General features: G+C 38.7%; 2 protein-coding genes and 1 long non-coding RNA gene across 3 annotated transcripts; all 3 read right to left on the reverse strand.

Annotated features, from left to right (window-relative positions):
* Positions 1–6,269: 6,269 nt before the first annotated feature.
* On the reverse strand, positions 6,270–7,568 carry LOC134289630 (GATA zinc finger domain-containing protein 14-like; the record flags this gene model as incomplete). The annotated part of the gene is made up of 1 exon (XM_062855770.1): positions 6,270–7,568. A coding segment is annotated over one exon (1,299 nt), but the record flags the coding sequence as incomplete, so codon positions are not given.
* A 22,990-nt stretch (positions 7,569–30,558) lies between these two features.
* LOC109426964 (uncharacterized) lies at positions 30,559–49,842 on the reverse strand. The gene is made up of 2 exons (XR_009998853.1): positions 49,690–49,842; positions 30,559–31,321 (listed from the first exon to the last, which is right to left on the reverse strand). It is a non-coding gene; the product is annotated as an uncharacterized LOC109426964 (long non-coding RNA).
* On the reverse strand, positions 34,593–35,563 carry LOC109426996 (ficolin-2-like). Its single transcript, XM_019702555.3, has 2 exons — positions 34,866–35,563; positions 34,593–34,805 (listed from the first exon to the last, which is right to left on the reverse strand). Exons 1-2 carry the CDS (start codon positions 35,537–35,539, stop codon positions 34,664–34,666), a joined length of 816 nt encoding a protein of 271 aa, XP_019558100.3. The 5' UTR covers positions 35,540–35,563; the 3' UTR covers positions 34,593–34,663.
* Positions 49,843–72,089: the final 22,247 nt, after the last annotated feature.

Genomic DNA, 72,089 nt, shown 5'->3' on the forward strand with positions numbered 1-72,089 from the left:
GGGTCAGCTTTGAGCATCTCAGCTCGTATGCGATCGACTCCTGGAGCCCTGTTCGATTTCATGCTACGGATGGCTGTTTCTATCTCCTGCACTGATGGAGCTTCGGTGTTGACACGGGTTTCCAAAGTCCCGAACCAGCGTTTTAGCTGATCAGCCGGGTCGGTCAATAGCTGCCCAGTCGTGGTTTTCACGGGCATCGTAACATTCATATTAGTCCGACTAAGGTGACGTGAGACATCGTAGAGGAGACGAATGTAAACGGTATTTGCGGCTTTCTCGCCCTCATCTGCTGGGGAGTTCACCCAAACTCTTTTGTCCCGTCTACAGAAGCGTTTCACTTCCATCTCGAGAGCCGAATAGCGCTGACAGGCTACGGCTTTGGCTCCTCTTGTTTTCGCTCGCTCTACCGAGGCTTTAGCGTTCCTTTGTTTTTCTATCTTCCTCCAGGTTTCATCTGTGATCCCCTGCTTTGCCTGAGTGCGTAGCACACCTAAATTATTCTCGCTGCAGTGACGATAAAGGCGTTTTTGATGGCATTCTATTGATATTATATTCTTCCACCTTACGGAATATCCGCGGGATCGGGACCTTCTCACCGCAGTGTCTTCTAGTCGGCGTGTATTGAACCAGTGCCCGATTTTCCGAAAAATTTCCCTCCTGTCAATGAATCCTGATCCTGATGAAACTTACAGAAAATATGTATGTCGCACGGTGTGTTGTGTAGAACAACTTTATAATAAAAAAATAAGTAAGTCTGAAATTTTGCCTAATAAAACTTTGGGCCATTCCCTTCAGTTTGCTGGGTCGGTGGAAATCATCCATCGGGGGGTCTAGAATAAAATTTTTTTTTGAAGGTTTTTCATGCAAAAACTGTTAAAAGCGCATATTGTAAATTATTGCATCTCCTACAAATAGTCACAACTTTTTTGTCTTTGAAGATAGGATCATAAAAATTTCAGACGTTTCGAAGTAGTATGCGTAGATGACTGTGTGAAAATTTCATTGAAATATGTTGAATGGTTTTCAAATAATACCAAAACTATCAAACGCATTCTAAAATACTTAGCTTAGTAGCAAAAGTCCAACAATATATCTATATATTTTTTATATAATAATACATAAAAAATATTTAATTCTAAGCACCTTGAGTCATTGTGATGGCGGTACTGTGAAAAGTTGTTTTTCAAATGATGAACAGATACATAGTCAAATACATAAAAGGAAAACATACACACTGCCATTATGTAGATTTTCAATAAAGTATTAATTATTTATTTCAAGAATGTGGTTTTGCGTATACATGTTCACAAGTACAAGTATGCCTCTATTACGAATCCTATAATAAACACAATTATCATGATTGCTGAGCATGTCGGCCTTCCCCAAAAAAATATTTGAATGTTCATTGGTAAGCCAAGAAAAGCACTCGAGGATTGGGGAACATCTCTGTTTTGAGGAAAAAGTTCAGAAACTAAATAATTTTGAAACTAATGTTTACAAGCTCAGTATTTCACCTTAGTCAAACAATAAAAACAAGTTAAAGCTGTTAAAGACCTCATAATAACATTGAAGTTGTGGGTATGAGTCTACATTAAAACACTGTCTTGATTGAAGAACACAATAACGAGAACTGAATTCAAAACAGAATTCAGTTGGGCAATATTCGATCAAGGGCAACTTTATGGTACTAAACATAGTTTCCGGATTATTCCACGATATTTGACATAGCTGTTGGACCTTAACTTAAGTTTGTCTTTAAATTAAATAGCAATATGTTGCTTATTGCTTATGCCACCATTCATTAACAAATAACTGATAATAAGTGCTGAAAGAATAGTTGAAAGAACGGAGTACTTATTGAAAATGTTTCTACATTAAGCATAAAGCCTAGGAAAAACAATTTGATAACAATGACTTAAGTAGTCTTATCGATTTGTATATGATATTTAAAAAATATTTTCGGTGTAATTTAAAACCTCCAAGCACGAGGAAGAGTGATTGATCATTGTTATGGCGTAGAATATTTTATTATTTTCAACATAAATCTACATCTTTCGAAAAAATAACAAGCAGTTTTTTTTATAATCCAAACTATTGCACCACGCTCCCCTAAAGCCTTTCGCTTGCAATTTGATACTTAGATAATCATTTAAAAAAAATGGAAAAAATGAACATGTATACGCAAAATCACATTATTGAAATAAATAATTAATACTTTAGAGAAAAGCTACATAATGGCAGTGTGTGTGTTTTCTTTTCATGTATTTAATTGTGTATCTGTTCATCGTTTGAAAAACAAGTTTTCACAGTACCGCCATCATAATGATTCTAGCTGCTTAGAATTAAATATTTTTCATGTATTATTATATAAAAAATATATAGACATTTTGTTGGACTTTTGCTACTAAGCTTAGTATTTTAGAATGCGTTTGATAATTTTGGTATTATTTGAAAACCATTCAACATATTTCAATGACATTTTCACACAGTCATCTACGCATACAACTTCGAAACGTCTGAAATTTTTATGGTTCTATCTTCAAAGACAAAAAAGTTGTGATTATTTGTAGGAGATGCAATAATTTACAACATGCGCTTTTAACAGTTTTTGCATAAAAAACCTTCAAAAAAAAAATTTGGTCCAAACCCCCCGATGGATGATTTCCACCGACCCAGCAAATTGAAGGAAATGGCCCAAAGTATCATTGGGCAAAATTTCAGACTTACTTATTTTTTTGTTTTAAAGTTGCTCTATAAACACACCGTGTGTCGATATGTAAATTTCTTATCAGACTGCTTAAGAAATTGTGAGGGGATTTCGGAGATATTCTGAATTGTAGATACAAAACTCAAGTGAATATTGGAGGTAATCTAGAAGAAACTTTCGTGAACATTTCGTTAAAACCTGATTACATTCCTGGAAATTAATGCAATGATTTCCAAAAAAAAATGTGAGGATCCTTTGGAAAAAAGTTTATTTTTATTTCAGACAAGATTAAGACCAAGCCCACTCGTGGGCTTAACACTACACACGCAACAGCACGTCGTTAACGATTTTTAATTTCGTTATCCACCCATTTTCGCACCGGTCGTTCGTTTCCATGTGAGTAAAATAATGATCGGTCGCCTTTGCGCACCGGTGGTCTCTATTCTCTCCGTACCATCGGTTTTTTGCACTTCCGTAAATCATCGCACTATTTTGTTTATTTCTATGGTGTTTTTGCAAATCTTATTCAGTATAATAATCTGTGCTCATATTTTGAAAGAAGGGGTTTTGGATAAGACTGAAAACTGTTAGTAAAAATTGAACTCAAATAAATAATTCCCTTGGAGATTTGTACCAGTTTTGGTGCGTTTCAAGATATCATTTTCTGAATAATGTATGATTGTATTTAATCCCGGAATTCAAGCAATCTTTTTTAAATTATATGTTTGTTGCTTACTGCATGACAAGTTGGTTGAATTTTTATCTAAAATAATATCCATCTCTTCGCCTTTGTTGCCTTTCTCGCAAGAAATTTATCTGAATTTGAAACTTTGAGCATCTTTTTTAATAATTAGGTTTATTGAATAATTACATCCCTTGCATTTCCAACACATTTAATACGTAGTTGTCTCCTTTACAACTTCGCGTAGGTCAAAATTCTTGAATCCTGGTCATAGTAGAAGCTGTCTTCTAACAGTCTGCGATAAGTTTGCGCAACCTTTTTTCATAAACGTGTATTTTAACATTAGCTAATTCTATACTCAGTTACAACCTTTTAGTTACAAAGCATCAATCGGAAATCTTAATATATATTGCGATATTTTATGTACTGGTATATGAATATTTTGTTGGAAGCAGATTCTATGCGCTTGAAGTAGGCTGCGTATTTGTGAAAGTACATAATGAGCCCACTCTCTTTTTTGGCACTTCATACAACATTTGTTGTATTTTAACATCCAACACTTGCTTTTTCTATAACGAGGAACCTACAATATGGCAGTCCTGCACACCGCCCATTTTAATTGATGAAACTTGGCAGCTCGACTTCAGTTTTTTAGATTTTTATCGGTATGATTAAAGTTTGTTTTTACAAAAAAAATAACTGTAGTGCTAGGGGCGGGACAGCTCCTAGTATCGACGCTAATACCGTCTAATAAATATTAGTTTCTTAATCTTTTCGTTCACCGAAACATTTTTGTATGTAGTATGTCATGACTTTTCATGCATCAACCAACTGTCACGAAAACGAGAAGTGGAAATACGGTTTGTCTGGGTTTTTCCTTCAATTTGTTCAATTAAAAAATCTAATTTCTGTTATTGATTTCAGCAGTGGAAACAACGTGAGCTTCAAATAAACTATAGAGGAGATGGCTTTCGAAAGCCGATGTCGCTGACCGTAACAAACATTTAAAAAGTGGCTTCATCAAATATAATTAGATGCAGTTCTAGTGTAAGTCCTAAGGATCAGGCTCGAAGAAAACTGTGGTTTTTAAATGTAGATATTAAATAAATACGAAAGAAAAACTGGATTGACTGCGTTTCTTAATTCTCATATTCATCATAAGACGGTACGTTTTATAATGTTTTCCAATCAAGCTTACGCAAAAAGTTTCCCGTGAGCAAAAAGTTTCAAGCTTACGCAAAAAGTTCAGCGTGAGCTGATCAAAATCTAGAATGGAAAAAAATAGGCATAAACAAAACGGGGAGCATTTCCTCACGACAATTTGCACTCTGATGCCTTTTCAAACTTGGATACCACTGTTACAGATTGTTGAGCTAATTGAATATTAGCCGTCGAATAATTATTAGCAGGAGGGCTTACGGTATTCTATCAGTTGAAATAATATGTATGCTTCTGAAAAGATCGTAGATACAAACTGTTCGGTAAAGGAACCACGATAAAGCAGTGATATGCAGCCGATTTCCATTTACTTTTATGATACTATTCATTCATGCAACCACGGTGAAAGCATACATTTCTTGTTGTTGACATTTCAAACTAATCCAGTTCAGTATAAGCATGGCTTACTTCGTTCAACAATGGATTTCCTCTGGGATTAATATTTCCTAATACTGCTTAATACCGCTAATCAGTATTAGAGCTGTCCCGCCCCTAGCTGTAGTGTTTTTATGATATCTGAATTGAGTTGGGTACAGTCAAAGCATCTTTGAAAAATCATAACTACTCAAATCTAAACTTATACATACGCAGCCAGTACGCGGAATCACCCCGGAAAGCAATCGTGTTACTTTTCTTGTCAATATTGATGCTTGCAGCATATCAGGACACACACATCAAAGCGGCCAGGTCTATTGCGTTGTATTTACGCGCAAAGTGTTCTTCGAAATACTTGGAGTACAGAATATTTTCTTTCGGCAAGGTGCTTCTCGAATTTACAGGGGAGTACAGATTACATGTTGATGAATATGTTTTAAATATAAAAGAATGTGTATAATAGAGCTATGAATAAAAAATGTGTAATATTGGAAAAATCTCCCCTATTGTTGGGTTGTTTTTATAGATCTAAATAATGTCGAACCTCCTATTCTGTATGATCGGTGTTATTCAAATGGGGTTGTCGCAGATTTTTTTTCTGCTTTCTTCTATTGTTTCTACAAGGGTCAAGTTACTCATTTCGCACACTTTCTTCCAAATGTCTAGTTTAATTAATTTATATTTTCAAATTTATATTTAATAAACCACCCACTGACGACCACTTAAAAAAAAAAGCAATCAAACCAATACTCCTTTACCTTTTTCGAAATATACACGACAAAACGAAACGCGAGACACAGCTCTTTCAAAATGGGGGATTTCAGCCCGGAAAGTGGAGAAAGAAAACCTTGTGGTCACTTATTACCGTCAAATGGTATCTTTTCGGGTTAGAAAATACGCACATCTTCTTACCGGAATCTGCGACGGATGACGATAATTATGGAACTTGTCGGAACGAACTTCGCGAGTTATTTATTTGGACATTTTTCTAAATGTGCGAAACCAAACTTTACTTGCAGCGTAGAAACCCTGGCTCAAGCATGTACGTGTTAAAAAAGCAAAACTCACTGAATCACTATACATTTCAAATATAAGTTTCGAAACGATCGGCCGAATCAAAAACTAAAAGTGCGATTATGAACAATCGTAACTATTTTCGATATGCATGATCCTAAAATTGGCGAAGAAGGGAAAACTTTATTCAAAACATACTTAAGCAAAGCTTGTCAATTTAAACCTATTATTTTTCTGCGTTTGTATTGTCACTCTATCACAATTGTTATTGTTATTGTTATTGTTATTGTTATTGTTATTGTTATTGTTATTGTTATTGTTATTGTTATTGTTATTGTTATTGTTATTGTTATTGTTATTGTTATTGTTATTGTTATTGTTATTGTTATTGTTATTGTTATTGTTATTGTTATTGTTATTGTTATTGTTATTGTTATTGTTATTGTTATTGTTATTGTTATTGTTATTGTTATTGTTATTGTTATTGTTATTGTTATTGTTATTGTTATTGTTATTGTTATTGTTATTGTTATTGTTATTGTTATTGTTATTGTTATTGTTATTGTTATTGTTATTGTTATTGTTATTGTTATTGTTATTGTTATTGTTATTGTTATTGTTATTGTTATTGTTATTGTTATTGTTATTGTTATTGTTATTGTTATTGTTATTGTTATTGTTATTGTTATTGTTATTGTTATTGTTATTGTTATTGTTATTGTTATTGTTATTGTTATTGTTATTGTTATTGTTATTGTTATTGTTATTGTTATTGTTATTGTTATTGTTATTGTTATTGTTATTGTTATTGTTATTGTTATTGTTATTGTTATTGTTATTGTTATTGTTATTGTTATTGTTATTGTTATTGTTATTGTTATTGTTATTGTTATTGTTATTGTTATTGTTATTGTTATTGTTATTGTTATTGTTATTGTTATTGTTATTGTTATTGTTATTGTTATTGTTATTGTTATTGTTATTGTTATTGTTATTGTTATTGTTATTGTTATTGTTATTGTTATTGTTATTGTTATTGTTATTGTTATTGTTATTGTTATTGTTATTGTTATTGTTATTGTTATTGTTATTGTTATTGTTATTGTTATTGTTATTGTTATTGTTATTGTTATTGTTATTGTTATTGTTATTGTTATTGTTATTGTTATTGTTATTGTTATTGTTATTGTTATTGTTATTGTTATTGTTATTGTTATTGTTATTGTTATTGTTATTGTTATTGTTATTGTTATTGTTATTGTTTTTGTTTTTGTTTTTGTTATTGTTATTGTTATTGTTATTGTTATTGTTATTGTTATTGTTATTGTTATTGTTATTGTTATTGTTATTGTTATTGTTATTGTTATTGTTATTGTTATTGTTATTGTTATTGTTATTGTTATTGTTATTGTTATTGTTATTGTTATTGTTATTGTTATTGTTATTGTTATTGTTATTGTTATTGTTATTGTTATTGTTATTGTTATTGTTATTGTTATTGTTATTGTTATTGTTATTGTTATTGTTATTGTTATTGTTATTGTTATTGTTATTGTTATTGTTATTGTTATTGTTATTGTTATTGTTATTGTTATTGTTATTGTTATTGTTATTGTTATTGTTATTGTTATTGTTATTGTTATTGTTATTGTTATTGTTATTGTTATTGTTATTGTTATTGTTATTGTTATTGTTATTGTTATTGTTATTGTTATTGTTATTGTTATTGTTATTGTTATTGTTATTGTTATTTATTTTTAACTAAAAATTTTGAAAGAGGGGAAAGCCCCTTTGAGTGATTTCCTCATCTACGAAATCTTTCTCAAAAGCATAGCATAGCATAGCATAGCATGAATACTTGCACAAATCTTGGATGGAGTTGCAAAGTTGAATATATCCATTGACATTGCTGATGTCGCTACTATCTACAATTTCATAGATTCACTCAGCTCCACACACCTGGCCAAGTCCTTGCAAGCATTTATAAATCCCTTCATCAACTTAGAAAGAGCCCAGAACTGAAGCATCTTCCAATAGATGAAAGGATGTTGAAAATAGCGAATTTTCAACTTATATGCAGTTCTATAGCAAATATGTACTGAAGTAAAAGTATTTATATATAAATAATATTGGAAAGATCTCACCAATTGTTGTGTGGTGTTTGTGGTTCAATGCCAATCATCTAATTGTCTTGATTAATGTTCTACTCTGCAAAGAACAACACAATACTGAACACTAAACACCCGCGCATCTATTGTTTTGATTTTCACGCGAGACAATATCGAACGCAGTCGATTATGCTGCCATACATACCCCTTACAGGAGCGATGCATGCACAGCAAAGAACAACACAATACTCATCTACGAAATCTTTCTCAAAAAGGCATAAAACCTCTTTTATCTTTTCAAAAATCATTATAAAATAAACTTAAAACTAAAGGCTCCTCCGGAAAAGTATCCATAATCGAGCCGTGGTCTTGATGCGGATTTGTCTATCACAATTGTATGTCATACAACTTGTTGTGTTATTCGTGTAACGATCTATTTTATTTTTTGGTTGAAAATTTCAAAGCAAGTAAAAATAAAATTTTTAATATTTGATGCAAACTAAAATAAATTTCTACCTATACAAAACAAGAAAATCATTCTCTAGAAACTATATACCGGGCAACAAATCCATACTCATGTTCTTTCGTCTCCTCTTTACGCTACCCAGAGAGTTAAACGCGAGAGAGCGCACGAGCCTACGGATAGAGACCGTACTTTGCGTGTCTCTATATTCTAAGCCCTGCTACGAACCGTACGTAAACTTTTCGCTTTCGAGCCCTACTTAGCAGCGACCGGTGCGGTTCGTTTCTTTGTTCGGGGCTCTACTTACCGTTAAAACGCTTGATTGAGCCCATGAGTGGGCTTGGTCTAAGTAAGATTCCGGTGAGAATTGTGGTTAATATTGTTTACTTCGGATGTTTGAGCGATTTTAGGCAAATTTCGGTGGAAATATTATTATCTTCATTCCTGTTTGGTTTACACATTAAGTTTCTTTTGTAATTTATCGAGGAGTTGCTTCTGGGATTTATCTAGTGCTATTCAGACATTCCTCCAGGAGTTTCCCCGGGAATTCCTTTAGGAGTTTTCAGGCAATTTCTACTGAAGCTTCCGAGAGTTTATCTTGGAGTTCCCAGGGAAATTTTCCAGGATTTCCCGGGAATCCCTGTAGGAGTTTCACGGAAATTTCTCCAGCAGTCTTCGAGGCTTCCCCACGAATACTACGGGAGTTCCTCCAGGAGATCCTGAGAACGCTTCCAATAGTTCTTCGGCAACACTAGTTTACAGCATTTTTGAACTCGGTAAGCTGATGATCATTTTTGGTGTAGAATCATGCCCTGAGTTCGAAAACGTGAAGGAAAAAAATTACAGTGTAGCGGAATTTTTTTCGACTTTCCATACAAGGTTGATGATTTGAAATCGATTTTTTTTTCTATTTTTAAGCAAAGTCGCTCACTTCACACGTCTTATTCTCCGTAATCAATGCTCCGATTGAGCTGAAATTTTTTTACTGTGACTGGCCTTTATATGATATGTCAAATAAACGTTGAGAAAGAATTTTTATATTGTTTTTTTTTCTTATAGAAAAAATTACATTTCTTCAACATTTTTTAGAAATTTTGCTAAAATTTAAGGAGATCGTCCCAAAAACATGCCAATATCTTGAATTTCATCAATATGAAGCAAAACCTGCATTCAGATGATCGAATGGTATTGTATTCAGCTTTATATTTCTGGAAAAAGATTTGAAATTGGTTGAACAAAACGCAAGATATTTGAATTTTATTGTATTCCATATTTTAAAAAATTGTAAAACTCAATATTGAGCTAAAACTTAAAAACTGCTCTACTTAAAATTTTTTGAAACGCGGTTTCGAAATCAGCGCTAAATTGCACTTCAAAAATTTTGGTCGTTGACAGGAGTTCACAACTTTCGTTCCACTTTGTTAACTAGTGTATTTTTTCCAGGAGTTTCACGGGAACTCTTCCAGGAGATCCTCGGGAATTCCTCCTAGATATCCTCGGTAATTCCTACGGGAGATCCTTGAGAATTTCTCCAGGAGTTCGTTGGGAATTACCCCGGGGCTTCCTCAGTTATACCTCCAGAAGTTCCTCGGGAATTCCTCCAGGAAACCTTGTCCATGGCAAACGCCATGAATTCCTGAGGATTTACTGGACGCATTCATAGGAACATTCAGTTGAAATTCTGATAACCTCCTGAAAGATTACTTGAGAATCTCCTGGAAGTATTCCCGAGAAAATCCTAGATGGATTTTTGAGAAACTACTGTCGCAATTCCCAAAAATTTCCTAGAGAAATTTCCCAGGAACTCTTTTAGGAATTTCCGAGGAACTTCTGGCTGGAGCTTTACCCGCGAATCTCCAGGAGAGTTTCCCGAAGAATTCCTGGAAGAATTTCCGAGGAACTCGTGGTGAAATTCCCGAGCAACTCCTGGAAGAAATTCTGAGGAACTCCTGGATGAATTCTCAAGAAACATCTGGAGGAATTCCCGAAGAACTCATGGAGGAATTTTTGTAGAACTGCTGGAAGAAATCCCAAGAAAGATTTGGAGGAACTCCCAAGGAACCCCAATAGGAATTCCCGAGGAATTTCTGGAGGAATTCCCAAGGAATCCCTGAAGGAATTCCCGAAGAATTAAAAAAAATGTCTGCAAATTTCTAGTGGAAATCCCGAGGAACTCCTGGAGGATATTTCGAGGAACTTCTGAAAGAATTCCCGAGGAACTCTTGCAGGAGTTCCCGTAGAACTCCTGGAGAAATTTTCAAAGAACTCTAAGAGAAATTCTCGAGGAACTCTTGGTGTAATTCCCGAAGAATTTCTGGAGGATTTTTTGAGTAACTCCTGGAGGAATTCTCGAGGAACTCCTGAAAGAATTCACGAGGAACTTTTGGAGAAGTCCCGTAGAACTCCTGGACGAATTTCCTAGGAGGAATTCTCAAGGAATTCGAGATATACCATCAGGTATCAGGTATCAGAAGGCCGGCTCCAGAGGCACGTTATCCTCCATTTGGGACATTAGTGCCATCGCCAAAATAACAGCCTATTTCATCATCTACCTGAGGGAAAAGGAAGGAAAAAGGATTTGGATGGGGATAGGGACAGGTAGGGAAATAGGAAAAATACCCTGGAAGAGGGTACTAACGCACAAGCGTACCACAATGGGTTCAAACAGCGCCCTGAAAAGGGCACTGTAATAACGCATAAAGCGAAAGAGAGCCTATAGCTCTTTACCACAGCGGTCCTGAAGATTCAGGTTTCTGAAGTCAGTTTCACTTAATAAGTGTTTACCGAATACTCGGAAACGCAGTTGCGCGAAAACTGGACAGTTACATATCAAATGATACGAAGTTCCATAATCGGATTCACAGCTATCACAGGCAAATGAATCAGCTTGCTGAATATTCGCCATGTGATAGCTGAGTCGGCAGTGGCCAGTCAATGCTTTGACCAGCATGCTGCAATTCTGCTTAGACAGATTAGTTAGATACTTCGCCACCCGTAGAGATGGCTCAGCACTATACAATTTGGTTTGACGACATGACTCCAAACTATTCCAATATTGTCTGTGTTGAGTGACAGCCCAGGTGTGAATCTGAAGCTTAATCCAACACTTCGATATCGGAATAGCTGGCTCAGGGCCAATGAAGTCATGTGATGCTCCAGAGCGAGCTAACTCATCAGCCAATTCGTTTCCAGCGATGGAAGAATGACCAGGTACCCATAGAAGGTGAACAGCGTTTGCTGAATTCAGCTCCTCGATTTGAGTTCGACAAGCGATAACTATCTTCGACCTGGAGTTGGCCGAAGCAAGTGCTTCAATAGCAGCCTGGCTATCTGAACAGAAGTATATTACTTTGCCCATTACGTGCTGCTGAAGTGCTGATTGCACTCCGCACATAAGAGCAAAGATTTCGGCCTGAAAAACGGTACAGTGTCTACCAAGTGAATAAGACTGATACAGCCTTAGCTCACGAGAATAAACACCAGCACCTGCTCGACCTTCGAGAAGGGAGCCATCAGTGTAACATACGATGCCGTCTGAAATACTTCCTTCCAGATAACCAGATGTCCACTCTTGACGGGAAGGAAATTTCGTGGAAAATGTCCTATATGGAAAATTACAATCAATTGTAAGATCACTTGGAGCAAGGACAATTTTGTCCCAATTCACCAAAAGTGGAAACAACGAGGTGTGTGTTGAACTGCGGTTCACAGGAGTTTCCTCTAGTAGACCGAGTACCCGTAACCGGTAAGTGCAAGAAAGGGCTTCTTGTTTGAGATGAATGTGTAGTGGGGCAACGTCAAAGAGAACTTCTAGCGCTGCCGTAGGAGTTGAAGAGAACGCTCCAGACATCGCCATTAAGCACATCCTTTGGAGATGGCCTAATTTTGATTGGACCGTTCTCACTTCACCCTTTTGCCACCACACAAGACATCCATAAGCCAATATTGGCCGAACCACAGTTGTGTAAATCCATTTGATATACTTGGGTTTTAGACCCCAAGTTGTACCAAAAGTACGCCGGCATTGCCCGAAGGCCATACAAGCTTTCTTGATTCTGAACTCAATGTGAGGTGTCCAGGAAAGCTTGGAATCAAGAATGACTCCAACGTACTTTACCTGTTCAGTCACATCGATTTCAGAATCAAAGAGACGCAAAGGTCGAACGCCATTACGGTTTCGCCTTTCCGTGAAAAGAACAATAGATGTTTTACTCGGAATAACCGAAAGGCCATATTGGCGACACCAACCCTCAACTACCTGAAGGGCGTTTTGCATCAGGTCGAAAAGGGTGCTGATGCACATACCAACTAACAATGTTAGGTAGTCGTCGGCAAAACCATAAGTAGGAAAACCGCTATTATTGAGTTGCCTCAATAGCGTATCTGCTACGAGATTCCACAAAAGCGGTGATAAGACTCCCCCTTGGGGGCATCCACAAACACTCAATTTCCTAATCCCTGCTAGACGCAATGTCGAGAAGAGATATCGGTTTTTGAGCATTTGGTGAATCCAATTGGAAATCATTGGAGATATACCATGACTCCGTGCGGCTTCCAATATGGCATCGAAAGGCACGTTGTCAAAGGCACCCTCGATATCTAAGAAAACACCCAAACAAGATTGCTTTTGAGCGAATGCTTTCTCGATATCGTAAACAACCTTGTGTAAAAGAGTCACAGTGGACTTACCAGATTGGTAGGCATGTTGGTTCACATGAAGAGGCACGTTGGCCAGATGAACATCACGGATATGATGATCCACAATGCGTTCTAAGCATTTCAGAAGAAAAGAGGTCAAACTGATAGGTCTGAAACTCTTTGCTTCTTCATACGACGCACGACCCACTTTCGGAATAAACTTTACAGTAATATCCCTCCAGGATTTGGGAATATACCCTGTAGCAAAACTGCAAACAAGTAGTTTTTTCAAAACATGTTTGAAATAATCAAATCCCTTCTGAAGCAAAATAGGATAAATCCCATCTGCCCCAGGAGATTTGAAAGGAGCAAAGCTATTAAGAGCCCACTCAATCGATTCTATAGTTACAATACTCCGAGCCGAAGCTAAAGAATCATAACTACAAGAAAAGACATCAGGATCATCCGAAGATGTAATATCCACACATCCAGGGAAGTGTGTGCTGAATAAGCATTCCAGAACTTCCTCATCAGAGGAAGTCAGATCGCCATTTGGCAAACGAAGTTCGTTCACCCGGAAATCCCAAGGAATCCCTGAAGGAATTCCCGAAGAATTAAAAAAAATGTCTGCAAATTTCTAGTGGAAATCCCGAGGAACTCCTGGAGGATATTTCGAGGAACTTCTGAAAGAATTCCCGAGGAACTCCTGCAGGAGTTCCCGTAGAACTCCTGGAGAAATTTTCAAAGAACTCTAAGAGAAATTCTCGAGGAACTCTTGGTGTAATTCCCGAAGAATTTCTGGAGGATTTTTTGAGTAACTCCTGGAGGAATTCTCGAGGAACTCCTGAAAGAATTCACGAGGAACTTTTGGAGAAGTCCCGTAGAACTCCTGGACGAATTTCCCAGGAGGAATTCTCAAGGAATTCGAGATATACCATAGTATCATTTGAAGAGATTTCCGAGGAACTCCTGCAAGAATCTCCGAGAAGTTCGTGGAGAAATTCCGAGGGTCTTCTAGGGAAATTCCCGAAAAAATTAGAAAAATCAACCGGCTTCTTGGACAAATCTGCGAGAAATTCTGCGCGTAGCTCTATCTCGCATAACGAGAGGCGGTTGACTGCTTATCCCTTGAAAAAGGTCCAATACACGGGACTGAAACGTCGGGCTATGCCAAACTAGCCGTTTCAATGCTCTTAGACTGAGAAAGCCACAACAGTTCAACATTTCCTCCCAGTCGTATACCTCCTCCTCTATCTGGAATTCAAACTAAGTTCTGATAAGAATATCCGAAAAAAAACCATCGGCAATACTTTTCGAAAGAACCCCTGTTTTTAGAGAATTTTGAAAATCTCGAAGAGAATACCCAGATGAATACCTATAGGAAATTCAAAAAAAATCTAAAAATAACATCTTTTTGAATTTTTGATGTCATTAAAAAGTCCTTGAATTAAATAAGAAATTAATTTTAACATAACTTCTGGTTAGGCTGACCAGATTTGTCCCGTTTAAATACGGGACACATTTCGGAAACTCAACAAAGAGTTAATCAATGTCTGAAAACAGAACTGCATGTTGTTAATAATGCTATTTCAGCTAGAAAGAACGAATAATTGAGCCAAAAACGTAAACTATGCTCCAGTGACGAGATTTTGAAAATTTTGTTGTCCCGTTAAATACGGGACGGATGGTCAGCCTACTTCTGGTGTTCGATTTGAATATGAATCTTTATAGGAATCCACAGCAAACTTACGATCTTTTCCAATCGAACGCCGGGTTTGATTGTTCTGAAAGTTATCTTGAAGAATTTATGAAATGTGTTAGTTGCTTCTTGAAAATTTAGTTATCTTTAAATAATTGCTGATTTATATCTAACTCAAAACATCAGCATATATCCTTAAACTGCCAAGAAAAATAAATGTCTTCGCCGAAGTTTAAATGTCACAATTGAAGACAATTCTTCACAAGGCCAACATGTCCACAATGCTTACTCGGATTCCGCAAGGGTGCTATCAGGCCCGGATTAAGGATTGTGGGGGCCCGGGGCCCGAGTGGATGTGGAGGCCCCTCGGAGAGATGACCAAACATGTTTTTCCTTATTTTCGAACAGTACTTGAGCAATATGAAAAATAAAGTTAATGTTAGCAACCAAAAAATTTTTTTGTGGGGGCCCCTAAAATGTGGGGGCCCGGGGCCCGGGCCCCCCTGGCCCCCCCTTAGATCCGGCCCTGGGTGCTATCAACTGCGAAGACAAATCGGCTTGTAATCCGGATAATCCATCGATAATAAATAAAGAAAGTGATTAGATACAATAACTAAATTTTAGTTTACATCCCATAAAATATGAAAAAGCTTTGCTCAAGTTTATCTAGTGAGCTTAATGACATAAACATCCCAAATGGAGGATAACGTTTTGCTGGAGCCGACCTTCTGTTATAACTTCAGCGATAGAGCTTTCGGCTTGGATAAAGTTACGCGGCTGTAACGCCCTTAAATATTGCATGCAAATTCTGTGTCGTATGCAATATGCGTATTTTTCAAGCATTCTGAGCTACCCGAGTGCTGAAGTGTAATACAGTATTGTTCCGATTTTATCACGCCCTTTTTCAAAAATGCTTTTGAATATTCCACAAAATCTATACGCATTTTAAATATTTTTAACGTTGCAAAACACGCCTTCAACATTCGTCTTGAAGAAGAAGGGAAACACTTGTTCTCAAATGAAGCAGGAAATTAATGAAAAATAGAAGACTGACGCGAAGAGGGCGTGATAAAATCGGAACATTACTGTCAATGTTGAAGACATTTGTTCTACTGGAAAAAAGTGACATATTATTTCAAGCGAAAAAATGAAATATCAGCATATGCAAGTAACATTTAAACAGAATGTGGTTCTCCTTGCTTATTGTAGAAAATGTTCCAAAAAATTGACACGTTAAAGTTAAGATCAAGTTTGTTTCGCACCGCAAATGTTCAGCTTATTGTAAGCAGTGGTTCAAGTAAAATTTAAGTTAAGTTTAAGTTAAGTTTAAGTTAAGTTTAAGTTAAGTTTAAGTTAAGTTTAAGCTAAGTTTAAGTTAAGTTTAAGTTAAGTTTAAGCTAAGTTTAAGTTAAGTTTTAGTTAAGTTTAAGTTAAGTTTAAGTTAAGTTTAAGTTAAGTTTAAGTTAAGTTTAAGTTAAGTTTAAGTTAAGTTTAAGTTAAGTTTAAGTTAAGTTTAAGTTAAGTTTAAGTTAAGTTTAAGTTAAGTTTAAGTTAAGTTTAAGTTAAGTTTAAGTTAAGTTTAAGTTAAGTTTAAGTTAAGTTTAAGTTAAGTTTAAGTTAAGTTTAAGTTAAGTTTAAGTTAAGTTTAAGTTAAGTTTAAGTTAAGTTTAAGTTAAGTTTAAGTTAAGTTTAAGTTAAGTTTAAGTTAAGTTTAAGTTAAGTTTAAGTTAAGTTTAAGTTAAGTTTAAGTTAAGTTTAAGTTAAGTTTAAGTTAAGTTTAAGTTAAGTTTAAGTTAAGTTTAAGTTAAGTTTAAGTTAAGTTTAAGTTAAGTTTAAGTTAAGTTTAAGTTAAGTTTAAGTTAAGTTTAAGTTAAGTTTAAGTTAAGTTTAAGTTAAGTTTAAGTTAAGTTTAAGTTAAGTTTAAGTTAAGTTTAAGTTAAGTTTAAGTTAAGTTTAAGTTAAGTTTAAGTTAAGTTTAAGTTAAGTTTAAGTTAAGTTTAAGTTAAGTTTAAGTTAAGTTTAAGTTAAGTTTAAGTTAAGTTTAAGTTAAGTTTAAGTTAAGTTTAAGTTAAGTTTAAGTTAAGTTTTTTTTTTAACTGTATTAACGAGATTTTTAGCCCTAGGCTAGTTCATCTCGGGACCCACATTTTACTTCCCTTCCAAAGGAAGAACCCACATTTTGTGAGTATGTCGGGAGTGGGATTCGATCCCTGGTCCTCGGCGTGATAGTCAAGTGTTCTAACCACCACACCAGGTCCGCTCCACTAAGTTAAGTTTAAGTTAAGTTTAAGTAAAGTTTAAGTTAAGTTTAAGTTAAGTTTTAGTTAAGTTTTAGTTAAGTTTTAGTTAAGTTTAAGTTAAGTTTTAGTTAAGTTTTAGTTAAGTTTAAATTAAGTTTGATTGAGTTCAAGAGCGTTGATTAGAATACATGGACCGTATAGCTGTCATCGTATTAGCATGCATTTGAAGCGATTGAAATTCCTCAATTTTAATTGGCAAAAGGTTATTGCAACCATAACAAATTGCAAATGCTCCATAGAAAGTCAAAAAGCGCTCCATAAAGAATGAACATATGTTCCATGAAAATGTGCAATGTTACCCATAAATAATTGAAAACGTTCCATACTTTATAAAAAATGTACCGGTAAAACAAAACATTTTCTCATTAAAAGTGAAATTTTGCACCAATAAATAATACTAAAATGCTCCATAATAAAATACAAATGCGCTATAGAAAAGTGCAAATGCTCCATAAATAATCAAAATTGTACCCATAGAAAATTGGATATTGCTCCAAAGAAAAATTAAATTGCACCATAAAAAATTGAAATTGCACAATATAAAATAGACAAATGCTCCATAAGTTTTATCAAACTGCACCACATAAAATACACTTTGCTCCATAAAAATTCTTCATAACTTCAAACATTTGCACCACTAAAGCAGTGCAATGTAAAGCAATTCAGCCCTGTCGAATTAAATTATGAGAATATGCTATCTATGGAAGATTTTCAATTTTTCATGGAGCAATTCATGTTTTCTATGGTGCAGTTTGATAATACTTATGGAGAATTCTTTTTTTTTATATGGTGCAATTTCAATTTTTGATGGTGCAATTTAATTTTTCTTTGGAGCAATATTCAATTTTCTATGGGCACAATTTTAATTATTTATGAATCATTTGCATTTTTCTATGCAGCATTTGTATTTTATTATGGAGCATTTCAGTATTATTTATTGGTGCAAAATTTCACTTGTAATGAGAAAATTGTATGTTTTACCGGTATATTTTTTATAAAGTATGGAACGTTTCAATTATTTATGGGTAACATTGCACATTTTCATGGAACATATGTTCATTCTTTATGGAGCGCTTTTTGATTTTCTATGGAGCGTTTCTATTTATTTGTGGGTGCAATAAATAGGCTGCCATTTTAATTTATTTTATATACAGTTGTAATTGTTGAACCAAGCATGCCCCACAACAGCACTAACTGGATTACCAACAAACTCGTTAATCGCAAAACAATCGATTAGGATCTACCCAATTATTATAATTGGACATCCAAATAAAAAAACAAACCTTCGAAACTCTTGCTTTTCCACACTAGGACCAAACTGCTCCCGCGTTCGAATGTGTTCCTATCGAGCGATAATGGGGTCAAAACCCAGCAAATACCGAAAAACGACGTTAATTGACTCCAACAAGCATACAACCACCCAACCCATCGCGAACGGGGGAGGTTGAAAACGTCCTCATCGGGAGCAATCACAACCGTCGCGACCAAAGCGGCTCTCATCCTCCCGCGGAGTAGTCAGCCAGTGCAGTGTTTGAAATTAGTTCCTAAAACAACAGTCTGCTGCTAGCGTGTATTTCTTGATAGACTCTGGCGTTGGTGGTCGCGGCGGAACATAATTTGCAGCACACAAGTATGAACGCTGAGCAGCCGCCCCCTCCAAAATCCTGGCATTTGACTATAATCGGATTATTGGGAAATTTCACACGACCCTCTCTCTATCTGACTCTGTCTGTTCCTACTTCTTTGGCGAAGAACCGGCGAAAAAGCGCGGATATGTGGGAACGAGGTCTCACAGATAACTATAAGCGGATGACACAAGAGTTACCACAAATGGGTGCGGGAATGTTAGCCAACGTTTTCTGATTTGTTTTAGACAGTCGTGTGTGATCTGAACGAGAAGTTCTGGATTGTCACAACCGGGGTTCCGTAGTGAAGTACAGCAGTTAGCTGAGAGTAGACGGAATCAATTGTCGAAGTTCAATTTAATATCTATGACTACGAGTGCGATTCAATTTTTGCCATTGGATTTCGCCTTTCTTATTCTAAGCCGGTAACTAGTTTTTGTAGGTAGTTTCTTGTATAGAATGAGAAAACCGGGTGATCAGATATCCTCGGGTTATGTGGGTTTTGACCCACTATAAACTCATTCTCTCTCTTCCTTACCTTCGCGGTACGCCCGTTAGGGATGACTTCGAGAAGGGGAGACCGTACATGAGTACTCTCTATTGGTAAGCGTTCATCTAGCTACCGCCTTAAGTTGTCCTCTCCCCTGAAAGTTTGGGCCCTGGCTAGTACTATAAGCTACCCGTTGGACTCAAGCTCCCGGGAGGGAAGGGAGCCAACTCAACTTGCCGTTGGTCGGGCTGCCATTTTCTCTGTAGTTCAAGTACGATTCGGGAGGCCTTAGAAGTACCGGAATCCCACTTGTCCGCCTCCGTACACATCCTTTCAACAATGTTGTCTGGAGTGATAGGGTAATTGTTCCCTCGTTGTGGTAGTACCTAATGTTGCGGTAGTGGCAATTGAGCACTTTTTCGATTGAAATGTTACCAAAAGGCATTTTTAATAGATGTATTATGCTTAAATTATGAGATTGCACCATTTGTGTGCTTAAGATTTGCCCAAAAACCTATTAAAAAAAAAGCTCCTTAAATTTTTTTGCTGCTGTTTTCCTATTGTTGCGGTATCCCATATGATTTCAATGGGATACCGCAACAATAGGAACCAAAATTAAATTTTACCTCCATAATAGGAACAGTGTGCCTAATGTTTTGGTAAGTGATTTATGATTGAAAACAGAGATAAACGATAGTTTTAATATTTTTCCAAGCATATTTGGATAGAAAACTACCAACTAACGTTTTGCAACCCTTCATTAGATGATACGATCATTGTTTTTAAAATGAATTTACCTTAATACCACAACGATGGGCACAGTTACCCTATCTCTATACCACATATTTTTTACTCGACCTTTGCTCCACATGCTTCGTGGTCTCGTCGCAGTCTGCGCATTCCGGACATGCAGGGAAGCCATCATGTCCGAATATGTGCAGATACCACCTGAACCACCCGTGGCCTGACAGAAATTGTGTCAAATGAAAATTCACCTTGCCATGCTCGTCCATTTAGACACGCTCTCGGTATGAGCCTGTGTGTCCATCTTCCCTTGCTGGAGGAATACCATGCTCTCTGCCACTTCAGCATAGACGATGTTCTGGCGATCCGCCTCGGTTTTTTTTTTATCTTCTTCTACCACTAGTGCTATGGGCATCATGCCCGCTAGAACACATATTACGTCCTTTGAGACCTGCGGTATGCGCTGACAACCCTAAGGCACATCGGCCTGTGCCGAGCTATTTGACATTATCTTTGACAGTGCCATTATCGCCATGCTTGCTTTTTTACAGGCATATTCCACATGGCTTTCAAATTTCAGCCTTTCGTCGATCATGACTCCCAATTGCTTCAGTGAGCGCTTAGAGTTGATCATGCACCCGCCTGTGGTTGGTGACCACTGCCTATTGTTCAGACTTACGATTGTTTAACACCTCCGTTTTGTGGTGCGCGAATGCACACCGTCTCGACCTCATCCAGTCCTCCACAACGCCAATTGCGTGCGTTGCTGTCAGTTCCACTTCCTCTATCGACTCGCCGTATACCACGAGGGTAATATCATCGGCGAAGCCGACCAGCTTCACGCCCGGTGAATGTTTGAGCCTCAATACGCCACCATACGCCGCGTTCCATAGTATCGGGCCCAGTATGGAATCCTGAGGTACCCATGCGGTGATGTAGTAGCTCCTCTCGTCTTCCTCGGTGTCACACACTGGGGCAGGATTGAAAATACACGGAAAAAACCTCTAGCTCGTCGAGATGTCGAGATACGCACTTGGTGTCTTCAGAGAAAATATTTCTATGAACAAGGTCGATATTCTGAACGGTAGCATATTTTTCTTACGTTATTCGCATAAAAGTCCTATAAGTCATTTTGGCCATCTTTCATTTTAGCGGTATGGTGTCTTCGGCAAAGTTGTTCGGCTATTTATGCTAAAAAAGTTTGCCGAAGACGTCAAATTTCCAAAGCCTACTGTTCTTGAGATATTAGTCGTTTTATAAAATACCTACCTAAAATCGAGTTTTTTCATTAAATTACGTTTGTAAACAAATTTAATGTCCGTTTTCGAGTTATAATAATGAAAAATACTGAAACAAAACATATGTAAAATAAATTTGTTGGAAAAAACAAAATATGCATTGATTTTTCATAGAAAGTTCCTGAAAATCACGCAAAATGTATATAGGACGTTCTTGCAGTCGGGCAAGTTCGGGCAAGTTTTTTCATCGGCGATCACCTAAAACATACATAAGCTTTCATGCACATTTTTTTGACCGTCATGATATTTGATGATTTTTTTTTAAATAGCGTTCAAAGTTGACTGTTTTGTGTGAATTAGTACAACATTTTTGCACATATTTTACCATGTTGTATGTTGCCAAGTGAACCATGAGAAGTATAAATGCAATCTAGTTACAGGTTTAGTCATATTTAAGCTCCAAACAAATTGTAAAACACAAAAATGTCCGAAACGCCAATAAAAGTGAGTTTTTAGATCATTGAACACACAAAAAAATATTTTTATTAAATAAAATTATATAAGATAATGATAAAACCAAGGCTAAATTGCGTGTTTAGGACATTTTTGTGTTTTACAATTTGTTTGGAGCTTAAAAATGACTAAACCTGTAACTAGATTGCATTTATACTTCTCATGGTTCACTTGGCAACATACAACATGGTAAAATATGTGCAAAAATGTTGTACTAATTCACACAAAACAGTCAACTTTGAACGCTATTTAAAAAAAATCATCAAATATCATGTCGGTCAAAAAAATTTACATGAAAGCTTATGTATTTTTTAGGTGATCGCCGATGAAAAAACTTGCCCGAACTTGCCCGACTGCAAGAACGTCCTATATACATTTTGCGTGATTTTCAGGAACTTTCTATGAAAAATCAATGCATATTTTGTTTTTTCCAACAAATTTATTTTACATATGTTTTATTTTAGTATTTCTCATTATTATAACTCGAAAACGGACATTAAATTTGTTTACAAACTTAATTTAATGAAAAAACTCGATTTTAGGTAGATATTTTATAAAACGACTAATATCTCAAGAACAGTAGGCTTTGGAAATTTGACGTCTTCGGCAAACTTTTTTAGCATAAATAGCCGAACAACTTTGCCGAAGACACCATACCGCTAAAATGAAAGATGGCCAAAATGACTTATAGGACTTTTATGCGAATAACGTAAGAAAAATATGTTACCGTTCAGAATATCGACCTTGTTCATAGAAATATTTTCTCTGAAGACACCAAGTGCGTATCTCGACATCTCGACGAGCTAGAGGTTTTTTCCGTGTATTTTCAATCCTGCCCCAGTGTGGTCATAGATTAGCACCCTGTTCTGGAAGTAGCTCTCCAGTATTCGGCATAAGCTTGTAACTACTGAGACTTACAGAGCTGCTTCGCAGCCACAGCGGCTCTCCAATTACTCCCGCGACAAGCTCAGCAGCATTAGACCCCTCGAGCTGCATCTCAGGGCCAGCTTGCTGTACATAGCTGGTAATCGAGGGGCTTCGCGACAACGTATGAAAAAGCAAGGAACTTTTACATATTTAAACATAATTTTTTGAAACCATAGAGCACAGACTCGCTTTATGCTATCGCACATTTTTATACAGATTATACAGATTTATACAAAGTATCCTTACTGAGTGCGAAGTTCAGTGGTAAACTTAATACACAATACTAGCTCCTCTAAAATTTATCATTATGCAAAGCCTTATAAAAATGCATAGTATTGCATACACAGCGCAACATTTTTTTGTCTCAAGAGCAAACTTATGTGTCTCCGAAGGATTTTGGGCCGCTGAATCCGAATCCGGGCTCAGATTTGCTCTAACACGTCACAATTTTGAGCTATACCTCAATTTATGGGGCAAAATATGCGATTTTGGGCTTTTTTGACTGCAAGCCATTAAGCAAGGCAATATTTTTTTTAAGTAATCAAAAGGTTAATTGGTCAATTAACACCTAAATTAACGACTCATGCAAAATATTTCGTTTTACCTAATCAAATTTGATAGATTTAAGCATTTTATGTTAGTATGGAAACTTGCATGCAACTTCTGGAGGGTGACTTGTATGGGAAATATCGTACCTAACATAAATCGCTTAAAACTATCAAATCCGATTTGGTAAAAGGAAATATTTTGCATGAGTCGTTAATTTAGATGTTAATTGACCAATTTACCTTTTGATTGCTTAAAAAAAATATTTTCTTGCTTAATGGCTTGCAGTCAAAAAAGCCCAAAATCGCATATTTTGCTCTATAAATTGAGGTATAGCTCAAAATTGTGACGTGTTAGAGCAAATCTGAGCCCTGATTCGGATTCAGCGGCCCAAAATCCTTCGGAGACACATAAGTTTGCTCTTGAGACAGACAAAAGGTTATTTTTTGTTACGCTGTGATATTCAAATGAACCCTGGTATTTTTGTATGGATTCATAAGTTTTATAATAGGGCCCATATAGCCGAGGCGGTAAACGCACGGGTATTCAGCATGACCATGCTGAGGGTGACGGGTTCGATTCCCGGTCGGTCCAGGATCTTTTCGTAAAGGAAATTTCCTTGACTTCCTTGGGCATAGAGTATCTTCGTGCCTGCCACACGATATACACATGCAAAATGGTCATTGGCAGAGGAAGCTCTCAGTTAATAACTGTGGAAGTGCTCATAGAACACTAAGCTGAGAAGCAGGCTTTGTCCCAGTGAGGAAGTTACGCCAAGAAGAAGAAGAAGATAATAGTACAAAATATATGGGTCATTCCACACCAAGTGTACACACCGCGTGTTATCGACCATCGCGGATTTTGACCAAATTTTGTTGGAATGTTTGTTCAAATGGAGGAAGAAAAAATCCAAATTTTGGTGCCGATCGGATCACCCCTCGGTCCGTGGCAGCACCCCTCGTCTTTGCCAATACAAGAAAAATCCAAGTTTTCCCTTCCTTTTCTTAATTTATAGCTTTGAACCTATAACATATACACATTTGTGGCCTTCGGCTTTTTTGAAGAAAATTGTTGGAGGAATCCAGGAAAAATATTATTTTTTCGATACAGTGTTGCCAAACATGTTATTTTTCAATTTTAAAATTTAAAAGCGATTTTTCGTCGAATGAGTATATTTTGATTTCAAAAATTTTGATTTCATCGTGTTTATCAGGCATTTTCCAATCGAAAAAGCTTAACTCCCCGAGGTCTTTTTGGCCGTTCCAGAGATACAGCGTTTTTAGGCTTGAAACCCGTTTTTCTCTAATATATAAAATAAGTCCCATTTACAAGTTTCGCTAAGAAAACATTATTCGATGCATTTTAAACGTAATTTGGGCTGATTTAGACCAAGGAGAATAGAAAACTATGTAAAAATAATAATATGACAGTGTTGCCAGTTTATCAATTATGGATTTATTAGAATGGATAACAATAAATTGCTAAAGTTTAAAATTTATGTATTTTAATCCTTATTTCAATTGAAATTCTACCTATGTAAACATTAAGGTTGACGAAAGTGTTGCCAGACATTTTAATTTTATTATAAGAATCTACATGAGAACTTTTGTATCAAATCAAATTATCAAGCAAGAATCATAAATTCATTTTTTACAATTTTAACATCCTCCATTTGAACAAACATTCCAACAAAATTTGGTCAAAATCCGCGATGGTCGATAACACGTTTCCACTTTTTCTCGGTCAATTCATATGGAATGACCCATATTTAATTTACAAAAATGTCATGATTCCGAGTTAATGCAAACATGATAGAAATATTGCACATTTCCCACCTCACTGGATCCCTTTCGCAGTAACTATAAGTGTGGGATCGTAAATAAAACTGCGATTTTCAATCGAATCGTGTTGGTGTCTTCTGCGCATTTATGCATTACAAGGCGCTAAATAATTGCGTAGAATTCATCGAAACGATTCGATGCAAAATCGCAGTTTTATTCACGATCCGGCGCTTATACTAACTGCGAAAGGGGTCCAGTGAGGTGGGAAATGCGCAATAATATATGTACATATTCATTGCATCCTGAGACAAGACTCGCGAGGATGGTCTTCTTTTTCTCCAGTTTGTCACCTCCTCTTCTTCCGATCTGCCTTGACGTTTTTGGGGATAGAGATTCAAACTCGTACGTGATCGAATCATCTCACAAGCATTACAATTTAATCCCACTCACGCACAAAATCATTTTGAGGTGACATTTGTCATTGCCAATCATAGAGATCATTGGCAATAAATGATTTCTAGTTCAGTTTTGATAGTGCAGCAGTAGGAAATGCTTTTTTGGGAATTTCTCATGGAGTTCCGGTGTTCTCCAGAAATTCCATTCGAGATAGCCTCCTAAAACCAGAAGGAACTGGTTGAAGTATTTCCTCAAGGAAATCTTGTAGGCACTTCATTAGGAATTCCATCAACAAAAACTGGTGAAGAAATTGCTCAAAATACTCCTGGAGGAATGCCGGAAAGAGTTCTCAAAGAAATTCTTGAGACAACCTCAGAAGTAATTCCTGAAAGAATCCCGGATGGAGCTGCTTGCGGAATTCCGTAGAAGTTTTAAGAGGAATACAGACAGAAGTTCGTATAGGATTTCTGGAAGGACTTTGGAGTGAATTCCTTAGGAAATCCCAGAAGCAACTCCGGGAGGAATCTCGCCTGAAATTCCTGGAAAGAATCCCTGACGAAATGTTGGAAGGAGTTTCTGGAGGAATCCCAGAAGATATCCCGGGTGATTTTTTTGGAATTTTAAGGAACGTCACCTCCTCTTCTTCCGATCTGTGTTGACGTTATTTTTTTTGGGATAGAGATTCAAACTCGTACGTGATCGAATCAACTCACAAGCATTGCAATTTAATCCCACTCACGCACAAAATCATTTTGTGGTGACATTTGCCATTGCCAATCATAGATATCATTGGCAATACATGATTTCTAGTTCTGTTTTGATAGTGCAGCAGTAGGAAATGCTTGTTTGGGAATTTCTCAAGGAGTTCCGTTATTCTCCAGAAATTCCATTCGAGATAGCTTGCTAAAACCAGAAGGATCTTGTTGAAGTATTTCCTCAAGGAAATCTTGTAGGCACTTCATGAGGAATTCCACCAACAAAAACTGGTGCAGAGATTGCTCAAAATACTCCTGGAAGAATTCTCAAATAAACTCCTGGAGGGTTGCCAGGAGTTTCTAGAGGAATACCGGGAAGAGTTTCCAAAGAAATTCTTGAGACAACCTCAGAAGTAATTCCTGAAAGAATCCCTGAAGGAGCTCCTTGAGGAATCCCGTAGAAGTTTTAAGAGGAATATTGAAAGAAGTTCGTGTAGGATTTCTGGAAGGGCTTCGCAATGAATGCCTTAGGAAATTCCAGAAGCAACTCCGGGAGGAATCTCGCCTGGAATTCCTGGAAAGAAACCCTGACGAAATTTTGGAAGGAGTTTCTGGAAGAATCCTAGATATATTCTGGGTGATTTTTTTTTTTGAATTTTAAGAAAATAAAAGAATACCTTCTGGGAGTAAAAAAAACTTCTCAATATATTCTAAGAGAAACCATTACAAAACCTTGAATTTGCGATCTGGAGGATTCCCGGAGCTCCTTAAACTCCTTGAAATTTCTTGAAATTCCTCGAGAATCCTAAATAAATCTCAGATGGATCTCTCTGAGCAATCACAGAAGAAACTCCTAGAGGGATCCTAGAATAAATTTACAAAGAAACCACGGAAGAAATACCTGGAGGAATCTCAGTAAAAATTGTTTGGGTAATCCTAGGAAGAATTCCTGGAGAAATCTCGGAATTCATTTTTTTCAGCGGCTGCACTTACACTTTTTACAGTGTGTATTGTAGTCTAATTTTACTACACATATCGAACTGATTGCCGTTATGCTGCTGTTATTTTTCTACCCTGTTCATGGGTAGAATGATGAGCACGAGGATGTTGATGTTTGGCTCTTGTTCCTTCTCCAGTCTGATTGGGGGTCCATTATGAGTTGCTGTTAGCCGATATCCAAGTTTCCAGGTCCGTTAGAGCATATGCTCAGAAGAGGGTCAGGTGTCAGCTGCTCTCGGGGGGAAGAGCAACTGACGAAAAATTGCAAGTGCCGGGGCTGAGATCAAACCCATGACCATCCACTTATGAAGTGAACGTGTTGCCACTACGCTACAGGCCCCGGCTCGGAATTTATTTGTAGAGATATTTCGGAAGGTATTTCGTTGGAATCTAGGAACTCCTGAAGTAATCTCAAAAGCTATTTCTTGAGAAATTTCAGAAAAAATATCTGGAGGTGTTCTGGCAAGACCTCTTGAAGGAATTCCAGATGCAACCTTTTTAGAAATTTTAGAAGAAACTCCTGAAAGAACACCAAAGTGAAATTCGAAAGGAATATCTTATAAACCCTCGGAAGAATCTCATCCAGAACTCCTTGGAAATCATAAAATAAATTCTCGTAGAAGCCCTAGATCAAATTTGTGGAGCAACCGCGAAGTTATTCCTGCTCTTTAAATTCCTCAGGCATCCCATCTGGAATTCCCCCAGGAATTCCGTTCGTGGTTTCTCTATATTTTCAGGACTTCAGGACCTCCAGGAGTTTTTTTTGTGGAATTCGTCTGGGAGACAAATTAGGATTCAAAAGTTTCCCCAGTGACTCTTCCGTGATTCCATTTGAGATTCCTCCCGGGTTTCTTCCAGAGATTCTTTCAGAGGTTTTTCAAGGAATTCTTTCTGAAGTACCTCCAGAAGTTCCTTGTAATATCCTTCCAGGTGTTCTTCTATGAGTTTCTTCCATGGTTCTTTCTGGAATTCCACAATATTTTTTTTCCTGAGATTAGATCAAGTGTTTATTATGGGATTCTTTTAGGAATATCACCAAAGACTTTTCCGGAATTCCTCCAGAAGTTGTTTTAGAAGAAATTTTGAGATACATATGTGAAATCCTTTGAGAAATCCTCCAAAAATATCTTCCGGAATTGCTCCAGGTACTTCTTTAATCCGGAATTGCATCGGTGATTCCTTCCGATATTACCACAGGAACTTCTTCCAGAGTTCTTCTAGGATCTGCTTTTTGCATTCCTCCTAGTTCATTCCTTTCTGAATTCCTCTAGGAGTTCCTTCCGGTTTTCCTTTGGGAACATTTTCGGGATTCCTTTGGGAACTGCTTCCGGGATTTTCAGGAACTACTTCCGAGATTTCTCCAAGAACTCTTTCCGGTTTTAATCCTGGAACTCCTTCCGGAAATCTTCCAGGATCTCCCTCCGGGAACTGCTTCCAAGATTGCCCCAAGAACTTCTTCCGAGAATCCTTCAGGAACTCCTTATGGGATTCTTACGGAAACTGCTTCTGGCATTCCCCGGGAACTCCTTCCGGGATTTTTGCAGATTGTCGTTCCGGATTTTTTTTTCAGTAACTGCATGGTATAATGCCTATGGGAACTCTTTTTTGGAGTCCTCCTGGCAGTCTCGTGCACAAAAGAAGCGTCAAGAGCAGGAGCGTACAATTTCGTTTCAATGATACACTTTCATGCAACATTTGAATGAGTCACTTCAAGTGTTTCATACATTTTTCTAATGACTCCGTCGTTAAAAAAACTTTTCCACTCATCGTAGCACTCGGTAGTCTCCCACCCGGTCGCATTGCTTGTGCTTCACCCGTCAGAGCATTAGTGTATCACTGGTGCGCGCTAGTCTCTCAATGGTTACGGGCGCCGGTTAATTGGATTTAAGTGGTCGAATTTGTTATCCTCTTTCATAAAACATAATTATCATTCTATTGGCGTGCACCACTATTTAAAAATGTGGTTTAAATAGTGTTTTTAGCATGTTGAAGTATTTCAATGACTCATAAATGAAACGAAAATCCAAGTGTATCATCCCATGTTTCATACACACTTGTTTCTGTAGCAACAACGAACGAGTGTGTTGCTGGGTGAGAGATGAAGCATCACAGCAGTCCGTTCGCATGGGAAACGATTTGCTACAGTCGTCGTACGTCATGTTTTCCTTTCGAAATTGCACGACCCTGGTCAAGAGATTTTTTCAATGAGTTACCCGAGGAGTTCCTTGTGAAGTTTCTACAGGAATTCGTTGAGAATTTTCTTATGGAATTCCTCTATTAGTTTTGTAAGAAATTACCTCTTTAGTTTCTTCTGAGGATTTTGTTTTTTTTTCAGGAATTCCTTCTGGAACGCTCAGGTAAAACTTCTGAAGACATTCCAAAAGAAATTGTTGAGATATTACAGTAATGTTCCGATTTTATCACGGCCTCCGCGCATCAGTCTTCTATTTTTCATTCATTTGCTGTTACATTTGATAACAAGAGTTCCCCCTCTTCTTCAAGATAAATGTTGAAGGCGCGATTTGCAACGTTAAACATATTAAATATGCATATAGATTTTGTAGAATATTTTAAAGCATTTTTGAAAAGGGGCGTGATAAAAACGGAACAATACTGTACTTCAAAGAAATTCCTGGCCAAATCTAGTAAGAATTCCCGGAAGGAATCGCGGGAACAATTCCTGGAGGATTGCCGAAGTCATGAAAGGAGCCCCAGAAGTCCCAGAAGGAATCCTGGAAAAAATCTAGAAAAAACTTCTGAAGTAATCCCAAGAAGAAACTCAGATGGAGCTCCCCAGAGGAATTACAGAAGGAACTCCTAGAGGAATGAATATTGGAATATATTTCTGGAGCAACCACGGGAGGAATGTCTGAAGAAAAATACTAATACCAAGGGAATTTGCGGAGGAATATCAAAAGGAGGAATTTCGGAACGAATTACTAGAGACATTTCGTAAGGAGTTTTTGGAGTTTTAAGGACCTTCCAGGGGAGCTCCTGAAGGTATTAGGTAATGCGGATTTCTGTGGTTTCAGAAGATTTTCAGAGGTTTCTGGGGGTTTCAATGGATTTCGGATGCGTCAGTGGGATGGGTGTCAGTGGGATTTCATAATATTATGAGAGATCACTAATTACGCTTGTCGATTTAATGACCAATATCCAAGAGAAAACTTGAAGACATGGCAAGCTAACAGAACAAATTTTAATCATTTTTCGTCTCTTGCTGGGGAAATAAAGCCACTGCTTTCAATAGGTAGCACCGGACTCTTACTAGCCCCTTTATGTTTTGTGCCGATATTGATGTTGAATCGTTGTTTATATTACGACCACTCACCTAGCCATTATCGCTGTTGTCTTCTCCTGAACCACATGTAGACGCAACTAGAAAACCATATTGCACGGGTCGTTGATTCCATCCAGTCAAAGAAAGAAGTGTTAGCTAGAGCTTTATATTTTTCTCGAACAATTAACTCATCTAAACTATTCTACCGGACCCACTCTAAATGCAAATCACCCTATTTTGTTTATGCGTACTGCCAAAATATCCACTCTACCTGTGTTGTGCGTTGGAAATTCTCCGTGGGTTCGTTCCACTACAGTCTGGATCTCTAGTGTGCCGGAAGCTTATCCTGGTTCTCGGTTCCCAGTGGTGCCGGTGGCCCACTCGCGGATTATGCAAAGTAGTTCGACGCTATCACGTTAGGGTTCCATACCAAGGTACCACCCATCCACCGAGCTGCTCCAGGAGCCTTAGGGAGACAAGCTTATAAGGTCGCTGGCTGTTGGTTGGTGCGGTGTTTATTATTTATGCTAATTGAAAAGTGCACCCAGTTGAAACAGAGTTCAACTTGCATCAACGATCTGTGCTGCAGTACCATTCACCCGTGGGTTGGAACGTTTCTGTGGGGCCACCTGATTAAACTTGTGCGATGGATAGAGATGAGGAGATGTGGGACACTACGTGTTGCCTTTTACAATCCAGCCTGGACGTCCGCATATTGGTTCCTATCTGGTCTTGCGGTGCAGTGCACTTAAGCACGTAGAATTAGGTAAATTACTGTGTAATGATTTATTAACAAGATTCCCTGGAAATGGAATCTTCAATCGGATCGGGAATTTTCAAATTGAATCAGTATGATCAAGTACGTGGTGGACGTGGCCAATATCTGCAAATAAAGAACCGAAAATTAAACAGTGTAAATTAACAAACAAGGAAAATTTGCGCGTCCCCTGCGAGGCACGTAGCATCAATTTTAATCAGTGCAGTCAACAATCCATTTCTGCATTGTTTGATTTCTTCAATGTATATCCGGAAAAAAGGGAAAACGGGAACCAACAAACAGATTCCATCAATGGAATTAATCCGAAATGGTCGGTCCAATCGTAGGTCAACTGTTAAATTTGCGAGGGGGCAACAAAGGGACAAACGGAGCCTTTCATCGTCCCTCTGGAATGCCGCTCGCCCTACTCAGCCATCATTGCTGGTGGGTGGTGGGAAAAAATGTTGGGGGTTCGCAAAAAAAGCTCAATTCGCTGAGAAACAAACGGAATCAAGAGCAGCCGCTCATCAATCAAAACAAAGAATCAATCAATCACGTTCCAGTGCACTTGAATGGATCCAAATTTAAATGAACAAACGTTCAAACACGCGTTTGTGCGAGGGTGGGCAGTGAGAGTGTCACTAGATTGTTGAATGTGATGCTGCAAGGTAGGGAAGTCTGCAAAAAAAAAAACAGCTTTTTGAAAGTCCTGTAGAGCAGAATTGAAATGAAACAGGTTAGGCAAAGCTTTGGGAAATTCTATTGTGAATAAAAATCTAATCTACATAATTTAACTAATTGAATTTAGAATATAAATGTATTTTGAACTCTTTTAATAAGTAGGTGGTAGTTTATCAGTCCCATATAACCCAAGTCAAAAGTGATAAACACACGGATATTCGTCAAGATCTTACGGAGATCGATTCCAGGTCGATTCAGGATCTTTTCGTAAGTAATGGGAATATTCATGACGTCCTTTGGTATGGAATGCCATCGAACCCCAGTTTTTGATTTCGACTCTGATGAAATTTAACGTGGCTTTTCGTTCAAATTGAAATAGGGTAAATCCGTAGACGCTACTCCAGTATCGCCAGACCAGCTATCCCAGACAACCAGGAGTCGCTTCCCGGGAAAGCCGTTTTCGTTCATGATTCTCCATAGCTCTGCGCAGTCGATACAGTTGTATGCCGCTTTGAAGTCGATGAACAGGTGATGCGTTGGGACTTGGTATTCACGGCATTTCTGGAGGATTTGCCGTACGGTGAAGTTCTGATCCGTTGTCGACCGGCCGTCGATGAAGCCGGCTTGATAATTTCCCACGAACTCATTCGTTTTAGGTGACAGACGACGGAAGATGATCTGGGATAGCACTTTGTAGTCAGCATTCAAAATGGTGATCGCTCTGAAGTTCTCACATTCCAAATGATGTGAATGGGGCAGATTATCCCCTCCTTCCACTTTCCGGTAGCTGTTCGGTTTCCCAGATCCTGACTATTAGCCGATGCAGACAGGTGGCCAACTTTTCTGGGCCCATCTTGATGAGTTCAGCTGCGATACCATCCTAACCAGCTGCTTTGTTGGTTTTGAGCTGGTGAATGGCATCCTTTACTTCCCTACATTCTCCACACCATTCAGGTGCTGATCAAAGTGCTGCTTCCACCTTTCGATCACCTCACGTCCGTCCATCAAGAGGCCTCCGTCCTTATCCCTGCATCTTTCGGCGAAACTTATTGTTGGTTCATCTAGCCGATACGGTAAGCGTACGAGTATTCAGAATGACCGCACTGAGAGTTACGGGTTCGATCCCTAGTAGGATCGGTCCAGAAACTTCTCGTGAAGACAGTTCCCTTGACTTCCTTGGGCATAGAGTATCCTAGTGCCCATCAGCGGGTAAAACTAGCCGCCGAAGAAAATTTTATTTTAAGTGGTGTAATACATCAGGTTACCGAAAAATCCGCAAGTTGACATGGTTCTGGTTCACTTTTAAATTTTGCTATATTCGGTGGGACACCCGGAACGGATTGCAGAACACTACCGGGGGCTCAAATATGGTCTGAGCCTATTTTCTTACTAACCGTTTATTAGGCAATCGAAAACACCGCGTTTTGGTGTGCTGCAAGCATTGTTTTGATTCATTTACATGTTTGACCACTTATGGTGGGACACTCGCACCTGGTCCCGGAACACTACCAGTTTTCACAAATGTGATCTGTGCCTATTTTTTTTTCAGTGACAAGCAGGGCGCGGAGGCTGAAACACGCCGCATTTCGTCTTTACCGCGTTTTTGCATTTTTCTTTGTGTTTTAGTTCGTACTTGAGTGGAACGCTGATGGTGAAAGGTCGACGGTCGTCAGTGACAAGCAGGGCGCGGAGGCTGAAACTTACCGCATTTCGTCGTTCCCGCGTTTTCGTATTTTCCTTTATGTTTTTTGTTCGCACTTTGTGTAAACGATCGACGATGGCTCGGAGGCAAGAGACCACATTGCCCGCATCGTGGTGCTCGTGTTCGTCGTTATTCCGAGTTCGGAAATGCTAGTATCCAAGAGATTGTTTTTCAGTGCGTCGGGTATTCTCGCTTATGTATTTTTTTTCGGATTCTTCGATGGACGATCGGAGAATCAGCGAGTGGTGTGAACGAGTGCACATTTAATATGGTTGGACCGTTTGCATGCTTAGACCAAAGCCAAACATAGAAAACCAGCTGGTCAGGATTACCCGGTGAGTTCGTTCCTTATTATTACTTTTTATATTTGAACATGACATATATGGGGATTTCGGAGGGGTAGCCTAAGGAAGTTAAATGAACTGGTTTCCGGGCAAATGTTCGTGGGGTGGCCAGACTTTGTCACGAGATAACAATTATCATGTTGTTTTCCGAAGGTCTCCAGTGAATTTAGCTTACCCTGCTACAACAAACCATCAGGTAGATCATTCCGTTACGGTATGATTCTGCAGCCATAGGTAATCCTTGCGCTGATGGTGGGTACACAATCATCATCATCATCATCATCATCATGTGATCTGTGCCTATTTTCGAGCCAGCCGTTCAGCAGGTTATCAAAAAAGCCGCAATTTTGTGTGCTACACTCACAAGCATGGGTTTGACTCATTTTTATTATTGCGACGGGATTCCCTGAACCAATTCCAGAGCACTAATTGTAGTTTCAAATTTGGTCTAAGCCTATTCGCTGGCTAACCGCTGAGTCGTTGTCTGTTCTGTGGCTTAGTTGGTTATAGCGCCGGTCTAGCGAATACAAAGTCGTAGGTTCGAATCTCACCAGAACGCATTTTTTCACAAATTCATTTATCTATTTATCAATTGGTAATATTCTGAATCTTCTTACTAAAAATTTTCCAGTACAATGCCGTGGGAGTACGTATGGAATGCTGATGCATATGCTGATGTATCAAAACATTTTATTTATTTTTGTTCATATTTCAGACAGCTTCTTCCGTTCCTTGTATTTTTTATACTACAATCGTTTTGTCAACAACCCGGATCATCATTCGGGAACTTTTCAAACCATAATAATATCCTCTGAAATCTTTCCAACACATCATCGTTGCGTATACTTGTTGTGGCCCTGGCAGATACAAACCGTTCAAATTGCTGTAAGAAATAAAAAAAAAAGTTAAACATGTTAACTTTAGAAGGTATTCCAAGTCCAACCTTGAATGACAATTCTTGTGCCACCATCCACTTTGATACAACACGGCACAGCTTGCGTCCGGCACCTCGTCATTGTCCGCATCCAATGTACTAAAATACTGATTCAGAACCGTCTGAAACGAATCCCCCGCAGTCCCGGTGTATTTGCCCAAACTTTTAACTTTGTACTTTTCCTCTGGACCTGCCACCGAAAAGTCACTATACCGAGCCCATACCGTGTTGCCATCAAAGTCCTCCAGCACAATGCGCAGCTCGTGATGCCTGGCGTAGGTTAGCTCGTGGATTCTTTTTAAACCTAACCAGAACTCCCCAAACAAGTCTCCGAAACCGTTCTCGTACGCCTCCCAACCACGATAGAAGTTCACTGCACCGTCGAAGCGATTTTGAATGACGGTCCAACCTCCCCCGGAGTAGTTCTGATCGCATACCACTAGGTACGGTTCGTTGTATCCGAACTGCGGTTGAACGGGTTGAATTCCAGATGATTGATTCTGACACGTCTGAGGGATAAATCTTCTGTTCTGATTCGCAGTCTTCGGCAAGTTGTCGAACGACAGATTGATACTATCGGGTGAAGTGTTCCTATCACGATAAGTGCCTTCATCCGCTATCTTCCCAGCTACAGCTAGTATCGCGTGGATCAGAACTGAGCAAATTACTGCTTTAAGTGCCATGATGTTGGCGCTGACTGTTATGAATGAACTCAAGTGAGTGGTTTAAGAACGGTGATTTTATATACAATTGTGTTATCTCAATGCTGTACTATAAGCGCCGCTATCTTGGGTAAACTACTTGGAAAAGTACAACTAACATTCTGTTAAAATGTAACACCGAACATTGATGTTAAAAGGGAATTGGACTTTCCCGGGAAACGGGAGTTGGTCTGGATAGAAATCACGTAGCATATCGACAACCGCATTTTTTCTTCTCATTTTTTTATGTTTATATCTAGAACACATTTCGTAAGAAATTATAGCTGAAGTCTTAAGGTAATTACGAACTCTTTTGAGGACTAATTCTGAATTTTCTTCAAATTTTTCCTTCAACATTTTTATCCACTGGAACATAATGGAAACCCATCCGAAGGTTTTTTGAAAATGTCTTTATAATGTCTTCAATGACTGACTGGAGTTCTTTCAGAAATTATTCATCCAGTTTGTCTATGCTTATTAGCAAGCTTGGAATGCCCTGGATCTCTATTCCTCTAAAAATAAACCTTCTGTTGTATTGTTCCGAGTTCATCATTGCCGAAATCTCCCTAAAGATTGTTTTAATATACTGCATACTGTATATACTCATCTCAGAGCATAATCGTATAGAAATATCAATTAACGTATTCCCGAAAGAATCCTTGTAAGAATTTTTGAAGGTATACTCGTAAAAGCCCTGAAACTATCACTGGAGGAAGTTCTCGTGGTATCCCAGTGAGAATTCCTGAAATCAATGCCTGGAGAAAATTCCGGAAAACTCTCAAATAATGAAATTTTTGGAAAAAAAAAGTTCTGAAATTTATTCAAAAATAAATATCTGGAGGATTTTAGGAAGGTCTTCCTAGAGAGATTCCTGGTGCATTTCCTAGGGAAATTCCGAGAGAAATCCCTGGGAGAATTCCAAAAAAGTCTTCTCTGGGTGAATTCCTGGAGAAATGTCTGTAAGCACTTTTAGCATATTAGTACTTATATATTTAAAGCAAGTCACAATGACTTCTGGGCAACCAAAATCCGCGCTGCCGTGACTCTTTGTGACATGCGTGTTGCTTGAAAGATTCCCTGGAGGGCTTATTATATCGCTTATTGTAAGAATTTCTGATGCAATCCTTAGGCTAACTTTTAAAGAAACTGCTGGAATATCATTGGATATTTTTTAGGTTCCTGTATGCATCCTTTTGAAATTATCTTCCAATACAATGTGCTGGAGGAGATCCTCTGGAAATTCTTGAATTAGTTTAAAAAAATATCTTCAGGTAATCCTGGAGAAATTCTTGGGTATATCCCTGGAAAAAATGATTGAAAGATTTCCGAATTTTCTGAAGGAACTCTTGAATGAACTTTTGAACAAAACTTGAGAAAAATTTCTTAACAAATCAGTGAGTGTTGGAAGAAATCCCTGGAGCAACCCGTGAAAGAATTCCTGAAAAAATCCCAGAAGAAATGACTGGATGAATCCCTGAGGAACTCCTTCAGGAATGCCTGAGGGATATTCTGTAGACTCTCTGAAGGAAATCCATAGATGAATTTCTGAAAGTATACCCGGTAAAACTCCTGGATGAATTCTGGGAGGAATCCTTAGAACAGTTGCTGAAGAAATCAGTTGTGAAATTCCTAGAAGAAATCATAGAGAAATTCTTGGAGAAACCCCTGAAGCAATTCCTGGAAAAATATCTAGAGAGAATCCTGGAAATTCCAGAGAAACTTCTGGACAAATTCCTGGAGAAATTCCTATTGAATTCTTGGAGATTTCTCTGGAAGAATTCCTGAAGAAATCCCTGGAGGAATTCCTGGAGAAATCTCCAGAAGAATTCTGGCAGGATCCCTGCAGAAAAGTCTGAAAAAAAACGCTTGATAAATTCCAGGCGTATTTCCTGGGAAAATCCTTGAAGGAATTCCTGGAGGGATTCGAAGTTTTTTTTTCTGGTGGCATACCTGGGGAAGCCACTGGAACAATTAGTGCAGAAATTCTTGGAGGAATCCCTGGAGAAATCATTGGAGGAATCCTTGGAGGAATGCTTGGAACAATTTCTGAAAAATTCCTGAAGGTATTCCTGAAACAAATCTTGGACGAATTTCTGAAGGAATCTGTAAAGGATTTCCTGGAGAAATTGCTGGTGGAATTGCGGGCAAAATTTCTGAAAGTAGCACCGAATCAATTCCTGGAGAATTCATGAAGGATTTTCTAAAAAGATCCCAGAGTAATTCCAGGAGGAACTCCTGGAGGAGTTGCTGGAGAAATGCCTGGATAAAATCCTGGAGATATTCCTGTGGGAATTTTCGGATGATTCTCTGAAGGAATTCCTGTAAAAATCTCTGGATGGACTCTTGAAGGACTAATGGATAAACTCCTAGAGGAATCTCAAGAGGAATACTGAAAGAAATCTTTGAAGAAATTTCTGAAAAAATCCCTTGAGAAATTCCTGGAGGAATTTGTAGAAGAATTCCTAGAGGAACTACTTAGAGAAATTCATAGAGAAATCACTGGAAGAATGCCTGCAGCAATTCCTGGAGGAAATACTGAAAAATTCCAGAAGGCACTCCTAGAGAAAATTCTGGAAGAAATTCTTAAGAAATCCCTGACGGATTTCCTGAAGAAATTGTTGGACTCCTGGAAGAACTCCTGGTGAACTCCTGGAGGAATTCGTAGAAGAGTTCCTGAAGCAATTCCTGGAGAAATACCCAGAGGAATTCCTGCGAGAACTCAAGAAAGAATCCCTGGAAGAATGCCTCAATAAATGATTGGAAGACGGCCAGGAGGATTCCAGGAGGGATTCTTGGAGGAATCCCTGAAGTAATTCTTGAAGATTTTTTCGGAGGAATTCCTGGGGGATTTCCTAAAGGAATCCCTGAAGAAATCCTTGTTGGATTTTCTGAAAAAAAAAATCCTTAGAAGAACCCCTTGAAGAATTTCTGGATAAATTCCTTTAGAAATTTCTAGGGAAATTCCTGGTGGAATTCTTGGAGGAATCCCTGAAGGAATTCCTGGAGGAATCTCTTGAGAAATTCTTGAAAAACGCCAGAAAAAAAAACCTGGAGAAAGTCCTGAAGTAATGCATGGAGGAATCCTCAATAGAATTTCACTAGGAACTCCTGGAGGAATCCCTGGCGGATATACTAAAAGAATGTCTGATGTTGTTCCTGAAGAAATTCCTAGATGAATTTCTGGAGGAATTTTAGGGGAATTCCTGCAGCAGTTCCCAGAGGAATCCCCGGAAGAATTCCTGGAGGAATTCCTGAAGAAATGTCTGAAGGGATCTCTTTAAAAATTCGTGGAGGAATAATTCTTGAAGAAATCACAGATGGAATTCTTGGAAAATCCTTCAGAAATCCTTAAGAGAGTTCGGGGAGGAACTCCTTGGGAATCTCTGCAACAGTTCCTGAAGAAATTCCTAGAAGAATTCCTGAAAACCTCAGAAGGCGTTTTGGAAGCAATTTCAAGGGCCATTCCAAAGAAAATTCCTAAACAGTTCCTGGAGAAAGTACTAAATTAGTTCCTGGAGGAATTCCTTAAAGAATACAAGGAGGGAATCTCAAAGGGATCCTAAGGAGAGTTCCTGAGGAAATATTTGGAGGAACTTTTAAAATAATTCTTGGATTTGGTCCTGAAAGAATCACAAAAGGAATTCTCAGGTGAATGCAAAAATTCCTGAGAGATATCCCTGGAGCAATTCCTGGAAAAATCCCTGGAAGATATCCTAGAGGAATGCCTGTAGCGATTCCCGGAGGAATCTCTAGAGAAATCCTGGAGGAATCTTTAGAAGAATCACTGGAGAAATTTCTGGGGGAATTCCTAGAGGAATCTCTAGAGGCATATCTGAAGATTTTTTTGAAGGAATCCCTGCAGTAATTCCCAGATCAATCCCTGGCAAAATTCCTGGAGGAATCCCAGGAAGATTTCCTGAAGAAATCGCAGATGGAATTCTTGGAGAAATCCTGTAGGAGTCCTTGGAAGAGTTCGTGGAAGAGCTCCTTGATGAATCTATGCAGCAGTTCCTGAAGGAGTTGTAAAAGAAACTCCAGGAGGAGCCCCGGAAACAATTCCAAGGAGATTTTTGAAGGAAATCCCTTAACAGTTCCTGGAGGAAGCACAGGTTTAATTCCTAGAGGAGTTCCTGAAAAAATCTAGGAGGAGTTCCTGAAGGAAACCTAAGAAGAATTTCTAGGGGAATCCTTGGAGGAATTTTTAACATAATCTCTGGAGTTACTTCTGAAAGTATCACAGAATAGTGAGTAAATCCCTCGAGGAATTCCAGGAGAAGAAATCGAAGAAGGAATACTTGGAGAAATCCTGAAGGAATCCTAAGAAGAGTTCGTGGAGGAACTCTTTGAGGAATCCCTGTAGCAGTTCCTGAAGAAATCCCCGGAGGAATTCCCGAAGGATCCCCAGAAGGATGTGCGGAAGCAATATCAAGGAGAATTCCTGAGGGAATTCCTAAACATTTCCTTGAAGAAGTGCTGGATTAATTCCATGAGGAATTCCGGAATGAATTCCAGAAGGTATACTTAAAAGAGATCCTGAGAAAATCTTTGGAGGGTTTTTTAAAGTAATTCCGGGAGTTGTTCTTGACAGAATCACAGAGGAAATTCTCGGGTGAATCACTGGAGCAATTTCTGGAGGAAAACATGGAGGAATCCCTGAAGAAACCATATCAGGAAGCCCGGAAGCAATCCCATGAGGAATTTCTTAAGAAATCCCCGGCAAGCTTTCTTAATACATTCCTGGAAGAATTTCTGTAGAAATATCTAGAATAAAAAATCTGAAGGAATCCATGTCTGTAATAATTTCAGGATGAATAATTGCAGCACTCTTTGATCGAATTCCCAAAAGATTTTGATTGAACAAAAATTTTTAAGGTATTCCTGGATTAATTTGGATAATTTCTGGTAAAATTTTCTGAAATTATTTCTTGAAGATATTCTTGCAGAATACAGGGAGTGGCTGAAATGCTTGGGATAGGCATCTGTTTTTATTTCTCAAAATAGTACAACAAGCAGTAATTTTTCATAGAGTGCATAAATAGTCTCAAATTTTCATTAAAATTTGATTCACTAATTTCGTTAACTTGACAGTTCAAAAATTAGTTGTCTAAAATAGTATTTTACGAGAACACAGAAGATTAATCAATCGAAGCCAAATTTGTACCACTGATGCACATGTAATAGTTTGCAAGCAGTCAAAATTTTGAAGTTTTTGATGCACTCTATGAACATTTACAGCTTGTTCAACTTTTTTGATCGAGAAAAAAAAAATGTTGCTAATCCCAAACATGTTGGCCATCATCAGTATCTCAGGAGAAATTCCTAGAGGAATTCGTCGATGCATCCTTGAAGAAGTATCTGTGAAAATTTCTGAAGCAATTATGAGAGGAATTCCTGAAACAAACCCTGAAACAAAAGTTCTTGTTTTCCCTATCGGAACCGGTTTTATTGTTATTGTTATTGTTTATTTTAACTTGCAATTTAGAAAGAGGGAAAAACCCCTTTGAGTGATTTCGGCATTTTCAAAAACGAAATCTTTCTCAAAGAGGCACAAAACCTCTTTTTCTTTTCAAAAAACATTACAAAAATAACTTAAAACTAAAGGCTCACACGGCAATGAACCATAACGGAGCCGCTATCTTGAAAGAGGACATCATGCCAAACCGTAAAACGAGTCTCCGGAAATCCAGAAATCCTAATGGGGGAGGGGAGGGGTCAGGGGGTCATCAGAAACGAATCTTCAAGGCTGAAAATAAAGAATACCAAAAAAAAAAGGGGAACAGTATCAAACAAAATAGGCAATCTCATTTAGAAATTTGAACAAAAGTTTTAATATATGTTCATTTTTTAAGCCCAAAATATCCCGTATAGATACAGGAATTGAAAAACCTGCTGCAATTAGGTTATCAAATAATATCTTCCTCGGTGCAATAAACCGAGAACAATTAATTATAATGTGATCAATGTCTTCATACGATAAGCCACATTCGCATAAGTTTGAATCTACAATGTTGATACGATACAAATGACTATTACAAATATAATGATTGGATATCAATCTCGAAAAAGCACAAATGAAATTTCTACTCCCAGATACATTTTTAAACCAAGGAAAATGATTCACCTTGGGACATATTGAATGACACCATCGCCCTTTATCACTAGAATTCCAATTGATTTGCCAAGCATTTAGAGAATAATTTCTCAGATTGGGAAAATATTCAGAAGGAAATATATCACGATGATAAATTTGTCCACGCAAAACCCCTAATTTTGCCAATAGATCCGCCTGTTCATTGCCATAAATATTACAATGAGCAGGAACCCAAACAAATTTAATAACATATCCTTCATAATGCAAATCAAACAATATTTGTTTCAACATCAACAGGATATGATGTGATTTGAAATTGAATTTGATAGTATTCAAAGCACTCAGACAACTGAAACTGTCAGAGCATATTATATAAAAATTGGGCGGACAATCTTTGATCATGTTACAAGTAAAATACAAAGCAATGAGTTCTGCTATGAAAACAGAACACGGAGATTGTAATTTATAAAAATGAGCTGAAAATAAGTTATATATTCCAAAACCTGCGGTGCCATCAATAAGAGAGCCATCTGTAAAATACATTTGTGTAGGGTTGAATCCATCAAATTTACGTTTAAATAGTAAATTTGCAAATTTCGAATGTTCAAGCTTTGGTATTTGTCGCAATTCATAAAATAAGGACAAGTCAATTAATGGTTCATATGTATGTATGTTTAATTTGAAATCATAAAACCCATTCGAATGCACATGTAAAAGATCTTGATTTGAACAATGAATAAAGGAATCCAATATTCTATTAGTAGGATTAATTTGGTATAACGACTCCAAAGTGCTTATGATTTGATGATTATTTGCAAAACAATTTATCAAAAATTTGCAGTTTAGCTCCTGAAAACGAATTTTCAGTGGGATAATACCAGAAAGAACTTCAACAGATTGAGTATGAGTGGAATTCATTAGTTTTAAACAAATTCTCAAACAACGGTATTGTATTTTTTCAAGTTTGGAAAAATGAGTTTGCGCAGTACTTCCAAAAGTAAAGCAACCATATTCCATTACTGAACGAATAGTTGTTTTATATAGTGTTATCAAATCAGAAGGATTTGCACCCCACCATGTACCTGTAATTGTACGAAGAAAATTAATTCTTCTTGAACACACTTTTTGTATGTATATAATATGAGTGTTCCAATTTAATTTAGAATCAAACCAAATACCAAGATATTTATACTCATCAATTTGTTCTATTTCAAGTCCATTGAGAAATAAATTAATGCTTATGGGCGAATGTTTTCTAGAAAATAAAATAAATTTTGTTTTTTGAACTGAAAATGTAAATCCATTTTCATGAGCCCACATATCCAAATTATCCAAGGCACATTGCATAAAATGTTCAATAACATCTCTATTTTTTCCACGTATGGAAAGAACATTATCATCGGCGAATTGAAGCAAATAACAACCATTAGGAATAATGGATGCCATTTCACTAGTGAATAGATTGTATAAAAATGGACTCAAACATGATCCCTGTGGAAGGCCAAAATAACTATAACGTATTATTTTGGGAGAATTATTATGGAAAAAATGCATAATTTTGAATGAGAATAAATTATACAAAAAATTTGAAATTATGTTTGGAATTTTCAAATTATTCATTTTATTGAACAACAAATCGATTAGAACAGAATCATAAGCTCCAGAGACATCCAGAAAAGTAGAAACTACATCTTGTTTTTGGTTAAATGCAAGTTGAACTTGCGTAGCTAAAAGCGAAACACAGTCACGCGTACCACGACCCCGTCTAAATCCAAATTGAGAAGGAGAAAAAATGTTGTTTTCTTCAGCCCAAAATTCAAGGCGATTTAAGATCATTCGCTCCATTAGTTTGCGTAAACACGATAACAAACTGATAGGTCTTCTACTGTCAGCTGATGAAGGATCTCTACCAGGTTTAAGAATACTTATTACTTTGATGAAGCGCCATTCGCGAGGAATAATATTTTGAAGTAAGAAGCTGTTATAAATTGAAAGTAAATGAAGTTTTCCTTCATCAGGCAACATTTTTAAAACAATAAATTTTATGTTATCAATACCTGGAGCTGTATTTTTGGTAATAGATAAAGCCAAATTAAACTCAGCCAAAGAGAATGGATTACAAAGCTCAGGGAAATAATTAAATGATTTTGTTTTATAATTTTTGGAAGGAGCAACAAAGTCGGGACATATTTTTGAAGCAAAATTTTCAATCCATTCTTCTGAATATTCTAGAACAGTAGGAACACTAGAATTAAAATTTCTTAAATTTCGTGCTACAGACCACAAAGTGGACAATGAAGTATCACTGTCCAGATTTTCTACAAAATTTTTCCAATAATTTCTCTTTTTGAATTTAGTAAGCCTGGTAAACTGAGCTTCAGCTTTACGATACAGTAAGTAATTATCTCTGGAGCCTGATCTACGAAAATGTTTAAAAGCATTGGATTTATTTTTCAATGCATTGGAACACTCATTATCCCACCAAAAAGAAGGATGCTGTCTTCTAAGAGTACTCGAAACATTTGTTTTAGTTTGAGATTTACGCAAACTATCAATTAATAATTTTGAAAAACTATTATAACTGTCTATTGGTGAATCCGAATCCACACTATTAATAACATAAATAGATATTAAATCAGAAAACTTTGACCAGTTTACATTTTTGCACAAATCATAAACACATGTTTCGTTAATAAGTTTATTTCGAATGGGAATGTGCATTCGAATCAAAATAGGTAAATGATCACTGCCATTTGGATCATTGATAGTTGACCAAGAAGATGGCAAAGTCAAATTATTCGAGCAAAGTGATAAATCAATGCACGAATGATTACTAGGTGGCACAGCAACCCTAGTAAATGAACCATCATTGAGAATATTTAAGTTGAATTCATCAATCAAATCCATAATTAATGAACCTCTTCCATCAATTTTGTCACTACCCCAAGCAAAGTTATGGGCATTGAAATCACCTAATATATAAAATGGAGTAGGAATTTGTTGCAATATATCTCTAATTTGATCCAAAGAAAAACTAACACTTGGAGGAATATATAAACAAACAATAGAAAAATTATATTTTCCTTTTTTAATCGAAACAGCAGTAAATTCAATCTGTGATTGAACTTGCAATGTTAAATCCAAGTATTTAAATTCAATATCATTCCGAATCCCAATCATAACCCCTCCAAATGCAATTTCCCTGTCTTTACGAATTATATTGTAATTTGGAATACGAAAAAATTTAGAAGGCACTAACCATGTTTCATTTAAACAAAATATGTCTACATCATAATTTGCTAACAATGCTTTTAATCTATCAATTTTTGGAATAACACTACGGCAATTCCATTGTAGAATATGAAGCTCATCTCTGTTATTTTTGGAAGCCATTACGATGAGAAAAAGGAAGAAATAAGGGGTCCAAATGTATTCAGTTTTTCCAAAAGAGAAGCCAAAAAGGGTAAAATCAATTTGATAATTTTTTTCCAAAATTCACTCATTCCCAAAAAGTCGACTAACTCCTCCAAAATTCCCAAAATAGAATTATTAGTGTTTTCATTAGAAGTACTGTTCGAAGTTTGATCATTATTGTTTGGAATTTGATCAGATTCAATTTTTCTAAAACCTGGAATATTTTTAGTAGAAACGGAAGTACTAAGAGGAGGAAAATTTACATCAAAAGAAGTAGATGGTTGAGGTTCAGAATAATTATGTTGATTACTAGATGATTTATTCAATGTTTTTTTCCTTTTAATAGGAGGTTTATAAACGAAATTGTTTGAATTAACAGATGATCCAACCTCATCATCTGGTAAAATTTCAAATGAATTGGGAGTAGAAATGTCATTCGATTTTGTTATTTCAGCATACGAAACATGATTTTTGTTCCTAATTTTTTGATTAAATTTTGTTTGTTTTTCAATATAAACAACACATTCTTTTAAAGAATTGTGTTTTTGTTTACAATAAATGCATTTATCCGACTGTTTGTCACAATCAGATGTGGAATGCGCTTCCCCACATTTTGAACATTTTTGTTTGTTTGAACAAAAATTGGAAGTGTGTCCAAAAAGAAGACATCGATCACAGTGCATGAGCTTTGGATAATAAAGTCTCACGCTAAAAATTACTTCATTTATTTTTACATAGTCCGGAAGTACAGATTCAGAAAATGTTATTTTAATACAATCCGAATGTTCATATTTTGAACTATGTCCGTCAAAAGTTAATTTTGACAAACGAACACAATCCAAAACTCCAACTGGAGAGATGGATTGGTTCTTAAAAAAGCCTGAGCCATGATTAATTACATCCTCACAATCCAAAAATTCATCATATATAATTCCATTTATTTCGCATGCATCACATGGCGCGTACACACGGTAGGAATTGGCAAAAAGTTTGGACTCTAGAAGAGCATTGGCTTCATCTCGAGATCCAAAAACCACACGTAATTTGTCCAAAGCAATTTTTTTGATTTCTTTGACGGATTTGTATTTTTTATAAACCTCAGAGGAAATCAGTAAAACGTTAATGGGTCTTTCCTTTTTACGGAAGTAGACAACAAAAGGACCCTTAAAATTGGATGGGTAAACTTTCACACGAAAGGGTTTCACCAACGAAGGGGTTTCGGCTAATATTATGTTTTCTTTTGACCCCCCCTCACTATCATCAGTTTCCATAATGAAATCTTAACAAGCAATCAATTAAATAGAATTGTTGTGAAATAAAATTATAAGCTACAGTAAAGATTAAAAAACTAAAAAAAATAAAAAGTATACTTATGGTTTTGTGTAACACTCAAAAGTAAACTGTCGACTAAATCTTCAACTTGCAACGAAATTCACGGTACAAATCCACCCAAATGCAATCCGCACAAATCTGCCCAAACGCAATCCTCACAAAGTATGCTTGAAAGCTGCTACTCCTCTCCTGTATCTGCACAATAGTCCAAACTTGAAAATTGCTTCAATCGTCTTTGATTTCAATCCTCGAAAACCTGTAATAGGAAAAAATATTTAAAGCGCAGGAAAATCTGTCAAGTAGAAAAAGACCGTCTAGCCTGGTCAAGGCCTACTTACCGAGTATGAGGAACCGGTTTTGGCAAAACTGAAAAACTTGACTGGTTGTTTTTGTTTTCCATGAATAAACATCACAAAATTTAGCAATCCAAGTTTGTTGTGTGGAGAAATTCTATGGTAAGTTTGAAGTGATACTCTTGGAGAAATACTTGATGAAACTTCTTGTAGTTCCGGCTCCCCTGCCTACCCCCATGAAACTGTCCACGGTAGATGTTCCAGTCGTCAATACTTCGTACTTATATGGATGTGTTCGATACCTGTGGTGCAACAGTGGAGTACTACAGATACATGTGGGGACATACCGCACCGAGAGCGAGAGATTTGGAGATTCGACGACTCAACACGAAGGTGATCCTGGGATGATGATTCAAAGAGTCGCTAGATCACCCGATGGACAGAAGTGCGTTCCTAAATCTGGCCGGTTTAGTCAATCTTTCATCGCCAGTGATGTGTTAGTTTTTTGTGGATAACAGCATGTGCTCAGAGGAGGTTCATAGTAAATCGACAATTTGTATTGGCTTGACGAGAAGCTTTTAGGCGGCGCGACTGGGAATTGTACCCATAACCATCCGCATACACAGCGAACGTGTGATCCTCACGGACACCAGGCCACGCAACTTCTATCTTTTTTCGTAAAACTTGGTATTTTCGGCTTTCAGTCACAGAAAAGCGTTGATTATTTTAGATCATTGCCAACGTTTCGATCCTGTGGTTGGGATCTTCATCAGGGCTCGATGTGAATCAACTTGTTATCAATTCGTGTTGATCACACGGCGGAATGTCGTTTTCTTCTCTGCACCGCACTTGTTTCATTGGACCCTAGCACCTCGATTGAAATGGTGGGTGGGTACACAGTTCGAGTCACAACACTTGGCACTTTGGGAACACTTCTGTTCGTGCTGGCCGGGATGGGAGTAATCCTTTGTGGGCTTCGTGGCCGAGCGGTTAGCGGCGTCAGTCGTTTAGGTGTCTCGTAAGCCTCAGAGTGTGGGTTCGATTCCCGCTCCAGTCGGGGAAAACTTTTCGTCAAACGAAAAATTCTCTACTGGGCCACTGGGTGTTATATGTGATGTCCGTTGTCAAATGTTAGTATTGTTCAGTCTGTAGAGGCCGCAAGGTCGAAGACGGTGTAATTGTCTTTTTAAAAAAAAATACCAAGTTTTACGTAAACCCAGTCATACCCCGTAGAACATCTATCTTTTTTCGATGGACATCTTTTGGCTTTGAATGTTCTCCAGTGATACACACCACGTTTCACTGACATGTAAGAGCAAAGCTTTCACATTAATATAGAAACTCTATATGGTCTACCGACAGTGTTGTCTTCTTGTGACTGCTGATAATACCTTGATGGGTAGTTTTACACACTTAATTTAGAATGCCGAATCTCGGCTTACGAATGTCGAATTTTGGACAGCCGAAAAGTCATCTAAATGTTTTCTTGAGATTTTAAGCTTGCAACTGCCGAGAATCAGCATAACACGCCATGTTGCCAAGCAACCAACCATCTTGTTAGCTGAGTCTCAGTTAAAATTCAGAAACCGAGATTTGCACAACCAAGCTCGTGAAATAAAACTGAGCACAGAGAACAGACATCCAAGTCCAGTTCCGAAACTGTGTAAGGAATTTAACGGCCATTTGAAATCGGCAACTCAAGTGGCAATAGCGTGGCGCTGCAATCGGTAAATTTCCCATATAAATTTAATTCACCACTTGAAATGTTTCAATTCACCACTGACTGTGACAATATGGTGTTTGGTGGCGTTAGTGTTGTCATCGTGTATTGGTTTGCAACCTTACTCAAGTAAAGATTCAAATCCTTACACAACTTTCCGAATGAAATTTGTTCTAGCCTGGATGTCTGTTCTCTGTGAACTGAGTGTGTACGGCTTTCTCGCGAAAATCCCTGTCAATCGCATTTCACAAGGTTTGCCGACTCTCTGGACTCACCGAAGAAGAGTGAATTGAACGGCAGCACTTTTTTTGTACCAGTAAAACCACAAAAACGATCCTTAAACAAATACGAAACGATCCATAACATATATTTGCATGTTCCACAGAATTGAACTGAAAATCCCTAAAAAAGCAGTAATGATCCATACAAAAGTGCAATACGATCCATAGTTTATGCGAAAAGAGCAATAAAATTGCTTACAAGACCCCATGAAATGATATTTTTTATGGATCGTTGCGCATTTGTTTATGGATCATTTGGTTTGTTTTATATGCAAAAGGATGTTTTCCCGAATTGAACTTGCTGGTCGTCGCATCATAAGTCCCACATAATCCTAAATCAACTTTAGGCCACCATGAAATCATTGTTTAGGCTTTCAATTAAAACAAGGGTCTGTTCATAAATCACGTAGACCAAATTTTGGCCATCTCAGACCCCCCTCCCCCTCGTAGACTTTTGTCCATACAAAATTTTGAAAATTTGTATGGAGCGTAGACTTTGGCCAGACCCCCCCCCCTCCCACCAAAAAGTCTACGTGGTTTATGAACGGCCCCCAAGAACTTTTTCAGTTTTTACTAACTTGCTCCCCTAAGCCTTTCCCTTTGCAGCGTCATGATTTTCCGAAAAAAAAAACAAAGTTGTTTACGCACATGTCGTTTCCAGATATCAGGTCAAAAATCATTCAGATTTTTTCAATCGCGGTGCTGCCATTCCAGGGGATGCACAAATAGCTCTCGAAGCACAATGTCGATTGCAATCGAAATGAGCTTGTTTAATCCCCCAAAAAATGAACCAGCAATTTCTGATTCACTCTCGATTTTTGCTTCGCTCCAGTAAGCACGAGCAGCAACGAAAAAAAAATGCACATACAGGATCCCTTTCAAAGTCAGTCATACAAAATCACGCACAGCTTCCAATTACACAATGGTCGTCGTCCTTCGAGAAGGACGTAGGCAATACACAACACAGTAAAAAATAAAACAACAACGAAATTCCGACTCACCGAATAAACTAGGGTCCAATCGAACGGAAACAATCCGCATGTTAATGTCGGAGTCCTGTGACCCAGTTGCATTAAAAATAGTCGCAGCTGACGATGGCCATCATCATCGGTTCGGATCCGGAAGAGCACGGAAGTGAGTAAGAGAGACACAGAGAAAATGCAATGAAATAAAAAAATGCCACGGTCGAACACTAACTGCTGCTGCTGCTAAACTGCTCGCTTGGAGCAGTGTAGAACAATCACGCTTGGTGAGCGCGGTGCGATGCATTAAAGCTAAATTGATTCGGAATGGTTAACAGTATAATTGATTTATTGGACTTTGTTCCTCTTCGTGACAACTGATGCTGTCGTTCAAGGAAAAAAGTACGTGAGTACGTGAACATGGGGTTGCGGTTGTGCTGTGCGAATGTGCAGTGGAATTGCAGTAGTTCAAATTCGTTTTGTGGGTGAGACACTTCAATCACGTGCTGGTTGACACTGTATAGTCAACGAAATATGTAATATTATTTTGTTCATTATAACTATTGCTTATGGTGTGATTGAGTTTTGTAAGTATATTTCCAACAATGCTATAAAAATTGAAGCATAATACTATCACAAGTATTTTGATCCGCTTTAGCAGTTGATGTCAGCAATCTTCAGAGTTGCTGACAGTAGTGGGGCCTCCATCTGCTCCGGCCCTTACCGGGGATCCCTTTCCAATCGCGGGCTTGGATCCATCCCAGTAATCCGAAGTCCCGAAAGCAACACCACCTGAACGTCTCCTTGCGGCCACTTAATCGCTGTAAGGGTCCGGCACCGGTATGGCCTACGAAGTCGACTTCGAACCCCTGGACCATCTCTTTTACCGCATCTGAACTAGCCATTCTCCGAGTCCACGCGCCACCTCCTTTGTAGCTCCAAGGGTGATAGCCGTTGAAGTGGCATTCCAGCCAAACTTATCCCTACACATCAAGAAAGGCAATATTGCCCGGAGTAGTTTCCTCCTCGCATGTGCAATAGCGTGGTTCAAAAAATCGTTTTTGCTCCACACCGCTTATTCGATTTATAACCAGATTCTATGCCTTCTCCCAAATTTTGAGCTGAATTGGTTGAAAATTGAGAGTGCACAAGCCCTTCAAAGTTTGTATGGGAATTACTATGGGAAAGCGACGTTTTTCATTCAATTGACCGTAGCATTTTCCCAAGTGCCCTAGAGTGTTAGTCGACCCTTGGTAATCCTAGGCTACTATATCAGTTCCAACTTTGCCGAAGACTACATTCAAATCGGACGCCTCATTAATTAGTTATCGATTTTTATCCAACTGGAGAAACATTAACAGTGATCGTTCAGCTTCCCAGCAGGCAACATTGCTGCACATGGCGCCAAAGATAGCACACAGAAATCATGGCTACTATGTTTCAAGGTAAATGGCAGAGATGCCCATCGAATAGTGTAACCATCATGATCAAAGATTTGCATTCTGGATAAAAATCAATAACTAATTAATGAGGCGTCCGATTTGAATGTGGTCTTCGGCAAAGTTGCTGCTGATAGAGTAGCCTAGGAGTATCAAGGGTCAACTAACACTCTAGGGCACTTTGGGAAATGCTACGGTCAATTGAATAAAAAACGTCGCTTTCCCATAGTAATTCCCATACAAACTTTGAAGGGCTTGTGCACTCTCAATTTTCAACCAAATCAGCTCAATTTTTGTGAGAAGGCTTATAATCTGATCACGAATCGAATAAGCGGTGTGGAGCAAAAACGATTTTTTGAACCACGCTAATGTGCAAGCATGCGGTCACGCATTGTGCGAAAACACGGGCACACGAACAAAATGTGTTCCGCCGTTTCCTCTAAAGCATTGCACACTGGGCATTCGGGAGAATCCGCATGCCCGAAACGGTGTAGATACTGTCGGAAGCAACCATGGCCTAAAAGGACCTGTGTGAGGTGGAATGCTACTTCCCCAGTCGCCTACACTGAACACCGCCTGCTGCTCCGACTTACGGTTGTTCACAACCGTCACCTCAGTTTTGTGGTGAGCCAGCTCTAGTTTCGTGGACCTCATCCACGCATCCACAACTTTGTTCAAGTGGTCAGTAGTCATCTTCACCTCTTCGATCGTTTCACATTAGACTATGAGCGTAATGTCGGGACAATTTTCACTCCCACTGGTTTCCCTAATCTCAACACCTCGTCGTACATGACATTCCATAACACCGGACCCAGAATGGAACCTTGCGGGACTTCTGGGGTTATGTGAAAGCACATCCGACCCACCTCTGTGTCGTAAAATAGTACTCGATTATAGAAGTAGTTCCCGAGAATCTTGTACAGGTACCCGGGTATCCCCAGACGCAAGCGCACATCGGCAATTCCTTACATCCAGAGTCACTACTGCACAGTAGCGAATCCTCCTTATCTTGGGCTCAAGTGCTTTCTCGGCGTTTTTTGTAAACGACAAGATAGCGTCTACGGTTCACCTACCCTTCCGGAAACCGCACTGGATATTCGAAAGACCATTTTCACCCTCAGTGTACCTCAACATTCTATTCAGGATGATCTTTTCGAGCACCATATGCATATGCCACCGGGTCTTCGGGTGGCTTCCTCGCCTTTGGCAATAGAACCAGGCTCTACCACTTCCCAACCTCTGGCAAGATTCCCTCGTCCAGGCATTTCTGCATAGCAGACCTGAACATCCCGAGAGCCTCTGCAATAGCTATTTTTAAGGCCAGGTTCGGAACTCCGTCTGGACTTGGGGCTTTACCTATGCTAAGAGACTTTGCTATCAAAGACTTTGTTGCTATCCCCGCAAATCCTACGAAATGAGGCCATGGACTAGGATCATGACGCAGAAAAGCCCCTCGATGATCCCCTTAGCATCTCTGGAGATTGCTCTGTAGAAGCCATTACACCTCTTGCCTGGTTCATCACGATCCTGCAGGCATCACCCAATGGATTCGCATTGGTACTCTGACAGAGACCTTCGAAGCAGGATGTTTTGCTTGTCCTTATCTCAGTTTTCAGCGCAGCTTTTGCAGCGGCGAACACCACGCTCTTCCTCAGATAGTGCTCGCTGGATCCGCCGCTTATCCCGTAGGCATCGCTTGCGTCCACCAGTAAGCCGGTGGTCTCCCATTTTTAGGGTGGACTCACCTAGGCATGGTCGCATCATATCGCACGCGAGAGCACCGCTAATAGCTCGTCGCCGTCTAAACCAAGTAGGTTTTGCTGCCTGCCTACTGTAGCGAACCGCCAGGTGATCGCTGGGAGTGTAGCTACAGTTCGAACTTCGAACTACTTGTTAGGCCAGGACTAAAACAAGTAACGTCAATTACACAAGTTTACAAAATAAAACGAAAGTCGTGAACTTCTGTCAACGACCAAAATTTTTGAAGCATAATTTAGTGCTGATTTCGAAACCGACATTCAAAAAATTTTAAATAGAACAGTTTTTGAGTTTTAGCTCAATATCGAGTTTTGCAACTTTTCAAAATATGTAATTTACTAAAATTCAAATATATTGCGTTTTGTTTAACCAATTTTCAATCTTTTTCCATAAATTAAAAGCTGAATACAATACCATTCGATCATCTGAATACAGGTTTTGCGTCAGATTGATGAAATTCAAGATATTGGCGAGTCTTAGGGACGATCTTCTTAAATTTTAGCACAATTTCCAATTTTTTTTGAAGAAATGTATTTTTTTTTTCAATAAGAAAAAACTAACTTAAAAATTCTTTCCCGGCGTTTATTTGACATATCATATGTAGGCGAGTTACAGTAAAAATTTCAGATCAATCGGAGCATTGATTACGGAGAATGAGATGTTTGAAGTGAGCGACTTTGCTTAAAAATAGAACAAAAATCGATTTTAAATCATCAACCTTGTATGGAAAGTCGAAAAAATTTCCGCTCTACTGTGATTTTTTTCTTTCGCGTTTTCGAACTTAAGGCATGATTCTACACCAAAAATGATCATCAGCTTACCGAGTTCAAAAATGCTGTAAACTAGTGTTATCAACTCTGCACCGTTCCGACTAAAGATACTCTTGGTACCGATATTAGCCAGGTTGATATCTAGTATGGCCAGTGTCTCTAGCAGGATCTGACCTCCCAGGTTCGAGAAACGACTTCCCCATTCCACGGCCCAGGCATTGAAGTCAGCTGCTATTACAACCGGCCTTCGCCCAGTCAGTAGCTCGTCATGCGTGAACTGCTCAATCGACCACCGCGGAGGTGTATACTAGCTGGCGACCACAAAACCCTCGTAGATAGCAGATACCAACTTGTCACTTGTGCCCCTGCCGGGTCATTCCGTAACCAAATGGGTGCGGTGGTCATCTGCACCGCGCACTGTTGCCGCAAAGCCCATATGAGCTGTTCCGCTTAAGGGTTTGTACCTTCAGAGTCGCCTCCGCTGTAAGAGCGTTCAACGTCCTTGCCAAGAACCTCTTCCGTCAGACATTTGTAGACGGTACCCTTGCGTTTCTTGTCGCGCTTGAGCTCGATGATCACTATTACGTGTACGAGTACGTCTGATACAGTAATACTGCGCACGTCGGCACCCAGAACCACTAAATTAATGGCATCGTTCCTCATCGCTTTCAAGACTTCCGAGTATACTTGAATTTGTACTGTTCAGTCTTGATGACGAGCGCGTGTCTTCTCTTACGCTTGGCATTATTGGCTCGTGCCTACGTTTTTAAGGTCTGGAGTCCCTACACTCCTACACCGCTTGCGGTGTCTTCTTCGTCTTCCGCTCACCTTTGGTCCAAGAGGCGTCCTTCCTCTGACCAGCCCTATGTTGTGGTTGCTGAGGACCAATCAGTAGTCACAGGTCCACCCTTCCCGTCTCTCCGGGACGCCTGGCTTGGGTCCGACTTGCCGGATTTACTACCGACCTTTGGTGTTAACAGCAGCCTAGCAGCCCTGCGCAGACTGGTAGCTCCTTACCTGAAGGTTGCTTCACACGATTCCGCGGTTGCCTGTCGTAAGCAATAGCATCCGCCACACTTTTGGGACTACCCGCGAAAGCGAAGACCTCCGTCTGGATAGACAGCATGGTAGAGATGGCACCTCACCGTAGCGATTCACTGCGGTGTAAGTTTATCGACCACACTTGGGTTTTGAACATCCTGCAGTTTCTTTTGTTTGGGTGGTGGGTAGACCAAGCGCTAGTGTGTGGTCTTGCTCGTAAGCTTTGGATCCATTTTTCTATGAGGAACTAATTTCCATAGATGTTCTAGGTCCTCCAAGAACTTCCTTGAGTAAAGACCTGAGCGTTACCAATGGTATGTTGCCACATTACTGATACAGTGTAGCATCCTACAGGTCATGGGAGCATAGTAATGAAAAAAAAATTTTTCCAAAGATGATCTAGGACCTCCAAGAACTTCCACGAGTAAGGGCCTTTAGATCTACAAGCGTAGTCAATGGGCTGTTGCTACATTTCTGATACGTAGTAACATCGTATAGGTCCATTAACACATTTTCTGTAGAGAACTAATTTCCACAGATGTGCTAGGTCCTCCAAGAACTTCCACGAGTAAAGACCTGAAGATCTACAAGCTTTATCAATAGTTTGTTGCTACATTACTGATACAGTGTTGCGTCCTACAGGTCCAGGGAGCATAGTTTTGAAGAGAAATAATTGTCAAAGATGATCTAGGACCTCCAAGAACTTCCACGAGTGAAGGCCTTATGATCTACAAGCGTAATGAATGGTTGCTGCTACATTTCTAATACGTAGTAACATGCCATGGGTCAATAAACATATTTTCTGTAGAAAACTAATTTCCACGATTGTTGTAGGTCCTCCAATAACTTCTACGAGTAAAGACCTGAAGATCTACAAGCGTTGTCAATGGTTTGTTGCCACATTACTGATGCAGTATACCGTCCTATAGGCCCAGGGAGCATAGTTCTGTAGAGAAATAATTTACAAAGATGATCGAGGTCCTCAAAGAACTTCCACGAGTATAGACCTGAAGATCTACAAACGTTATAAAATAGTTTGTTGTCACATTACTGATACAGTGTAGCGTCCTACAGGTCCAGGGAGCATAGTTCTGTTGAGAAATAATTGCCAAAGTTCTTTTAGGTTTATGATTTTATTGCCCTTTTCCGGCTATACCATTCGGCCAGTTTGTCTGAAATAGAAATATGTGTCAGTTCAATATCAACATTCTAAAACCAATACGCGCACACTTGTTGTTCGTAGGCCGCGAGAGTGCGGGAGATTGACATCTAAGAGCCGAAAGAGAGATAACGTTGTAAAAGACGGACCCGGTTAGGATTGACTTTCTGTTCTGCAGAACTGTAGCTTGTTCTGTAGCTTAGTTGGTTAAAGCTCCGGCGATAACGGAGTCGTGGGTTCGAATTCTACTAAAACAAGTGGTATTTTTTTCACAAATTTATCTCCCAATTTGCCAATCAAACGTACTCTGCCTAAAAATACTTCAAGTTTTTACGTTCTTTTAGGTCCTCCAAGAACTTCCATGACTAAAAGCCTCAAGATCTACAAGCGTAATCAAAGAAAGGATTGTTTTTGCATTACGCATACGGTACAAGATCATACAGGACCATGGAGCATTGAGCTGAAGAGAACAAATCTTCAAAAATATTCTAGGTCCTCCAAGAACTTCCGCGAGTAGAAACCTTAAGATCTACAAGGGCAATCTGTGGATTTTCATTATGTATATTACTGATGCTGTGCAACATCCTACAGGTCCTAGGAGAATTGTTGTGTAATGAACTAATTTCCATAGATGTTCTAGGTTTCCCAAGAACTTCCGTGAATAAATCTCTTAGGATCTACAAGCGTAATCAATGAATTGTTGTTTCATTACTGATGCGGTGCAACATCCTTCAGGTTTTCCGGTTGTCGATTGCGACTGCGATAGCTATGAACTTTGATCAACTTTGGACTCACTATTGAGTTCTCGCCTTGGTGGAGATTCAAAAAAAAAATGATTGGGTAATTTTTGTTTGGGCTTAGTCGCTACGAAAAAGAAATGCTGCTGACTTATATGATAGTTTTATCGATTATACATACTTAGTAAGTACCTCATTTTACTAAAAAAATGAGATGCTTTGGAAACAATACTCGAATGTCATTCGTCCGAATTCTTGCGTATACTCCTGGATGACCTAGAACACGTTAACAGACCCATGCACCAAGGACCTGTAGGATGTTTCACCGCATCAGATATATAACAACATTTCATTATAATACTTGTAGACCTTAAGGCTTTTACTTGCGGAAGTTCTTGGATGATCTAGAATTTTTTTTGGATAGTAGTTTTCTACAGAACCATGCTTCATGGACCTATAGGATGTTACACGGCATCAGCAATGCAACAATTACCCATTGATTTTGCTTATACAAAAATCTTGAGGCCAAAAAGTTCTTGGATGCACTAGATCATCTTTGAAAATAACTTCTCTGCAGAACTATGTTCCATGGACCTGTAGGATATTACACCGTATTATTAATGAAAAAAAAAAACATCAATTACGCTTGTAGATATTAAATTCTGCACTCAGGGAAATTCTGGATGACCTAGAACATCTTTGGAAAGCAGTTCGCTACAAAACCATTCTCAATGGGCTTATAGGATGTTGCAACGCATCAGTAATGTTACAATAATCTATTGATAATGCTTGAATATGATCTTAAGACCTTTACTCGTGGAAGTTCTTGGATGACCTAGAGTATCTTTGCAAATAACATCTCCGTGTTCCATATATCTGTATGCTTTTACACCGTATTAGTAATGTAACAACAATTGATTGAATACCCTAGTAGATATTCAGGCCTATACTTGTGGAAGTTCTTGGACGACCTAAAATACGTTTACAGAGCCGTGCGTCTAGTTCTTTACAAAACCATGATCCATGGACCTATAGGATCATACACTGCATCAGTAATGTAGCAATAGCCCATTGATTTCGCTTATATATCTTAAGGCCGTTACTCGCGGAAGTTCTTGAATGCCCTAGAATATCCTTGAAAATAACTTTTCTTCAGAACTATGCTCCATGGACCTGTAGGATGTTACACCGTATCAGTAATGTAACAACAAATCATTCATTACGCTTGTAGATCTTAAATTCTTTATTCGCGGAAATGCTTGGATATCCTCGAGCATATTTTGAAAGTAGATTTCTACAGCAGCATGTTCCATGGATCTGTAGGATGTTACACTGCATCAGTAATATAGCAACAATTAATTGATTACGCTCTTAGGTTTTCAGGCCTGTACTCGTGGAAGTTCTAGGAGGTCCTAGAATATCTTTGATAAGTACGTCCCTACAGAACTATGCTCAAAGGGCCTGTAGAATGTTGCAGCGTATGTAACTACAATCCATCGATTACGCTTGTAGATCTTAAGGCGCTTACTCGCGAAAGTCCGAGGATAACCTAAATTCTTGGATAACTTAGAACATCTTTTAATTTCTAGATTGAGTTTAAATAAGGGCGAAAGTAACATGAGAGAGTTCTCTTCATCGACTCTCTCTCCTGCAAATTAAAGTGACAAGATGCAAATTCAATCGAACTTTTTTACACTTAGACGCTAGATTGCATCGCAATCTAGCGAATTATGACCAAAAAGTTCAACCATACTTGCACCTTGTCACTTTAATTTGAAGAAGAGAGAGTCGATGAAGAGAACTCTCTCATGTTACTTTCACCCTTATTTAAACTCAATCTAGATTTGTTCTTAACCATACCTTTAGGAAAACTCCGATTTAACCCCTCCTAGCCCCCCATGTATTAACCCCCCCTCCTCCACTAAGCAGACCCCCACCCCCCACGCCACCACACATCCTTTTCATACAGACCTCTTACATCGTCATCCACCCCCACCTCATACCACTCTTCAACGACCTTGCAACCCTTTCCCATAAATCCCCTTTCATCCTTTCAGTGAGAGTTCCCTTCTGGACACTTAGCGCGAGAAAGTTGAAAAACCCGTGTTAATTCGTGAATCCGTGTAAGAAAAGCCGTGTTAATTCGAGAAACCGTGTAAAAAAGATCTTAGTGCACTTGGCAAAATCCGCTTCATCTAACATGTGTATAATACAGTATTATGTAATTCCACTGTTACTTTACAGAATGCTCGAGGTGCAATGTTTGGGGAACTCTGATCTACTAAAAAATATAACCAGATAAGCTATTAAGGCTGAGGTAATAAATCGTCCAATATTGAACTTTCACAAAAATTGCAAAAAAAAAAAACCTTCGGGAACGCTTCAGACCAGTTCTAGTTCCCTTGGTGCAGTGAATGGTACAATTTCTGCCACTACGCAACTAACACAAAACGTGCAGTGAGTGCCATGTACGTGCCACGTGTAAGCTAAACGTGAATATTGTATCAGATGTTGGCCCCCGGAGCACAGTGCACAAAGCAGATCACCCGTATTGAGGCTTCACACTCGGATGGTGATAGTGATGGTGGATGGATTGTTGGTGCGGGCGGTTTGAATGATAGATACCATTTCGATTATTTCTGCATTATTTGTCGAATTGATGGCCTGGTCGATCAAATTTGATGTGTACTTGCCCTGAAAAATAGACGGCTATTTGTCAGCTACCAGGGTTGCCCTCCGGAACGTGATGATGATGATTCGGAAAATTGTTTTCGGTTCCGATAAGGGAGGGGGAAATATTTTTCATACACTACTGACCTGATGGCTGAGAACGCTCCCAACGGTGACCACTATGATGACGTTGCTCAGATAAAATACGCTCCATATGAGGGATGATAGGGAAAACTCCAGGATTGGTATACCTCGTTTGATGTTCAGTATGACTTCAAAGTCATAGAATAGCAGGTAGACGAATGAACCCGCTATGGAAATCATGACCTGTAAAATTGTGTGTAACAGTTATCTGTGTTAAAGTGGTAAAGAAACAAGGGGCACCTGAGCGCTGTAGCAAAGATTAACCGTTTCCGTAAGGTCGCATAGTTGGTCGTAAATCTGCATGTACTGTTGGATTGTTTTAATCCCATCTTTTTCGGCCACTTGTATAATTTTCGATCCTTTAGTAGGAAGCATATTCTTGCTAAAAATGAAACTCTATCAATTTGATCGACGTATCACTAATTTCTTACTCACCTCATAATTTCATTCAAAACCATCAGCCGGAAGATAATCAAACTTCCAGCAATCGTGAAAATTGTCACCAACATTGTCAGGCTCAGATTGGAATAGGTGAACGTGAAAAACTCCAAAATATTGAACTCCTGCTCGGTAAAATGTCCGATGATCAGAGCCAACAGCACTGCAAAGGCTATCAATGACAGCCCGATCATGCCCACGTAGGCCATCGTATACCTCATATTAGCTCCTAGCGCAAGCAACTGTTGATCCACTCGAAACACTCCCACGTACAAGGACCACACCTTGGCACGGTTGTAAAAATTCCACAAAACTCCCACCACCGCCGAAAGGTAGCACGTGAACCATATCAACCGGCTGCCGATGATCTGCAGTGGTGAAACGTTTGCCGGTGTCTTGAAGAAAAGTATTACACACACCCACAAAGCAACACCCGCTCCTAGGTACAGCAAGAAGAGGATTTTGTCCAAGATGGTGGTTCGGATTTTTCCCGACTCGATTGGACCGGCAATGGAGAAACAGGCGTAGCCGTTCACTTTCAGGAAAAGGTAGTGCAGTACCATGCACTCGAAAATGTTCTCCTTGGGGAACTTCCAAATCAAGGGGACTGCCTTGAGGATGTCGGACATTATGATTTCAGTTGTATATGGATAGTTGTGAAATAGTAGCGATAAATGAGCGCTGAAGAGCTTTATAACAGATATCGTTACTTGATGAATAGTTAATGTGTGATGTCACATTATTCATTAGGGTATTATTTTGACAAATTTGAACAAATTCATTATGTATAACATGGTTAACGTACGATAGTGAGCAAAGCAGCAAATGAAGTCGACTTTTACTCTATGTAGGCCTTACATTGATTTCGTAGCCTTCAAAAATATGGCCATATGTAGCACCTTTTTCCAACACAGCCTCCCTTATCGTTACACCTGGAGATCACCACAGCAGACGGAATCGCAAATCGACCACGTTCTGGTTGACGGACGGCACTTTTCCATAATAATCGACGTCAGGACCTATCGTCGCGTCAACATCGACCCCGCCCAGTCAACATACGATCGTTGAACAAATGCAAAAGTGGAGGCGATATACGCACACTTTACACGCGGTTAAATGGAAGCAAGTCCGCATATGGCCTCCACTTTAGCATCCTATTCAACATCATACATATAAGACTTTGTATTAGCTAGGCGACCACTACCTAGTGATGATCAAACTGCGCCCAAAGCTCTCTGTCATCAACAATGTACGGTACCGGCGACCGCCACAATACAACCGGATGTCGCCTCAGCATGCGCACAGAATCTCGAGGCCGCGTTGCCGGACGAGGGCGAGCTCGATGAGGCCCCTCTAGAGGACTGCTGGAGTACAGTGAAACCAGCCATCAACGACGCAGCTGAGAGCACAATCGGGTATGTGGAACGGAATCGACGGAACGAATGGTTCGACGAAAATTGCAGAACGGTTTTGGAGGAGAAGAACACAGCGCGGGCGGTAATGCTGCAGCAAGGGATCCGACAGAACGTGGAACGTTACAAAGCGCCGTGTGGAAGAAGTGGAGTGCGAAGAAGTGAAACTGCTGTGCTGTTCCCAAGAAACACGGTAGTTCTACCAGAAGTTCAACGCATCCCGCAACGGTTTCGTGCCGCGAGCCGAAATATGCAGGGATAAAGACGAAGGCGTCTTGACGAACGGACGTGAGGTGATCGAAAGCTGGAAGCGGCACTTCGATCAGCACCTGAATGGCGTGGAGAACGTAGGCACGGGAGCCCACGACAACGGAGGAAACTACGACACCAGTGCAGCGGAGGATGAAAATGAACCAACTCCCACGCTGAGGGAAGTTAAGGATGCCATTCACCAGCCCAGAACCAACAAAGCAGCTGGTAAGGATGGTATCACAGCTGAACTCATCAAGATGGGGGGGTTCGGCCAATGACCATTTTGTATGGAAGAAAAAAAATTTTGTATGGACTAATGACCACGCGTGGGGGGGGGGGGGGGGTGGTTTGAGAAGTCCCAAAAAAAATGACCACGTGGTTTATGGACAGCCCCTTGTCTTAAATATGTTGTTGAACAACTCGTTGAAATAGCGCTCAAATGAAATAGTGCCATGATTCCTCCGCCAATCCCTAACTAACTCAAATCCAATAAACTTTGAGTTTTCCAGACCCATTTTCTATCCAACACAACACGCAACCCTCGTTCTTTGGACCAATTTAACGTCGAACCCGTCTACTCGTGCATAAATGCTCGCAATATTTTAGTTAAATTATTACCCCTTTCCGCCAACCGGATCAATCCTTATCCGAACCCAATTTCCTACACCCTTCCGAAAGGAACATAAACTATAGACAATGTCCTTTCCGTCTGACCAGTTTGGAGGCCAAAGACCGGACGGAACGATGTACCGGCTTTAATCCGTGCGCTCCCCTGTTACCATGGGAAACATCCCATCCCAGCACACACACGTCTTCGGAGATTGTCCTTATAACTCAGACCATCCAGGCCGGCTTTCCCCCTCTCACTCACATGTTAACGAAAACTGTTAAGATAAAGTTTCCGAAGCGTTTCCAGAATCAGATATGACTAGAACCGGGCAGCCCAGTTCCCCTGCTGGATGGCCAATATGGATACCCGCTCTGGGCCTGGGGGGCAACTCTTTTGGTCTTCAATCGTCGTTCGGTTGGGTCGGTGGAGGTGGTAAAACCATGTCGTATTTTATCACGCTTGACGATAATGTCTTCAGTGGTGTATGAAATTACTTTTGTTTTTACAGACGGAGACAAGACGATATCTCCAGCCTAGGGAGCACGTGGGTTGCAGAAGATTATGCACTATCTTCGAAGAGATGCTCATTCACAGGCACTCACTAAAACACGCACGGGAGCGTGTAGAAAACAGAAAGTCGTTTGGTTAAATTGTTGCCTTTACATATATGTAAGTATATGAAGGGATGTGCTGTCGTCATGAAGCGGAGCGGATCTTGCTGACTTTATTGTTTCTGGGTTGTATGATATTCAGCAGTAAAATTACCAACAATGTAATTTGCAGACTAGTTTTGTTCAACTTAAAAGTTTTGACAGAGGATGTAAATTACAGTTGGCAGGTTGCTTGTGAGTAAGTTGTGACTTGTATTATAGTAGCAAGCTGTAGAAATTTCTGATTATCTATTTCGGTGAGACAGATTCGTACTAAATTTGTCTGAAATTTTTGGACAAACCAATTCCTGCAAAATGGTGAAACGACAGGGTGCGTCCAACATAGCTCTAGTCCTCACAAGTTCCTACTTCATGCTTCCTCGGGTCAAGCGATGACAAAGACCACCAGCTAAGAGTTATGCGCTAAGCTGGCAGTGCAGCCAGGACACTGTTGTCCTTCTGACTTCAGCAAGATTTAGGAGATACGTCACGGGCGTCCGTTCACCAAGGAGGCGCGGCTCAAACAGCGTCTGTTCTGGCACTCCGCGGCTGAGTATGAAATGCTCCTCCATCGAAATCTACACCTAAGGTACACAGCTAATTGCGTTCGGTAATTTTTACCGAAATCTCAACCGCTGAGCGTTCGGTAATGGATTTTTAACGAAATTCTGTAAAAAATAACAAATTTCGGTAAAATGTTATCGTTTATCTGTCAAACTCTAACGAACTTCGGTAAAAGTTACTACCTTTACCGAATTTTTCCTGTAAAATAAACTTAACGGTTGAGATTTCGGTAAAACATTACCGAAGTCGGTGATTTTTTCTCACTGTGTAGCAGCAGGAATCACTGAAGGAATGCCTCAATGAATTCTTGGAGGAACCTTGGGAAGAATTTCTGAAGAAATTCCCATAGAATTTGTAAATGATTTTTAAAATGAGTTTCTGAAAACTCCATGGAAGGACTTGTGGAGAAATTCCTTGCTGAAATTCTGAAGTCCCTGGGGAGAAACATATTTCTGCAAAGGAATTTCGGAAGGAATCCTAGCAGGAATTTCCCAGAAGAATTTTCAGAGGAAAACTGCAGAAGAATCCCTGTAGAAATATTAAGAAGTACTTTTGAGTGAATCTCTGGAGGAATATCTGAAGAAATCCCAGGAAAATTCTTCAACTTACTTACTTTCAGTCCTGGGCACCCACGGTGGTGCAGAGAGCAGAATTGAAAGGTCTCCATCCTGGGCGATTGGCCGCCATCGCCATGACCTGTGCCCAGGTCGAATTGCTGTCGTTGAGACTGTGCTTAGAGTCCTCTGGATCTGCCAGGATTTCCTTCACAAATTCCTCAAGGAGATTCTTCGGAAATTTCTCAGAATTCTTTCAGGAGTTCTTTCGGGTTTTCATCTTAGAAGTTTCTATAAAATATTTGGCGATTTCCCCCAGGAGTTGTATCTAGAGTTTCTCCAAAACTTCCTCCAGTAGCGCCTTCGAGAATTTCTACTGAATTCCTTCGGAAATTCTTTCGGGAATTTCTCCTAGATTTCGACACACTTTCTTCAGTTTTGTAGGAAATTTCTCCAGAATTCTTTCGTGAGTAGGAGTTTGTTACGACCGAGATAGGCTACGACCCCGGAACTGCTACGAACGGGATATGCTGCGACCACGAATGGTATACTTGGTGTTTCGGATAGATGATTAGGTAATACGTCTTTGTAGTAAGGCTTTCAAGTACCGACTGAAAGATCTCTCTTTATTTATGTATATTCTACCAAAAGAGAATATTGGCTCACCTATCCTCTCATCTCCCCCCTTAAATTAATGCATCCGGTTTACAATGTTTTAATAATAATAATGAATCAGCAACATTAATTCACTGCTTTAGTAATAGTTCATTTTAATAATTTCAATTTCAATCCAATCTTATGAGTATTTTTGTATCTTACTATTATTACAAATATTTTTTATCAAAACAAATGCAAATTCATGCTTAAGAAAATTTAAAAAAAGAAGTTCAACCTACTATTCTTAAGATTTTTTTTTTCTTTAACAACTGGCCAAGGTTCAAATTTCTGTGTTTAGATTTATAAATTCTAATTGATCGTCTTAGGGTTTGATTTACTGTGGATGTTTTTCTTTTATATTTAAGTTCTTTCTTCGGCTTTGTACTAGTTGTTTCGTAAGAGTTTTCGTCAAGATCTTGTGCTGTTTCATTTCGAATACTATTTTTCAATACAAATGGTTTTTATTACATATGTTAGATTTGACAGTTGTTTTATGATTTTTGCTTCCGTGCTAAATGCTCTTCCGTTTGCTTTGTAAGTGTAAATAACCTTGGTATTGATTTTAAATTTATTTTCTTTTTGAGAACTGTCGTTGAATGTTGGCTTTTGATCTCTTACCCCTGTTATATGCGATCGTGGAATAAAAGAAAAAATACGTTCGTTGGGTATGATTTTATCTTCGGTTGTGGGTGTTTGATGATGATGAAACAAAAATTTACTGATTTCATTGTCGATCTGTAATGATGAATAAGAATCGTTCTCTTTTATTAGTTTTCCCAAAACTGCTTTTGTGGTTTGTACTGCCCTTTCCGCCATCCCGTTGCTGGCTGGATGATATGGAGGACATAGAATGTGTTCTATATTACGCATTTCGCAATACTTTCTGAACCCATGACTGTTGAACGGAGGTCCATTATCACTTACTATGGTTGCAGCGAAACCAAAATTAGTGAAAATGTTATCTAGTTCATGCGTGACATTGTTTGCGTCGGTTTTAGTCATCCTACGAATTTCTATCCAACGTGAATACGAGTCAACTAATATTAAAAAAATTCGACTGAATTTATGAAAAAAATCTATGTGCACTCGCTCAAAAGGTGTTTTCGTCATTGGCCAATTACCGTAAACCCTTGGTGTTCTGTCAATTCCTAAAATTTGGCACTGCTTGCACGATCCAACATAGTTCTCGATGTCAGTTCCGCAGCCTTCCCAATATAAATATTTTCGAGCTATTTGCTTCATTTTTTGAATTCCTCGATGATTTGCATGAAGTAATTGTAGGGCCGGGAGCTGAAGTGAATTTGGAACTACAATTCGTTCGCCAAAGATGAGACAACCAGATTCTACGTCTAGTTCGTGCCTTTTTGCATAATACTGTTTTAAAGGTTTTTCTTTCACATGGCTAGGCCATCCATTTCGAGTGAATTTTAAAACTTTAGACAAAACTGGATCGTCCATTGACGCTGCAGCAATAATTTTTGAGTTGATGTTTACCTTTTGATCGTCAATTAAAAAATTTAGGTGATTAAATGAGCTTCGTTGACTTTCTTCTAAATCAGCTGAACTCATATCTTGGTCTACGGGTAATCTCGATAAGCAATCTGCTATGGGGTTTTCCTTTCCGGCTACGTGTGAAATTTTAAAATCGAATATAGACAGTCGTAGGAAATACCTTTGTAATCTAGTAGCAATAACAGAAGGCCCGCCCTTTTTGTTGTTGAATATACCCAACAAAGGTTTGTGATCCGTTATAATTGATACTTTTTGACCTAGGACATATTTACAAAATTTTTCCATCGCAAATACTATTGCCAGCGCCTCTCTATGTAAGATAGGGTATTTCTTTTCAGCGCTTGACAATCGACGCGAGACGAAAAATACAGGCATCTCTCTATCGTTTTTTGTATGACTAAGGATTCCAGATATTCCTTCATCACTTGCATCGCATGTCACTGTGATGGGCTTTGACGGGTCGAAATGTGTAAGAACTTTAGCACTACAAATAGCGTTTTTGCTCTTTTCGAAGGCTTGTTTGCATGCTAAATTCCAACACCATTTAGTATCTTTTTTCAATAGCTGATACATTGGAGAAAGAATTAAACTCAGTTTAGGTATAAATTTGGTGTAGAATGTTATCATGCCAAGAAATGCTTTTAGTTGCGTCTTGGATTTCGGCTCTGACACGGCCGTAATCGCTCTCACCTTCTCCGGGTTTGGCGACACTCCTGCCTCCGAGAGAATGTGCCCCAACCCGGGTAGAGGCTAATGGCAAACAAAGGACAAAATAATAACTAGTTTTGACATCATATCTCGTTTTGCCATTCTTCTGTTATTATGAAAAACTTAAAATGACAAATCAATAGCAAAATATACAATCATAACAAATCTTGTCATTGATATGTTATTCATGAATAATGCTAAATAACACATCAATAACAAAAATTACTATCATGGTAAAACTTGCAATTTAGCACCTTTTATAATGAATTGTATAAAATATCAAAACAATAACATAATTTACATTCCTAGCTAAATTTGCCATTATTTTGATATTGTGAGAATTTATTTATAAACATTAGGCACCATAACGGGCTTGGTGGTCTAGTGGTTACCGCTTCTGATTCGTATGCAGAAGGTCATGGGTTCAATCCCTGGCCCGTCCTTTTCATCCTACTTTGTATCTTTCTATCCACTTTCTCTCGCTCTCTCTTCTCTACATATACAACTCATATATATTCGTATGTTCATAGCCATCGCTAGAACCAGAAACGAATTGAAAAAAGTCGTTTCCCTCCCTTCCAACTTCCACTCACAGCACAGTGTATATATAACGCCTATAAGTTATGCAAGCGTGCTGTGCCGCTTGACCTTATTCACCTTATTCACCACACAATCTATCACGAACACTATAAATAACCCCCAATCCATGGATCGCATCACCGACCCAACGGTGACTCCCAGATCTCCCATCCTTTCCATCTAACAAATACCCCAGTCCGTGCTGATTGTGGGGACGCAGAGTGCTCTCGGTCTCTAGTAGCAACAACCAGTACACTCTAACATTCCTTTCCCTTCCCAGCTGACTATAAGGACTTGGCCGGCGCCGTTATTGATCAAATATGCATGAGCTGCTAAAAATTGCACTTTGAGAATAAGTGGAATGTCCCAGCCCCTTATTCAGTTGGATCTCAGTGCAACTGGTACCAGTTTCAGATCAATCACGGAGGAGCAACCATTGACATGTATAGTCAGAATTGATCGTTTGATCGATTAGGCACCATAACATATTTTACTCTTAATATACCATTAACTATATTATATATTTCAAGCATAACTTTTCAATTCGACGTAACTCGCAAAAGTAAACAAATCCGAATTCTTTCGTTTTGAGTTTTTAATTTCCATAAAATAAAACTGTTTTTACATTGATTGATGAACTTAAATTTTATTGAAGAAAAAAAAAGAAATAGCTCATTTACCTTTCTTCAGCTACTTTGAAATAATAACTGAATCTACCATTATTTTAAAATTGAATTTGAACAACTAAACCTACCATTATTTTGATCGCCACATAAAAAGCTAAATTTGTTCTTATTATGTTATCAATAACTCAAGAATGTCATATTTTGTTATTCACCGATAACAGTTAATTTGGGTCTTATTTTGTTATCAATATCTCAATAATAACTTATTTTGTTCTTCAATTTAATCGGCATGCCTTACCATTACTTTGTTATTACAATGGCAAAATAAGTTATTTTTAAGTTTTTCTGCTACCAAAATTTTGTTATTATTTTTGTTATTTTAACTCTTATTTCAAACAAACAAATAACACATTTTGCCATTCAAACATTCTGTTTTAATGGTAAAATTTGTTATTCTTTTGCCATTAAGCTCTACCCGGGAAATATTTCACATGGGATACGAACCATTTGCATTTCTCGGCATTAATCTTAACATTATGCTTCTCCAGTCTCTGTAACACAAGCTTAATTGTTTTCATCAGCTCCTCGTCCGTCTCGGCCCAAATCAGAATGTCATCGATGTAAGCTTGAACATTTGGAATACCTTGCAGAATTTTGTCCATGACCGATTGAAAAATTGTTGCGGCTGGTTTTACTCCGAACGGCAATCTACGATACGCGTACAATCCTTTATGGGTATTTATTACCAAAAGCCTCTTGGAGGCTTCTGATACAACCAGTTGCTGATAGGCTCCTCTTAAATCAATGAGAGCGAATGTTTTTGCACCGCTCTTATTAGTTATCAGCTCATCAATAACCGGGAGAGGATAATGATGTGTAATGATGTGGGGGTTAACTGTTTTTGATCCATCCATACAGACTCTAATATCTTTTTTATTAGGTTTTACTACGACTACTATAGGAGAAGCCCATTCCGCATACTCTATCTTCTCGAGAATACCCTTAGCTTCCAATTCATCTAAATGAGTACTCACCGCTTCCCGATGTTTGAATGCTACAGTGTATGGTTTATGGACGATCGGTTTCGCAGACTCATCTATCCTAATGTCTACTACTACATTTCTAATAGGTTCGGTGAGATCGTCATCGAACACAGATGCAAAATCGGACTTCAACTGCTTTACTGTGTTGTTAATCCATCTATCTCTATTCGTATCATGCAGAGAATTGAGCGCAAATGCATCCCTCCAGTGTGGCCAGATTACATTTAGCCAATCTCTCCCTAAAAGAGATACGAAATTTTTGGGAGATTTGATCACCAAAAGAGATAATGTCAATACTCTCTTCTGGAATTTTACTCGCACGTTGATTTTGCCCACAACATTTACGGTCTCTCCTGATATTACAAAAAAACTACGTTTGTCAGGTAGTAGTGTGCATTTACTGAACTTTTCTTTGAATGTATTGAAAGAGCAAATAGTCGCGCATGCCCCTGTATCACACTCCATCAACAGATTTTTTCCATTTACATTCAATTCCACAAAAGCCGGTTTTGAGTTATCTGACTTACCCAATAACACGTTGTTCATCCAGTTAGATTGCTGCTCTTCGTCTGTCGGTTCCTCGGCCGACTGATCAGCACCACTGTCGGTCTCGTCTTCCAGGCTCATCTTCAGATCATCCATCGCGGCCGACAGCTGATTGATGCGTTCTTCAAACGCTCTCTTTCTGTTCGAGCTCCCCCTTGGATGTTGCGCTACGTACCGCGGTTTTTTCGTTTTTGGCAGCGTGCAGTGATATGATAGATGACCTTTGTTGTAGCAGTTATAGCATACCGTTTCTGCACTGACTTTGTCACGACCACCTCGATAGCTCGAAATGTCCTTCTGATACTGATTTCCACCGGCACTTTCAACAAATTTCCCCGGTTTCACTATCTTCTTCATGCGCGTTGAACTCATCGGTCCAACGTAGTTCACTTGTTCTACACTTTGCTTATACATCTTCCGTGCCTCCGAAGCCGCTATCTCGATTGTTTTCGCTTTTTCCAAAAGTTTGGCTAGATTCAGACTATGGTCCGCGTCTCGTAACATCGCCTCTCTTGTTTTATCACTCCGTATACCGGCCACGAACACTGATTGTACAAGGGTTGCTTCAGTATCGGCACCAACACTACAGTGTTCAACAATGTTTTGTAAATCGATAGCGAAATCATCCAGTGATTCGCCTTCTTCTTGCTTGCGTGTTATTAAACGATGTCGTTCTGCAAAAACGTTTTTGTTCTCCTCATGCAAGACCTTAAACTTTGCCACTATTTGAGCGAACGTTTTATTAACAATTTTGTCCGGCTTAAAGCTTCCAATGATCCGGTTGGCCGTTTCTTGGCCTACACTTGTGATAAACTCTAACGCTTTCTCATCTTCTGGAGTTTTATTTAACGCGAAAAATATGTCAACGGTTTGCAAATACGAATTAACGTTTAAACCAGGCACATACACGGGAAATCTTCCTTTTTTTCGCTTCTCCATTATACCGACAGCCACCTTACTACCGCTTTCTCCTGCTAACGCCATCTTTAAACCACGCTACTGCTACTCCAGAACCCGCGAAAAATTCGATCCGACGATTTACCGCACATGTAACACCACCTTCTATTTACTTTTTACGCTCGTCGCCAGAGCTGTTACGACCGAGATAGGCTACGACCCCGGAACTGCTACGAACGGGATATGCTGCGACCACGAATGGTATACTTGGCGTTTCGGATAGATGATTAGGTAATACGTCTTTGTAGTAAGGCTTTCAAGTACCGACTGAAAGATCTCTCTTTATTTATGTATATTCTACCAAAAGAGAATATTGGCTCACCTATCCTCTCAGAGTTTTTATGGAATTCATCAGCGTATTTCTCCAACAGTACCTTCAGAAGTTATTCGGAAATTCCTATAGAGTTTCTTCGAGAATTCTCCATGTAGTTCCTTGAAGATTTCTTCCAGTAGTTTCCTGGGGAATTTCTGAAGGAATACTACAAGGTAATCCTTGGGGAAATCATGTGAGATTTACTTCGGGAATTCCTCAAAGATTTCCGTCAGAAATTCCTTCAGGAGTCTCTCCGGATTTTTTTGCAGAGCTTCCTCCAAAAGTTTCACCGAGAATTCAACCAGGAGATGCTTCAATAATTCCTCACGAAATTCCTTCGTGAATTTCTCCAGGAGTACTTTGGGCAATTTCTCCAGGAGTTTCTTCGGGATTTCTTTCAGAAGTTCCTTCAAGAATTCCTCCAGGAGTTCCTTCGAAAATTTCTCCAGTTTATATCTGGATTTCCTAATTAAGTTCTTTTGACAATTTTCCAGCTGTTCCTACAAGTATTCTTTACCCGAGCAGAAGGACATACCTTACAAATACCATGCGAAGATCAACATGTGATCTAATACCTAAAACTGTTATTTCTGCGTTATTCTACTAAATGTTATGAGAACATCACAATAACTGTTGGAGGTATTTGAGCAGAGTTTGGTATTGATGTGGTATTTGTTGGTTTAGCAGTGAAAATAACTGAAGAACAAGATTGGCTATTACATCATGAAGACATCGAACAAATGAAACATTTAATAACAATAAATGTTAATAAATTGTCATTGAATAACTTTGGGATAACAAATACAGCACTTGAAATTTTAGGTATGCATTCATTATTGAAATAATAATACTTGCTATTTTCTAGGTGTTATTTATACAAAATTTTGGTATTCGTTTTTGTTATTTTGCCTCTTTTTACCACCTATAGGGTGTCCCAGAAAGTATGGGCACAACTTTGTGTAGCGAAAATACAATAATTTTCTTAACAAACAACAATTTTTATATTTTTGTATTTTTATTCAAAGTGTTTTAATTGATACCTGTAAAAAGTTTATACATTAAAAAGGGTTTTTGTATGCAGAATGTTTAAAATGAAAAAACACCTTGAAAAATTTCTGCACAAACTGCTTTTTTACGGTTTTGTCAAACATCCAAATTCAAAACTTTTTTTTTTGAATTTTTTTCATATGATATATTCGGAAACATGTTTCCTCAGATGGTTGATTGATTTTTTTTATAAAAATATGTTTTGCCTGTGCGTACGGGTATTTAAGAATTTCGAGAAAACTGAAAAAATCGC

This window comes from Aedes albopictus, chromosome 3 (assembly GCF_035046485.1).
Source record: "Aedes albopictus strain Foshan chromosome 3, AalbF5, whole genome shotgun sequence".
In the NCBI taxonomy this organism is placed as follows: Eukaryota; Metazoa; Arthropoda; class Insecta; order Diptera; family Culicidae; genus Aedes; species Aedes albopictus.

Bases quoted from the DNA above. Each gene is read 5' to 3' on its own strand.
- LOC109426996 (XM_019702555.3), bottom strand. From the start codon at position 35,539: ATGGCACTTAAAGCAGTAATTTGCTCAGTTCTGATCCACGCGATACTA. The intron at 34,806-34,865 runs GTTGGACTTGGA...TATTTCTTACAG, and splicing joins CACAAGAATTGTCATTCAAG to CAATTTGAACGGTTTGTATC.